Here is a 72,089-nt window from a genome sequence, read left to right as displayed (position 1 = left end):
TATAATTCTCACTTGTGCCAATCGGTGATTCACCGATACTGTTGTGCAAAACGTTTTCAACGCCTCGATCATTATCTGCACCAGGTATTGAAATGTCATCAACGGTTGTAGCAGCTGATATAACTGGGTGTAGATAGTTTGGCAAAAATGCATCATGAGGAATAGCCTCAGGATTTAATGGATAAATTCCGCGCAACTTGAACCCAGACATAATGTTCCTAGAAGTCATTGCTTTTTCCCTAGCTAAAGCAAATATCCCAGTAAAATTTGAACAACAAGTAATAATTCCTGAAAACTGACCCATCAGATTTTGTGCTGTATAGCGAAAATAATCCTTCAGTGGCTTGAATAAGGCGTGGTCGCATGATTGAAGCTAGTTTGATGTATGTGAAGGCATTTCAACTAAACATATATGGTTCTGGATAGCAATATCAATTAGCTCAATAAAATTGTAAGAATCTTGCCTATCCAGAATCAATAACTAAGGACGTTGGGGACCAATGTTTTATAAAAATGTCTTGATAAACAATAGTTTTGCTAGGCCCTGTTTAATTAAACCACTATCGGACTAGCTCCAATTTTTTCCTGGAGGTGCGAACTCAGTGTTAAAATTCCATATAGATATGGATGTTTTTCCCTTCACTATAACCTAAGGTGGAACGAACTTGCCCTGTGCATTCGCAGATGCAATAACAGTATTCGACTCTCGTTTTCCACTCCTTCAACTATGGAGGGTTTTTTTGACTTTTCGTGCCACCACTTTATTTGGTTTTACGTCAATTTGTAGACCAGTTTCATCCATATTCTATATGGGTTCTGGTTTAAAGTGAAAACCATTCTTCACTATGACGTCATTTAAAGCACTAAAGTACTTTGACACTTTATCTTTATCCATTCACTGATTTTAAACTGAAGCTGTACCTTCAGGTTGTTGGAAAGTAAACTTATGCCCATGCTGGCGTTCAACCCTAGTCCACCACTGGTTTTTTGGAAATCTTTTCTTGAAGTTCAATTTGTGCTTTTTGGCAAATTATTCCAGCATAATTTAGGAACTTTGACTTTCCAAAACCTACCCCTAACTTTGCTCTATTGCTGGCATAACTGATAAGATTTTCTTCCAGACCAAAAGGTAGGGTAGGTTTTCTTCCTGGCTTCGCTCCAATAACAACTTTTCCAGAGTCTGTCTCTCAGCATTTTACGTGGCACATTGTACAAAATTGTTGCCTTACGCACCGAAAATGATGGCTCTGATCTTAAATGCTTAATTGTACTCATCATATTTTCTTCACTCAATTTGAGAAATTTGCCCCGTTTCTTAACAGTGACTGATTGATCAATAAAATGATTAGAACCATTAATACAAGTTAAAGAAACATCAGATGTTGAAGGAAACTATCATGAAAATGAGTTGTATTATAACATATTGCAGCCATATTGTTACAGAAACAATCCAACCAACATTCGGTGAAATCTTGGGAATAATCTACATCCCTCAATTCTTGTTTTAACCTTTTTTTTTCAAAGACAATAACCAGATAAATGAAATTGGAGTATGAATGTCCTAATAATTTGATAAAGTGCTCAAAATTTACAAGAATAACAAATATTAACATGCGGTGAAAATCATATGTTAGTATTTATAACCTAATCCCAACATTTTGAACTTAACGCTTTGGACATAATGTTTTAATTATTTTAATAACATTAGTTTTAAAATTGAAATTAAATAAAACAATCGTAAATTACATACCCATTATTTCACAGTTTAATAAAAAAAAAAAAACTATTATAAAAAAAAACTATAAAAAAAAATCACAATATTATAAAAAAAAACATAGCATAAAGAGAAAATTATATAAATCAGTTCTAAATTCTTTCTTACCTTTAATTATCAGGAAAAGAAAATGCAATACCAGACAAAGTTTACTTATTTGCAATTTTTCCTATGTTCTTCTTCTAGCTAATTCATTTTGTTTTGATGAACATGCCTGGTGGGAAATCGAATAGCGAAATGCTATCTGTAATCGTAACAATAAAAACAGCGAGTTGGCCACGAGGATCGCTAGTTTTTTAAGTTAGCGAAAAGCTTTTGATACTTGTAAAGTTAAAGACAGCAATTTAGCTACCAGGACAGCTAGCATAATAAGCCAAAGACCCACTGGCTATTGTAGCTAAATTCATTTTTTAATTAATTTCCTTAATAACAATACACAGAGGAAGGATAATGTTTTAAAGGCAATCAAAAACGCATTAACGTGGATATTATCAATTTTTGTCAAAGCAACTATCAAGTAAATTTGGGGTTCAATTTTATCCTAATGCCAAGGATGTTGAAATAAGGGTAATTAATTTATAAAATAATTTCCTCAATAATAGATAAAATAAAATTACATATAAAATGTATTTCTTTGTAAACATTCAAAAACATTATGTTCTTAATATGTATCATTACGAAATTTTATGATTTTGAATTTCAATTATTTTTTAAATAGGTCATTCCAATTTAATCATAAAATAATGGGGGTCACGGCAAAAGGTTTTTGCTGTTAAAACTGGTAGCGTAAGTCTTAGTTTAACATGCTGCATCTATTTTTGCCCACACGGGCGAGAATGAATGCATTGGACGACAATATATTTATTCTGTGGGTGAAATTGAGTTAATTTGGTAGGTTGAGCAGAAAACAGTTTTATACATATTCTACCATTTCTTATTTTATTGGTTTATTTTTTGAACTTTTTATAAGACTTTTATCCATCCAAGGATTTAGCATCGTTTTTTTTTGTTTTTTTAGTTTATTTTAATTCGTATCATTTAGTTAATTTTAATTTATATTAGGTGGGAGAGTTTAGCCGCCACTATTAAAACTTAACTTCATACACACCCAGATTATTCACAATACACAACTAGTAAGTAATGCTAGCCTGGAAAATTATCTTTTAAAAACTCAGATATAAATACCAATAAATAATTTTTTTAAAAGGGAAATTTCTTTAAAGAATTCTAAACTTTAATGTAACAGATGGTGATTGTATATGCTTCTCTTTTAACGAATCTGTTTAATTTTAATAATCTATTCGATTTAAATAGTTTTTTACAACATTTATAAAAAAGTTATAAGAAGTGTAACACTAAGGTATGTTAAACAATTATATAAATTAGTGCTTCCCAAAACGGGAAAAATCCCCCCTGGAAAGGCGCTGTAATAATTTAGGGGGTGATTGAAGCGATTAAGAATTTTTTGTAATCAAGTTATCTTTCACAAAAGAAAAAAATAAAATAGTAATAATAATAATAATAAACGCGTTGCGCCATAATCACAATTGGTTTGAGACAACAGTTTCATTGCTATCATGATAAACTCGAGACTCAGTATCCATTGGAGAATTCTGTATCTCTGTAACTGTTTTAGAAAACTTTTCAGTTACTAAACTTATATATGTTAAATATACCTTTCGTATTCTTTTACTTCTGACGACATATATAACAGCGTTAAAAGCCGAGTTAAGTTCGCACAAAGTAAGAGCAGAGAACAAAACATTTAATCCATAGGCAACAGAGTCGTATTTTTTTGAATATAATATAGATGCAACATAAAAACTAACTGCAACAGATGGGAGGTATAAAACTATCAGTGATATTGATATTAGCATCATAGTGTCGGTCAATCGCTTTTCCACAGTATTGTGTTGTAAAACGTGAATTTCTTTAGCTCTTAATTTCTTTTTAATTGCAAATAACAAATAAGTGTTTATAAATAACACTGATATTAAATTGCTTGCTATAAATGCTGCGATGCAGAAAAAAAATACCGATCTTTGGGGAAGTGTACCTTGCTTATAAACAAGAAGTGTATACCAAATGCCCAGTCCAAAAGAAATTATAAAATGTAAAATTATTATAAAGTAAAGATAACTGATTTTAAAGTAAAGTCCACAACATTTTTTCTCATTGAAAATTGCTATAAATCGTTCTATTGATATAAGTACGACAATTGATCCGGAAAAAGCCAAAGGAAAGGCAATCCAAAATCCTATTATAGCTATGGTTAAACAACCAATTTGATTTAAATTCCTTGATAAAATCACTTGTAGTGGAATATGAACTAAAGCAACTAAAAAATCAACAACACTTAATAATAAAACAAGTTTTTCATTGCGCGAGTAACCGTTTTTTCTTTGTGACTTGCACAACCCTACGAGCAAAACAATATTTGATATGAATATAAGTACTCCATTTGTTATGTTAATAGAGCTTAGTATAAAACCATTATGACCTTTGGCTACTTCCGTGTAAGGAGCACGGCAAAACTTGTCAGTCTGCTTTGTCTTGAGCAAATAGGACAAATAGTATTCATAACTCATGTTACTCATTTTTAACAGCAGTTAAAATAATATGATTTACTTTTTGTAATTCATGCTATACGACTTTAATTCATTTCTACATTTTATTTGTTGAATAATTTAGGTAGAAATATTTTTATCTTTGTTGTTTAAATTTATTCAAGTTTTTAAACATTGAAACATTTATGTATAACCGTCTATATCGGATCTTTTTATTTAAGTTCTCTAACAATTTTACGCTATTCAAACTTTCTTTGGCGGGTGTATTAATTTATTTCTAAAACAAAGCGAATTTGCTGAGCGCAAATATGTTAGTTAACTGTTTATCTAATGGAACTTTTTTGTTTGATCGTTAGTGGTTACTGTATAACCGTTGTTTTAATTGTAAATAATTTTATCATTACAGTGTAATATTGGTTACCTTGAGTAATACTTAAAAAATAAATCACTTAACAGCCACAAATGTTGATTACATTAAACTGCAAAACAAATGTTGATGAAATATACGATTGAGATTTTTTTTATATTTTGTTATAACTTTTTATTTAATGATATTATTGTCGTTTTAGAATTTATTTATTACATTATTTATTAAATAATGAGAAACTGCACATTTAGAAAACTGAAACTCGTTTTTTAGTTGATTTTACCCGCAACTGCTCAAGAAGCAGGTTCATTCTACAAGAATTCTTTTACATTTTATACAATCCAACAAAATCTTCAAATGCTTGCAGTTCATTAAAAAAGTCAACAAGCCCATGATTCTTATCACTCATGAATCTTACAGAGCCTGACAACTTTATCTGAGCAATAAAAAGTTAAAAACAGCATGAAAATAAATACAGTGTCCTGAAAAACAAATGGGACAGTTGGTTTTTAAAAAAATAAGCCTTTAAATTTTTTAATAAAAATAAACACAGAAAAGGAGTTTTTGTGAAAGATATTTTTACAAAAATCAAGCACTTTTTCATATTTTTTTAGAAATTTTATGGGGAATCTGAATCTGCAAAAAAATAAAATAAAATATGTCTTGGGGGAATGCTTAGTTTTCAACGAGAAATTGCCTAAAGTATGAATAATTAAAGAGAAAAAATTATAAATAAGTTATTATAATCTTATAATTGTATAAAAAAGAAACCTGTTTAACACAACGTTCGATAGATTGGGAATGGTATGGCCAATCTGGAACAGCTTTGTTTTGAGCTTGATTTGCCAATCTGGAACAGCTAAAGGCTTGTGGTAAGTAGTGGTTCGTATATTGAATTTTTCTCAATTAAATTGGTCAACTTATTAGCATCATTATTTATGCATGGGCTTTCGCGAATTTTTACTGAATTATCTCCGATCTGAGTATTATCGTCTCCTTCCCGCCTAATCTCTAGCACCTTTTGCACTCTAAACTTTCGTTCCTCTTTATTTTTGGAATACAAAAGAGTCTGAATAATGCATTCTCTAAATGCAAAACATGCAGATTTCTTTACAGTTTTCATTACTATTGCAACAACCTATTTTTTTGATATTTTAGTTGTTTCAATTAAAATAAAATATGCCGAGGTCCATCTAACCGGAAATGTTTTACCTTTATTTGAAACCAGCAAGGAAAATACACACCAACTATAAATTCAATAATTTAACTTCTAATTTTAGAATTAGACTTCTAAGGTTTAGAATTCTAGAATTAGACTTCTAAGGTTTTTTTCTGTTAGAAAGTTAATTGAAACCCATAATCTACAAAAACAGTTGGCTGTAGAGGGCCATCTGGAATGAGAAATAGAACCTGACTCAAGGTTTATTAAATTTTCAGGTAACGCTCCAGATTTTATTGCTGTTACAATTCTGTATCCGTAAGCCTGATCAGCCGAAAGAACATTAAGTATTTGTCTGGCAACACAATAAGTGGTTCACCTAAAGTTACTTTTTCAAAGTTATTGTTTGCATTCAGATCTGTTACCGTATCAAGCAGTTTTCCTAATTCAACAGACCATTTATGGTTTAAAAGTGTTTTTCCGTCTAATTCAGCTATTAGATGTCTGATGGATAGTTTATTAGTAAGAAGAGCGTTTATGAGCCAGTTCAACCATTTATTAAGTTTTAATTCAACAAACTGTATGACACCTCCTTCTCATCTAGTATTCACATTTGTTGAATCACCGCCCAATGTAGTGTAATGTTTTTCTTTGATAGATCCAGGAAAAAAAAGATCCTCCTACTTCTATTTTTATTTTTGGAACGCCTTTTCTACTATCAAACTAAGTACAATTGATATTCCCATTGTCTATAGATTTTAAAGTTTCATTTTTTAATTCAATCATAACTTGAGCTCTTTTAATTCAATCATAGCTTGAGCTCTTACTATTTTTTGATGGTCGACAATAAACTGTGTATCTTTCTCAGAAATCAATCCAGCATCAATCCAGGCAGCTGTAGTCAAAGCCGTAGCAGCTCTAGAAGAAACTCCGTGCCTGAAAATATAAAAATTTTTAGGTATATTTTAATGAAGGGAGTTTTCTTTTTGATTAAATGTAACTAAACATATTTTACCTGAGGCTATTTATTGTGAAATTTTGAATACTTTTAGTATTATATTTAGATTTTTTTACTTTCAAATAACTTGAAGTAGTAGATTCTGTGTTGAATTTATCGTAAGTGAGTTCATCTTTAGCCATTGAAAAATCATTATTTAAGGTTTTATTTGTTGTTATGCTCTCTGCCCTTTTATACTCCTTAGAGCAGTTGCATGTAATGTGGGCTGGTTATTTACAAAAAGCTTTGCATCCAATTCTTTCCCAGAGCCCAAACGTTGTCCAGAAATTGTCCATAAGACGTCTCCTGGACGTCTAGACGTCTGACGGACGACGTATGCCCACTGAGTTACAATATGGAATTTGACACTTACAATTTAAGGTATCAAACAGTTTATCGAGCTTTAATATAAACTCTTTTTTATTCTCTTTATTTTTTTTGTTTACAGATATTTTAAAAATGCAACGCTGCAAGCTTTTATAATTTTGTGCACGATGTTCTTTTCAGCAAAAATAATAGCAGCTTTAAAATTAGCGTTTGGTTTTTGTCACTGGGTAATAACGAAACATGCTGCGTTTTTTGCCATATCTTTATATAAAAAAATTCTGGAGTTTGTATCACACTGTTCTCTTAATAGAACTGCTTATCGAAGTGTGTCTCTATATGTTGGAAGTTCAGAGAGTAACAACTCCTTTCCAGTACCAATGAATTCAGTTAAGGATTCTTTTATCGTATTTTTTGTCTTTATCGTTAACTTTTATTAAAGGTTGCCATAATTTGGTTCACAATTTTTAGTATTTATTTTAGTTTTTAATCAAATTATCTTTATATAATCTTATTTAATGACTTTTATGATCAAAAATATATTTCAATTGCATACTTGTTACTTATTTATAAGTAGTTGTGAAGTATTATAAGTTGATAAAAGTAATGTGATTCGAATTAACAACTTTTATTGTCGTCTTTAAAAGGAAATACAATTTTCTAAAATCAACTTCGAATAAAAAGCTATTTGACAATTTTTTATGAACTAAATGAAAAGTCTCGACATATTTATTATATTAAACTTATTTTAAATACTCAATATGAGTAATAAACTTATTTTTAAGTTTTTAAAAAATTTTTTTTTAGAAATTAAAATAGTTTGGCATTGTTGATCTTCGAAATACTTCATAGCAGAGGGTAGTTTAATTATTTCTCCTCTCCTGTAAATATTATTTCTCCTCCAAATAAATCGTATTGAAGTCATTTCTGTAAAAAGATGGATCCTTCAAGCAAGACATTTTCAGATCTAGTTTTTTATTTGAATATTCGGATTCGTCATAAATTCTTTACAAAATCCAACTACCTTTTTTTATAACTTCATAAAAAGTAGAAAAAAATCATCGCAGCCTACGACAACATTCTCTGTCGAAATCACGAAAATATCGAAAATTTTTCTAAAAACAACCTTCGCAAAAATTCCTTTTTTTTGACTTTTTTACCAAATATAACATTTTCATAAAACTCAACTTAGTTTTTTTGGAGTTTATCAAATATTTAAAAAATGTTTTTTTTAATTTATAATTTTTCTCTTTAATTATTCATACTTTAGTCATTTTCTCGTTGAAAACTAAGCGTTCCCCCAACAAGACTTATTTTTATTTTTTGTTTTACCAAATCCAGCTTTCCTATAAATTTCCTTACAAAAAAGAACTCCCATTACTTTTAAAGTTTGACAAAAACAGGAAAAAAACAACACTTATCGTACCATTCTTTGTCTTAAATATGAAAAAGTGCCCGACTTTGGTAAAAATACCCTTAATAAAAACTCTTTTTCTGTGTTTATATTTCTGACTTTTTGAACCAAATGTTCAATTTTCTTAAAATTTAACATTTTGTTTTGGGAAACTGTAATTAAAAAATATTTTTTTAAATTATACTTTCCCCCTGCCAATTTGTCATATTTAAGTCATTTTCCCGTTCAAACAACGCTGAACCACCCAGCAAGACATGAATAAATTTTTTTTTTTTTTTGCAAACTCCGGAATTCCCATAAAATTCTTCACCAAAAGTAACCCTGCCGTTTTTGAAATTAGAAAAAAAAAATTGACACAATCTGGTCAAATTCTGGTCTGGCCTAATTCTGGTCAAATCAAAAACCTGAATGTATTTTCAACTGATACGTAAAAAATAAAGCGCTCAAGAAAGAAAGTTTTACTACTAAATAGGTGACATTAATTTGAATTGTTTTCAATATCACATCAACTGTGTAATTAAAAAGTTTTATAATTATGTATTTGAATATGGGGCATTTCCTTTAATCAATAAACCTGCATTACTGCAACACCAACTACTTTAATAGATATCATACTCACTTTCCTAACTTTTTCATCAATGGGCCCAAAAATACCCCATTTTTTATTTTAGCAAACTTAAAATCATTTAAATAAAAGTTAAGAGATACTTATTTGGCTCCAATAAAGTCTCTGCTTTATTGGAGCCTAATAAGTATCTCTGCAGATGCTAATCAATAAAGTCTCTGCTTTATTGGAGCCTAATAAGTATCTCTGCAGATGCTAATCAATAAAATCTCTGCTTTATTGGAGCCTAATAAGTATCTCTGCAGATGCTAATCAATAATGTCTCTGCTTTATTGGAGCCAAATAAGTATCTCTGCAGATGCTAATCAATAAAGTCTCTGCTTTATTGGAGCCAAATAAGTATCTCTGCAGATGCTAATCAATAAAGTCTCTGCTTTATTGAAGCCTAATAAGTATCTCTGCAGATGCTAATCAATAAAGTCTCTGCTTTATTGGAGCCAAATAAGTATCTCTGCAGATGCTAATCAATAATGTCTCTGCTTTATTGGAGCCTAATAAGTATCTCTGCAGATGCTAATCAATAATGTCTCTGCTTTATTGGAGCCAAATAAGTATCTCTGCAGATGCTAATCAATAAAGTCTCTGCTTTATTGGAGCCAAATAAGTATCTCTGCAGATGCTAATCAATAATGTCTCTGCTTTATTGGAGCCTAATAAGTATCTCTGCAGATGCTAATCAATAAAGTCTCTGCTTTATTGGAGCCTAATAAGTATCTCTGCAGATGCTAATCAATAAAATCTCTGCTTTATTGGAGCCTAATAAGTATCTCTGCAGATGCTAATCAATAATGTCTCTGCTTTATTGGAGCCAAATAAGTATCTCTGCAGATGCTAATCAATAATGTCTCTGCTTTATTGGAGCCTAATAAGTATCTCTGCAGATGCTAATCAATAAAATCTCTGCTTTATTGGAGCCTAATAAGTATCTCTGCAGATGCTAATCAATAATGTCTCTGCTTTATTGGAGCCAAATAAGTATCTCTGCAGATGCTAATCAATAATGTCTCTGCTTTATTGGAGCCTAATAAGTATCTCTGCAGATGCTAATCAATAATGTCTCTGCTTTATTGGAGCCAAATAAGTATCTCTGCAGATGCTAATCAATAAAGTCTCTGCTTTATTGGAGCCAAATAAGTATCTCTGCAGATGCTAATCAATAAAGTCTCTGCTTTATTGAAGCCTAATAAGTATCTCTGCAGATGCTAATCAATAAATTCTCTGCTTTATTGGAGCCAAATAAGTATCTCTGCAGATGCTAATCAATAAAGTCTCTGCTTTATTGGAGCCAAATAAGTATCTATGCAGATGCTAATCAATAAAGTCTCTGCTTTATTGGAGCCAAATAAGTATCTCTGCAGATGCTAATCAATAAAGTCTCTGCTTTATTGGAGCCAAATAAGTATCTCTGCAGATGCTAATCAAGCTTATGACACATTCTTTTAAACCCTTTTATGAAATATATAACGGTAATTTTCTGAAATGTAGGGGAGACCGGGGCTAGTTGGCTCGGTTTTTACTCTATGAGCACTGTAGCCCTAACAGTACATTTTTTTAAAAATATTAAAGTGTAGTCTTAAAGAGTATGGATTAGGGTATCTTATAAAATTTGCATTCATTTACAAAAAAAAAATTCTTGGGGCCTTTCCGGACCCTCAAAAAAAAAAAAAATTTGCGCTAACTTACCCCACCACGGGGTAAATTGACGCAAACTATAAGAATGATTATTAACGCACTATTAAGTGTAAAATTAATAGACATTTTTTTTAAATTAATTTTTGCAACAATTTTATCCGAAAATTTAATATTACTTTTAGCTGGTACCAAATATTAGTCCGTATAAAAGCAAAACAGTAGCCCTTTTATCAGTGGAAAAAAAAACTAAGAAAAATTTTTTTTTCAATTTTTTTGGTAGAATAAATATTTTCAATATTGTTAAAAATTAAAAAAAAAAAAAAATTTATTTATAAAAATAAATATTTTTTTCCATAGTAAATGCTATGAGCCAACTTACCCCGCGAAAAATTTGTCAACTTACCACGAAAGCTTTTTTTTTAATAAACAATCTATAGATCCTGAAAAACGGCAGCTTTGAAAAAAAAGTCTGACTGGATATAGTTAACCAATTGTGACTGGAACTTTTACAATAACTTTTTTTTCATACGACTAAATATTTTCTTTGTAAAGTAAAAAGGAAGCAATGTTCTAAAAGTTACGTTTTTGTCCAAAAAACGCATAAATCTCAATATTTCCCATGCGCATGCGCAATTCCTGACAATACTCTAGTGAATAATGAAATGATCTATAAGAAAGTTTCTGAGTAATTTTTGTCACTATCTGATAAAAGGCTCTAAAGATAAACGCAGTTATTCTACTGTGTTTTGTTAGCAAACTTTAACATATTTTGTTTTAACATTGTCCTCCTACTGTTACATTTTTTTTTATTTATCTAAATTTAAACATATCTTATTGGTAAAAGTATTTTACTTCTAGGACTTAAGACTTTTATTTAGAAAATTTTAAACCCTTTAACCCTAAATGTTTAGGATTTAATAAATACCCAGTCAACACTGACATGTGGGTACCGTACGGGGCCCATACGGGTTGTCAGCTGGGTCCCGTATGGGAAAACCATTGGTATCCCTCCGGATCTTAGCCGCGGTTTCCATATGGGGCCAATATGGGTATGCCTCCTGAGTATCCCGTATGGGTCCCTGACAAATCCCGTATTTTAAAACCGTAAGGGGTTCATTTGGGTTTGGAACTGTGACACATATGGGAAGACCCATCGGGAACCCGCCGGATCTTAGCCGTGGTTTTTCTCTGGACATATTTTCTCTGGACAAATTTTTATTCTGGTTTTTCTCTGAACATATTTTTCTCTGGACATATTTTCTGGGAACGATATTTTTTTTATTTTATTTATTTTTTTAAGTGCTCCAAGAAGTCTTAACGGTCTTGTTACAGAGCACTGCGGAAGTGCATTTTACCAGGAAGTTCACGCCTCCTTCCTTACCGTGACGCGAAAATATGCCCAGAGCTCGTTTCGAACCTGGATCTCCTGCTTATAAAGCAAGAGCTCTAACCACTGCGCCACGGCCGCACTGATATGGGTATGCCCACCGGGTATCCCGTATAAATATCCCGCCCCACGAGGTTTATCCATTGCAAACCTTAAAAAACTACGTTTAAAATGTTTAAAATTGACAGAAAAAGCAAATTTATAAATAACTTGATAGGCTTATTTCAAACAAAATAAATAAAGTTACACTGTCAAAATTAAGCAAACTTTTAAACGATTCTTTATTCATCAATTGAATGCTTTCACGGTTATCTCACGAATTGGAAGCTTTTCCATTATTGTTTAAACAAATTCTTTGAAAACCTCTTTCTTTACACAATATCTCGTTAATATCTCAATATCTCGTCTGATCAACACTCTTTAGATAAAAGGCCGGGTGAATAAAAATGAGCAATTGTTTTTACTGAGTAATTGGTCAGCATTAGGTGAATAAAAACTTTAGCAGTATTCCTTAAGCTTTTATTCACGTAAAGCTGAGCAAATAATGAGTAAATTGCTTAACTTTACGTGAATAAAAATTTGATTGAAACTGCTAAAGTTTTTATTCAAATAAAACTGACCAATTACTGAGTAAATTTTATATCAAAAAACTCTCGTCAAAGAAAAATCCATCTCTACTTATGTTTAATAATCACGAGAGTCACTTATTTAAAAAAGCTCTTGATCTTTCTAAATGTATCAGTGTTACTAATCTTACTATACTACCACATAGTATTCACAAAGTGCAGCCCCTAGATGTTTCTGTATTCGCTCCATTTAAATTTTATTATCATGGAGTTCTAAATTATCATGGAGTGTTACTGTGAGTGTTCTGCATCTTGTGTTAGCATCGCATATGAAAAATGTTTTACTATCACAAATATTCAAAGCGGATTTAGGAAAAGTGGAATATTACCTTTTGACAAGAATGTATATTCAGAAGCAGATTTTTTATGTAGTGTTGATGCTGATAGAAACAATCCAAATACATATCAAACAAACACTGTAAAAACTCTGAATACCAATAACTTGTTACTCTCACCAGGAAAGCTTTAGAAGCCTTTTGCCAGCTCCGAGCCAAGTACAAGTCAAGCTAACGATTCTGAAATTATTAACTTTTTTAACCCCTTCTCAATTTAAAGGATTTCTGAAGGCCGCTGAAAGAAAAAAAGAAAACCTCGTAAGAAAGCTAGAAGTATAATAGCAACAGATGCACCAACAAAAAATGTACTGAAGTAAAGAAAAGAAAAGGATGATAAAGAAACAACTATCGTATCAGAAAGTTTGTTTCCGAAAGTGATTTATTAAGTTATGAACATGGTTCCTATTCTTAATTTTAAAAATTTATAATAAGTTTTTAGAAAATATTGTTTCTTTTTTTTTTAATAATTTTTTGTATTGTTTTCTTACATTTTATAACTTTTTGTTATCTTGTTTCATGGTGCCCCATAGACTGTATCAAGGTACCCCTTGGGTTGGGTACTTTGATACAAAGTTCTACTTTTACTCAATAAGCTTTTACAAGTTCGACCTCTTTAACTTTGGTAATTTAAGAATTTGATTTTGAAGGTATAATATTTACCAACAAATTGCACTAATCGCTAAAAAAAAACGTGTTTAAAAAAGTAGTTACAAAACAAAAACCAAAAGTACATCATGGTGCCCCACTCTCCCCTATATATAAAGTTATAAACAGTATATATCAAATTATATTCAATATAAATATAAAATTATATTTATATAATAGTTTTATATAACTTATTTATCAATATCATTTTATTATATGAATCACAAACATGTGCTTATTTATTACAAGTACATTTTAAAACGTTCAAATATTTATGTCGATTATAGAATAAAAGATTATATTTTTCTACCTTCGATGGTGAAAATTACATTTTTTATCTGAAGAGTTTTAGGAGAAATCGTAAGAGTTTGATAACATATTAAAAATAATTTGTAACCTATAAAATTTAAGACTAACAGTTAACTTTAATTTTTTTAAAGGTCATATTGAAACAAGATATTGTGTAAAGAGGTTTTCAAAAAAGTCGTTTAAACAACAATGGAAAAGCTTCTAATTCGCGAGATAACCGTGAAAGCATTCACGATTAAAGAATCGTTTAAAAGTTTGCTTAATTTCAACTGTAACTTTAATTATTTTTTTTGAAATAAATCAATCAAGTTGTATATAAATATGCTTTCTCTGTAAATTTTAAACATTTAAACGTAGGTTTTCAAGATTTGCAATGGGTAAACCTCGTGGGACGCTTACAGGATACCCGGCGGGCATACCCATATGGGTCCCAGAGGAAAACCGCGGCCAAGATCCGGCGAGATTCCGATGGGTTTCTTATATGGGTCCCAGTTGCAAACCCAAATGGGCTCCTTACGGTTTTAAAGTACAGAATTTGACTGGGACCCATACGGGATACCCTGGGTCCCATATGGAAATCGCGGCTAAGATCCGGTGGGATACCGTTGGTCTACCCATACGGGACCCAGTTGACGATCCGTATGGGCTCCGTACGGTACCCGTATGTCAATGTTGGCTGGGAAGTCGCAAAGAATTTTGATTTAAAGACAAAGATAAACACAGGTGAAATGCAAGAAGCGAACTTGAAATTTGAAGTCATACTTCAAATCTGAAATTTGACTTGAGCAAATGCTAAGAGCGAACTTGAGCTATACTTGAAAAGTGATGGTTTTCAACTTAGATTGAAAAGACTTTCTCAAGCTTAGATCTCAAGCTTAGATCTCAAAAACTTTCTCTTGAAATTTTCAATTTTTGTTTACACATTTGCTCAAGCTTTTTTTTTTAATTTCTAACCTGACAAAGTCAAACTTCAAAGTTCAAGTTGAATTTCACACAAGTACTCTTTCTGCATTTTACCCTAATATTTTAAATTCCAAGACCAAGATGACGACAGATATTTTGAGTTTTGATACCTAGACAAGAACTTTCAAATCATAAAATAAATGTTTAAAGTATCTATTTTATTAGAACTTATTACAACCATATTTACAGTTAGTGAACAAAAAAACTAATGAGTTATTTTATTTTTATACAGCTCCAAACAGCCTTGGAGGCGAGACATCTCATGATAAGTGAATTACAAAAATAACTGAAAAAATGACAACATAAATGAAAAATGTATGCGCTATAGATATATAAAGTTTAAAAATACATTACGTTTAAAATAATATCAAATTTGTATGACATTTGTTGTTATCTGGGTTTTTTTCCGCGTTTGTTTCGTGTTCTTTTTGGGAAAACATCTGGAGATCTAGAGATCTGGAGAGCGCATCTTTTGAATCTTTAACTTGTATTGTTCTTTTCTCTCACCAAATGAGCATCTTTTATTTTTAGATCTTTTATTTCCAGATTAAAAGTAGTAAAGATAAAGACTGGAGAAACCTTAAGTTCTTCAATCTCAAATTAACACCCTCAATTAAAAAAAAGAAATTACATCACAAGTATGTGCTTAATTATTATGAGTACATTTTAAAACTTAGAAATAAATGTCGATTATAAAATTAAGGGTTATTTTTCTGCCTTCCATGGTAAAAACTACATTTTTTAGGCCGGGTGAATAAAAATAAGCCATTGCTTTTACTCAGTAATTGGTCAGTTTTATGTGAATAAAAACTTTTGCATTTTTGATCAAATTTTATTCACGTAAAGTTAAGCAATTTACTCAGTAATTACTCAGCTTTACGTGAATAAAAACTTTAGGAATTTGAAAACGAATCGCGATCGTGAACGGACGAATTTTTTATCGAAGTAAAAAAAATAAAAATAATGGCAAAATTTTCAGCAACCAATATAAAGGATTTACTGGAGATACATGAAAACACATTAATAAAACTTTTTAATGATAAATTCGATAAAATGGAAATTAGATTTAATAATATACAAGAAGAAAATAAAAATCTTAAAAATGAAATGAAGGAATTAAGAAAGGCAGTCGGCTTTGTAAGTGAGAAGTATGAAACAACTCTAGCCGAATTGAAAGAACTGGAAAAAAAACGCAATTCCAAATGTCGAACTAACAGATAATATAAAATTTAATGACAAAAACAATGATGCGAAAGACAAGCTTGCCGAACTTGAAGATCGAAGTCGTAGGAATAATCTTAGGTTTAATGGAGTCGAAGAAAGCGAGAACGAATCACGGAAAGACAGCGAGAGAAAAATTCAAGAAGTCTTAAAATCCAAGTTTGGTTTTACTACTGATTTAGAGATTGAAAGGGCGCATCGAACAGGAAGAAATAAAAAAAGAGTTAAAAAGAGCAGAACAATAATAGTAAAATTTCTTAATTACAAAGAAAGAAACGCAGTTTTTGAAAAATTTATCAAACTAAAACTTTAGAATGAAAAACTATATATTAACGAAGATTTTAGCGAAAGAACCACGGAAATTAGGAAAAAGTTGTTTAAAGAAGCAAAGGAATTAAGAGCCAAAGGTAATTTTGCTAAAGTTATTTACGACAAACATATTACGCAAGATTTTTAAGTGAGATCTTTTATTTCTAGTTATTTAAATTTTAAAAATGGATTCTAATTATCAAAACAATTTTGAATCGCTAACATTTAACTTTTTTCAATCTAACGACTTGGTGCTTGACACTAATTTAGATCCGGATCTAACTATTTTAGTGATGTATGAGCTTTGCGAAACAATTGTTGCTACTTCTATAACAAAGAAATAAAAGAATTTCTTTCTCGAGATCATTTAAATGTTTTCCATTTTAACATTAGAAGTCTTAAAAAAAAACTTTGAAAATTTGTGTACTTTAATAGAGGAAACTTCAAATAAATTTAGTAAAATTCACTTAACTGAAACTTGGTGTGAATTAGATGACGCTAAATTTAATTTAAATCTCCATATTCGATGATTTAATATGATCCCACAAGCGCGTAAAGCAAATAAACGCGTAGGTGGTGTACTTTTATATATAACGGAAAATTTGAGATTTTTTATTAGGCCTGAGATGAGTATTTCTGACGAAAATAAAGAAATTTTAACAATTGAACTTTTAACCAATAGTTCTAAAAAACATACTTATAAGCTGCTGTTATCGCCCACCATCTGGCCATACACACCTGTCCAAAATTGGTCGAAACTACTTTGAAGCCCTCCAGAAAAACCCTTTGAAGGGATGATTTTGGTATTATTCCTGATCACAAAAATGTAAAATTTGAAATCATCTGTAACCGTCCGTGGAAGAAAATTTGATTTGAAGAATTTCTCTGTTTTAAGATAATTTAAAACAATGGTTTAATATCTCATTTGCATTTTTGCAGCATTTTAGGATAAAATAGCAATCAAATACTTAAATATATACTCAAATAACAATTTTTTTTGCAATAATTTTAGCTTTCCTGGAATATAAAATATTTAAAAGTCAACAAAATTTTTTTCGGGAAAAAGCAAATTCTCTGATACTTTACCTTTAGAATTAGACCTTTATTGGGCAAAATTTTCTTAAAAGTCTCAGAAAAATGCCAAACTCAAAGGAAACTCATGAAGACTGTAGAAAAACAGTTTGTATCTTTTTCTTGAGAAAATGTAAAAGAGAGTTGAACAATCAATTGATCAATACAATTGAAACTGTGCTCCAAATGAAACTTGACATATCAGACTCTAGAGTTCTAAAAGGGATCTGTGACACATGCAGGATTGCTCTTGGAAAGAAGAAAAATGGTGAGAATGTTTCACTTCCTCTTATGTTTCAATTTGAAACTATAAAAGTCAGACCTTCAACTCGGGAACAGGACTGTGACTGCCTGATTTGTCAAATAGTACATTTGAAGCCTTATGAAAAACACCCACTGGAGACTTCCTCTGAACATTCACAGTCTTCTTCAAACCAAAAAAGATGATCAGAGTGCTTGTCAATTCTTGGAAAAGGAATATCACATAACTGCTCTGACTTCTCATTTCGTGAAAACATGAGAAAACTAGCAATGAGGGATTCTCTTGTCAGTGAGCAAATTTCAGCTTCAGTTGTTACTGTCAAAGAAGCATCTCCACATGGAACTGTCAAACTTGCACAAAGCAGAGGTGGCCGCCCTCTGTGTCTCACAAAAGGTACATAAATTTATGCTAAAATTACTATTGTGTTATGTACAAGCTTTAAGACTAAGCATTCTTATCCTTAGTTTACTATTTTAAGAAATCACAGACACGTTATCAAAAAGCCCCTTGTAAAAAGAGATATGTTTGTTAGTTATCTCTTATAATAAAATAAAAGATTAGTGAGTGTTTAATGTACCCTTAAATTTGAGATAGGGCAATGTTTGAATAAGTACAAAATTTATTTTTTTGCATGAAAAAGTACACCAAACTTAACTTACAGCTGAATTTAGTTGAATCAAACATATCAAATAATTATCCAGGTTTAGTGTAGTGTCAAATCAGTAAATGCATATTTTCTTACACATTTAGACTAGCACCTAGCCAAAGATCAAAATTTGTTAATTAGATAGTCAAATGCTTTTTACTACTTATGTTTGTTTGTCCATCATAATATCATTATACTTTAAGTATCTATTTTACTTGTAGCAAACAAATACAACTATATATAAATGTTTTCAACTTTATTTTAGGACCATCAAGTGCCAAAAACTTTTTGGAGACATCCCAACTACTGACAGCAGAAGATCTGGTGAATGTCAAAGTCAACACTGGTTTGTCCAATTCCTCAATGAATAAATTGGTGTCTACCATAAACCAAGTCACTAAAAGTCACGTTGTGGAACCCAACTTTAAAACAAAGTTTATTGAGATTGGAAAGAAGCTGTCTGCTCATTTCACTCAAACTGACATTGAAGTCTGCAATGACAAATCACAGAGAAGGAAGCAATTGGTTGTACACTGCAAAAACCTAGGAGAACTCCTGAATGATGTCCTGCTTCAAAGACAAGTCTATACACAGCACATGGTGAAGCTTGGTCTAGATGGCTTCTTTAAGGTCAGTCTGGGCATCTGGGCATTCAAGAGATGGAGCAAGTGTTAGAGTCTAGGTCTCCACCTTGCAAGAAAACCTTGACATCACAAGTAGCTAAAGAAAGTGGAGTGAAGCGTCAACTTCTTGTTGCTCTAGCAGAAGAAGTTCCAGAAAACTGCAACAATGTAGAAAAATTTTGAATCTTATTCATCCTGAGGGTGCCTATTTCCTCATCTCATGTGATTTGAAGTTAGCCAATATTATCTGTGGTTTTCAGTCCCATTCAAGCTCTCACCCATGCACTTGGTGTAAAGTTGACTCAAATGCTTCAAAGCATTCCAGGACAATGGTCAGGACTACAAATGAGCCAAAGATTATAAGAATGTTGTCCATGAGCCTCTTTTAAGCTTGCCTGATAATGTCCTAGTCTTGGACTTCATTCCTCCAATGGAACTCCATCTCTTACTTGGAGTAGTCAACCATCTGTTCAGAGCATTGAAGGAAGAGTGGTTAAAAGCTGATGAGTGGCCCAAGCCTCTTCACATCAAGCCTCAGCCTTTCCATGGTGGTCAGTTTGCAGGAAATGAATGTAGGAAACTCCTCAAATATGTAGATATCCTTCAAAGGCTTGCAGAAGAAGACTGCGCGTTCAACATTTTTGGCATTGTTGATGCACTAAGAAAATTTGATGCAGTGGTGTCTGCCTGCTTTGGAATGACCCTGGAACCTGACTATTATGAAAGACTATCACCATTCCAAGCCTCCTATCTGGCTCTTGACAGAGTAAGTGTTACTCCAAAAGTCCATGCGTGTTTTACCACATCAAACACTTCATAGAAAAAAAATCAAGACTCCCTTGGAAAATATAGTGAGCAGGCCACTGAAGCTCTTCACCACAGCTTCAAGTCTAATTGGAGCAGATACAAGAGGCCAGTAGACCATCCAGAATATGGAAAGTGGCTGCAACAGCAAGACCATCCAGAATATGGAAAGTGACTACAACAGCAAGAATATCTAAATTGGGAGTAAAAACTATTTTTTTATTCTGCCAGTAAACTAAGATTTTTTTTTTTTTAGGAATGAGTAATTTAAAACTTTCTTCCTTCTTAGAACACACAGAATTCTTCTTTTTATTCCTATCAATATTATGGACATGATTGTGGTTTCATGTGTGGTTAAGAATGCTTTGCAATGTAGAATTTAAAAACCAATATTTACTAAAGAATACATCACTTTATGAAAATGTCACAAAGTTTTTTAGCTCTTTACCTTATGTTTTAATCTAGTTATGTTCACATATGATAATATTTATGTTTAAATATAAACTTTCAAATTTGAATGCTCTAGATAATGACGGACGGTTACAGATGATTTCAAATTTTACATTTTTGTGATCAGGAATATTACAAAAATCATCCCTCAAAAGGGTTTTTCTGGAGGGCTTCAAAGTAGTTTCTACCAATTTTGGACAGGTGTGCATATAGAAAGTTTTAATGCATTTTTGTGTAATGATATTTTAAAAAATAGTTTTAAGGAAAAGATACTAAATTATATAATTGGTAACGTAAATTTAAATTGTTTTGAATATCACGTTAATAACAACATTAAAAAGTTTTACGATGACTTATTCGAACATGGAGCAATTCCACTAATTAACAAACCTACTAGAGTAGAGGTTACTCTAGTAGGTTCCTTGACTTCAGCTCCAACCTCAACTTCAGCTACCTTAATTGACAACATTATAACAACCGATATCTTTAATGAAACTCCTAAAAAACGTATAATAAAAAGTGGCGTACAGACCACTTCCCTATTTTTTTCTCTATTAATATTGACAATAAAATTAATACAACAACATAAAAAAGTCATTATCAAACGTTTTTTCACCGATGCAAATCTAGCATCGTTTAAGGATCAATTACCTTTAACAAATTGAAATCAAATAAACAGTTCATTTGAAGCTAATGAAGTATGCGATATATTCTTTCAAACTTTCTATGAAATATATGACGTAAATTTTCCAAAACGTGAATTTATTATAACCAATAAAAGTTTAAAGTCACTATGGGTCAATAAAGATCTTAGGAAATCCTCAAAAATAAAGCAAAAACTGTATACAAAGTACATAAAAATCCAACACCAGAAAATAAATTTATTTATAAGAATTATGCTAAAATGTTTGAAAGTCAAAGAAAAAAATTTAAAAAAAGATATTTACTAGAAAAATGTAAACATAATTCAAAATACACATGGCAAATTATAAGTTAAATTACTGAAAATAGTAACTTAAAATTATGCTCTGTGCCTAACACTATAAAAATTGATGGCGTATTTTTATATGAACCCAAACAAATAGCAAGAAAATTAATACTTCGTGTCGAAAGAATTTTTTTCAACCAAATATCTAATCATCTTGCTGTTAAAAATATACCTTACATAAATCAAAAATGTTTCAAAAGAAATAACTCTACTGAACATGCAATAACTCATCTTACTCGTAGTATAACTGATTCATTCGAAAAGTCAGAGTTTATATTAGGCGTCTTTGTAGACCTATCTAAGGCTTTCGACACAATTGATCATGAAGTACTTTTTTAAAAACTTGAACATTATGGTATTACCGGTAATGCTTTAAAACTATTTAAAAGCTATTTAAAACATCGCAAACAATTTGTCTATGTCAACGGATCTTCTTCACAAGATTGTCTAAATATAGATTATCTAAAATATAACCTGTGGAGTTCCACATGGATCTATACTAGGGCCCTGATTTATGTTAACGATCTCCATGAAGTCTCAAAATTAACAACTATAATGTTTGCTGATGATACAAACATCAATATACTTTTTTATGGTATGAACATTAAACTAAAAAAAATATCTGACCGGCTTAAGTCAAATATAATTTCACTCAACATTGATAAAACTAAATGGATTTTCTTTCATCCACGTTTTAAAAGATATTTACTTCCAAGTAATATGCCTCTTCTTCGTATTGATAATATTCAAATAAAAAGAGTAATTTTCACAAATTTTCAAGGTATCATTGAAGATGAAAATCTATCATGGAAGAATCACATCGGACATTTATGCAACAAAATTGCAAAAAGCATTGGAGTTTTATATAAAGCAAGAAGCGTTTTAAACAAACATTCATTAACTCAATTATATTACTCTTTTATACACTGTCATATTAGTTATTCTCATATTGCATGGGGTAGTACCCATAAAAGTAAATTAAAGCCACTTTATTGTCAGCAGAGGCGTATTATAAATTTCAAAAATCGTTTTACTCACCCAAGGCCACTCTTATTTAACATGAATGTTTTTAATATATATCAAGTAAATGTTTATAATGTTCTTTGTTTTATGTTTAAATGTAAAACCAACTCATCTCCAGCTTCCTTTTTTGATTTATATTCTTTAAAAGAAAAAAAATAAATATTCTTTAAGAAATGATAATTTTATTAAACAACCAAAATTTCAAACAAACTTTGGTAAATTTTGCATTTCTTTTCGTGGAGCTTTTTTATGGAATCAAATAATTTTAAAAAATTTTGATTTTTCTCATGAATGGAATTATTATATGTTCTAAAGAAAACTGAAAAAAGTAATTTTCTCAATTGAAAATATATTTATATACTTTTAATTATATCCAGTTTTGTCATCACTCATTTATATTTTACTTTTAAAAAATATTGATTTAAAGTTTATGTGAGAAACTATATTTAAACATTATTTGAATTTTGTTACATGTTGCACTGACATTATTTGTATAGTAGTCATTTATTATTTACTTGTTTACTTTAATTTTTATTTTAATTCGTAATATTTGTAAATAATTTGTATTACGAACGGTATATACTTTAAATATTGAGTTTAATTTTGTAATAAAAAAAGTATAAAAAGATAAAAACAAAAAAAAAAAATTAAAAAAATTAAAAAATAAATAAATATAGATGTATGTGAATGGATGTATCTGCAAAATTTGTAGGGGAGACCGGGGCTAGTTGGCCGCAGGGGTAAGTTGACGAACTGCGTTTATCTTTAGAGCCTTTCATCAGAAAGTGACAAAAATTACTCAGAAACTTCCTCATTGACCATTTCATCATTCACTGTAGTATTGTCAGGATTCGCGCATGCGCATGGAAGATATTGAGATTTATGCGTTTTTTGGACAAAAACGTAACTTTTAGAACATCGCTTCCTTTTTACTTTACAAAGAAAATATTTATTCGTATGAAAAAAAAATTATTCTAAAAGTTCCAGTCACAATTGGTTTACTATATCCAGTCAGACTTTTTTTTCAAAGCTGCCGTTTTTCAGGATCTATAGACTGTTTATTAAAAAAAAAGCTTTCGGGGTAAGTTGACAAATTTAACACGGGGTAAGTTGGCTCATAGCATTTACTATGGAAAAAAATATTTATTTTTATAAAATTTTTATTTTTTTATTTTTTTTATTTTTAACAATATTGAAAATGTTTATTCTTACAAAAAAATTAAAAAAAAATTTTTTTTAGTTTTTTTTTCCACAGATAAAAGGTGGGTTACTGTTTCGCTTTTATACGGACTAATATTTGGTACCAGCTAAAAGTAATATTAAATTTTGGGATAAAATTGTTGAAAAAATTAATTTTAAAAAAATTTCTATTAATTTTGCACTTAATAGTGCATCAATAATCATTTTTATAGTTTGCGCCAACTTACCCCGTGGTGGGGTAAGTTGGCGCAATTTTTTTTTTTTTTTTGAGGGTCCGGAAAGGCCCCAAGAATTTTTTTTTGTCAATGAATGAAAATTTTATAAGATACCCTAATCCATACTCTTTAAGACTACACTTTAATATTTTTAAAAAAATGTACTGTTAGGGCTACAGAGCTCATAGAGTAAAAACCGAGCCAACAAGCCCAGGTCTCCGCTATGTATGATTTATGTACTATGTATCATACTTTTGATTATGTATTATGTATGATACTTTTGGAAGTTAACCATCCTTTGATAGTGGTTTAGCATTTTTGTCGGTGGAAGTGTAAACGTAAACGCACCAACATTTGATAAATTCTTCTACACAATCTTTTGGACAACCTTAAAGTGCATATGGATGTACCTAGTGCAATCATATTCTTATTATTTTCGTTTATTTATTAATTAATTAACAATTAAGATTAGTGTAATTGTAAGATACATTTGATTATCAAAAATCAGTGATCTTATAGATGCGAGTAAGATGCGAGATGTATTTGTTTATCAAGAATATTATGATATTATTTTTTTCGCTGGAGTCATGCAGTTCAGAAGAATTGGTATTTTAATTCAAGCCGTAAAGACCATAACTAAAGAAAAGTTTAAAATTTGTATTTATTTATTTTTGTTTTTTCTAAAATCTAAATTAAGTTCAAAGTTCTTCAACGGCGGTTCTCGGTGACAAGACCTGTTTGGTCTTCTTTGGGTATCCGCTGGGTTATTTGTCAGATTGGAATATATATATATATATATATATATATATATATATATATATATATATATATATATATATATATATATATATATATATATATATATATATATATATATATGTATATATATATATATATATATATATATATATATATATATATATATATATATATATATATATATATATATATATATATATATATATCGCTGTTCTTCTGCTCTAGATTAGTTTATTCTTTTACAACATCGAGCTTTCTAAAATTAAACTCTAAAATTATTTATCAACTTTTTACGCAACTAGAGCTAATTTATTATGGGGATTAATTTATTTCACAACACCGGCATAACATCGTAAAAAAGTTACACATGGTTGTTACTGCGTGATTAAAACCGTCTAAAACAAAAAGAATAACCCGCGTCTTGACTAGAAACGTTCATCATCCTAGGCAGGTACCAATGTAACACATGTTTACATCTACACCAGTCTAATAGTTGAAGAAGGGGTTTGAGGCTGGTTAGCAGAATTTTTCTGCTTGCCCCTAAAGTCCTTCCTAAGGAGGCCTTCTACAAGACAGCAGCTGGATGAGGCAGGGATATTTTAGCTTAATGCAGTTAACATATGCCTAAGATGAGTATTTTTTATCGAGACACCATCTTTAGTCTTTACTCAAACAAGAGCTCCAAAGTGGGGGGTTTTCAAGTCGGAGTTTGCTTCTCGTAGTCTTTGCCTAAAAAAGCAAACCCTACAGGGCAGCAAGGCATAGGGCGGGTAGTACTGAGTTACTTGATACCAATAGCAAGGTGATTGTAATAATCAGTAACCTAATCTGACCTGAACTGAAGGTTCATACTTTCTGTACACAATACTTTAAAACATTAAGCAAGATATTGCTTAATGTTAATTTGCTTAAAGTATTGTGTACAGAAATGCATTAGGAAAAACATTACATCTAACAAAATACTAAAGACCGAGGTGAGCATTAATTTTATAGTTGGAGTCACTAGTTAGTTACTGAGCTCACACTGCATTTGAGAATTTAACAGACATTTTATTAAAAAATATTTATTACATTTTAACACAACATTTTGTTAAAAAATATTTATGCTTGTTTTTGTTTCATGTTTTTCCTATGAGCTCTTAAAAGATTAAATTATTCTATTAAAAACTCTTCTCAGAAAAATGTGACAGTTCTGAGTTCCTAATCTAAAGAGGTTTATCTAAAAATTACTTTTTTATTTTTGTTTTTATTTCAGATGTTTACTCTCATACGAAACTAAAATAGGTTTAAAATAACGATTAACATCATGTTATTGATAATTTATTACTCAATCATACCACTTTGTTCTATATACACTATAATTATATATTAATACAAATTGAATAATTATAAATTATATATTAACTTGATATTCACAAATAAAATATAATATATACATAAACTAATATATACATATACATCCATATATGTAATATAAAAAAATATTAAATAACAAAGACATTTTATGTACAATACAATAAATATTCAAAAATAAATAAACATGCTCGAAGAATAATTTTATTTACTGGTAATAACTACTTGAGAGGTAAAGTCTATTAAGGAGAATATAAAATGGTAAATTAAGGAGAATATAAAACGGTTTTATTACATGAATAGAATGCTCCATAAAAAGCATTCTATTATGTTTGAAGCTTTGTTAAAATGGATGTTTACATGGCAATAGTGCAAAAAACATTCTAGCTCTTTATTGGTTTGTTTATATGTTGTGCGTTTAACCAGCTGTTAACTTTGTTTCTGTCTGTCGTGCGAAAACGTTTCACTTCATTACTTTTTTTTTTGCCTTGAATAAGTATAGATGGATGTGAAATAAGTGTTTGCGATGCAGCAAACAGCCTGTCTAAATGGACAAAATTGCGAACGGATTCATTTGGTTGCATAGGTATAGAGTCTTGAAGTTGCTTCTTAAACTGTTGATCAGATAGTCTAGTAATACGAAAATCATTTTTATTTTTATTGGTTTTTAAGTCTCTGAATTTACTGGTTCTTTGTAACTCTTTATTTATATCATTTAGTTTGTTATTGATATATGATTCTCTGTCAATAAATACCTGTGACTTGTCGTCATTAGTAGATTGAGAAGTACTTGTGTCGGTTCCGAACAGTTCGTCAATATGAATTTTTCTATCTGACTTTGGAATAACCAATTGACGATCGAATATTAGCTCGCAACCATTCTTTGTCTGCCTCGTTTTTTCTCGAAACAAATCATTTTTGACAGAGATAGATAAATTAGACTGAAAACTTGGTTTAACTTCATGGTAAGATTGCTTTTCTTTAAAGCAATTTTTTGTTTGATAGTCATTTGCTTTCGATTGGATGTATAAAGATAAATTTTCATTACCATTTTTCAGGCTTGTGGTTTTTTTATCATTTACTTCTATGTTTTTCTCATTTAAATCTACATTTTTCTTGTTTACTTCAACGTTTTTTGACGTTAAAGTTTCACTCAAATTATAAAATGTTATGCTTTTATTACAGCTTTTGTTGCTATGTAACGAACTTGGTTTTTTTAAATCAGGTACTTTTGTTGTTGGAAGTAATACTTTTGACTGAATTATAGGCATGTTTCCTATCCATGGTTCACGACTTGCTTCCTCCGAATTTAAGCGTATCTCAGGATTTTTTTCAAGCAATTTATTTATAAATACTTTAGCATTTGAGGAGACGTTGTTCCATATCTAAAATAGTAGGTTTTAAATCAAACATTGCTAATACTAAAATTATAAAAAATTTGTATACTGTATCATATATTCTATAAAATATAATATGTATAACAACCCTCGGAATTAGGGTCGGCATTCGGCAATGCCGACCTAACTGCCGACCTGAAAGTATTTGAGATCGGCAAAAGTTTGCAGACCTTGTTTTAATGTTTTATGGTTAGACCTTTTGTATCAAATAATTTTTGCCGACCTTATGCCGACCTCAAAAAAATTGAGGTCGGCAAATTATTGCCGACCTCATTTTTCCTAATTCCGAGGGTTGGTATAATATATTTATGTATATACTATATAACTGATTATTTTCAAAATAAATCCAAATATTTTAGAGCAAAACAACAATGACCGTGGAAGTGAAGCTCTTTTTTCATAAAAAATAATCTTTTTTAGTTTTGTAAAAAATAATCTTTCGTGATTTGGACTTTTTAAATTTCGACCTGATATGAGTGTTTTTGATGTAAATGATATCTTAGCAGTTGAACTGATCAACAAGAAATCAAAAAACATGTTATTAAGGTGTAGTTTTTTACAAATGACCATACTAGAAAAAAATCTTTGCCATAAACGTTAATTCTAATCAGAGAACCATAAAAAATAGCAATAAAAAAATTGGGTGTAGCACAAAAAAAAGTGGGTGCACAACAATAAAAGTCTAATCTTCTTTAAAGAACAGCTTTTACTACATATTGAAACCACATAAGTCTTAATTCTGGTATAAACATTATCTACAGCACTTTTTTTGAATCATTCTACAAAGCCTATGATGCAAGCTTTCACTAAATTTTAAAGAACTATTTAACTTATGTGAAAAAATTCTCAAAAACAAAAACATATTAACTCCTTAGATTTGAAAAGATCTTCAAAAATGTTCAAAAATCAAGCAAAACTTTATGTTAAATACTTAAAATTTAAATTAAAACATAAAGTAAATTATCAAATATACAAAGTTTATTCCAAAAACTAAAATGAATACAATTCTAACTTGCTTTATAAACACAAACATGAACCAAAGCGCCTCTGACAAAAAATAAAAGAATTTACAGGGAATATGAAAACTAGCGCTACCATACTGCCACATTCATTAAACTTGAAAAAAAGTATAATAAGTCAATCAAATGATATTCCAATTGAACTGTAGAAATTTTTTACAACCATTGTAACAAAATTATTTAATAATATTCCATACATAAACAAAAAATGTGTTAATAATGTACAAATTTCAAGTAACTCAAACATTAATGTAGTCTCAACTCAACTCAACTCAAACTAATGTAGTCTCAACTCAAACAGTAATGTGCAAATTTCAAGTAACTCAAAAAATACTGAGTCAATTTATAATAAACTTGAAGCCTTTATAATAAACTTGAATGCCTTTAAATTATTAAAACAATATAAGGCAACAGGAACTAGCGGTATTAATGGAAACATTGTAAGAAACTCTTACGATGTTATGAAAGACATTCTTTATAAAATATTTAGTGCATCCATCAATCAAGGATCTTTTTAAATTCTTGTTTCTCAAAACTATTGAGAGAATAATGTATAACTGAGTCTATACGCATTTTACCAACAATAAATTGCCAAATAAAAATCAATTTGGGTTAAAAGAAACGACACAACTGAGCATGTCATTCTCCGACTTTCACGCAACATCTCTGAACATTTTAAAAACTCTTATATCACATTTGGATTTTTAAACCCGACTAAGACTTTTGACACTGTCAATCATGAAATCTTATTTAAAAAACTATGCTCCTATGGTATATAAGATAAAATATTAGGTTGGTTCCAAAGCTATTTAACTGACCAAAAACAATATGTTTACAATGAAAGCTCCATATCTCAAATATCAATGAACATAACATGTGACATTCCACCAGAATCCATACTTGGACCACTTCTTTTTAGTATATATCAAAAAAATATCAAACTTAACAACCATAATCTTTCTTAACAACCAAAGTTGTGTTTATCTCATAAAAATATCAATATGCTTTTCAATAACACGACGAACGAACTTAAAACAAGTTTCTTATTGGTTCAAAAACAAATAAGTTATCTTTAAACATTGCCAATGTCATTGGTAAAACTAGCTGGATACTCTTCCATCCATTCTCAAAAAAACGAATATTTTCAACTCTAATGCCTGGTCTTTTTATAGACAATTATTAAAAAAAAAGTTATTAAATTTTTAGGAGTCTATATCGATAAAAGTCGATATAGACTCCTAAATCTTAAGATTAGATATATAAACTAATAAAAGATATATAATCAATATATAAAGATAAACTCTATCTTAAAGAAATCAAATTGATAGTATTCTCATGAAAAGTTGCTAAATCTATTTGTATTATATATAAGACTAGAAACATACTGAACAAATTGCAGGGAACACATTTATACCATTCCTTTATTAATTGCCACATCAACTACGCAAATAACGTATGGGTATTTTATAATAAAACAACTAATAAAACAAAATTTATATCTCCAGATCATTATTGGAAACATGCAGCTTGCGCAATAAATTTTAAAAACCATTTTACGCAGTCTAAGCCATGGCTTAATAAAATGAGATTTTAAAGCCATGGCTTTAAATACCTACTATTTAAACATAACATTTTATGCCTCATGCTTGAATATAAAATAAATCTTTTTGTATCTTACAAAATTTTTGTATAGTAAAACGAAAAAAAATCATGATTTACGTACTGATCTTAATACCCCTATTTGCCGATCAATTTTGTATTTCTTACCGCGGTCTGGAAATAAATAGTTATACCTAGTATTGGTTTTTCTTTTAACTTGATTTACAGTTCTTTCAAACAGATGTTAAAAGAAATTATTCTTTCGTTAGAAAACATCTTTATTTATTTCTATTGATTGTTAGAAATAAATAAAGATTCGAGCTGTTTGAGCGTTTGCACGTTTTTTTTATTTCTGGTCAGCAGAGTACTTAATGTAGCTGCTTTTCAAAAATTTAATCTAATCGCTTGAACAAAAACGGACAGAGAGCTGTACTGTTCATTAACTACAGTAAAATTGATTTTAACGACTTCAAGCATTTTGTTTACATTCCACAATTGTGCTCCAGAAGGCCAGATCATGACGGCCGTCTCCAGCCGATCCATTATTTTTTAGAGTTACTAGCTGAAAAAATGATAAATAATACTAAAACATAAATATAATTAAACTTTACTCGGAAGAAAGGAATTTGATACAAATCAAAGCAATACACTTCTCCAATACTCTTTTTAACTCTGAAACTGTTTAACCAAAACTGCAATCACTTCAGGAACTGCACTCAATTCAATTAACAAAGACAAGTTGTTGAAAGAGTTGGCATTATTAAGTTCAGTAGATTTCTCATGCTTACTAATTGCTTATTGAGCAAATTTCCAGATGCAAAGTTTACCTTTGCTCGCTAGAGAACTCTTGCCAACGGGTACCCGGCTCCCGAGTACCCGCCCGTGGGTTTCTGCCTAGGTAGCATTTTAAATGACGAGAAACCTTCATTTAATAACTTTAAAATGTAGTTCATTCATTTTTATACTTTAAAACTGTTACTTGTAATATAACAGTTTAACGATATTAATTAGGTATGTGAAAAAAGATCTAGAAAGTTTGTGGCTAAAAATTTTAATATCTACAATTTCTTCATTACCATCAAAATTTCTGAAAACATTCAATATAATGTTCGGAAAGTTATTTGAGTTTCTGATTCAGATACTGAAAATTATTACTCAATGATTGTTATTATTATATTTTATTATTATGCGAACAATGTTTTACTTTACGTAAAACAGAAATTTATCCGATTTGTTTATTAATTTAACTCTCGGAAAAAAAATCTTGCAGAACTTGAAAGAATACATAAATATGTAATTTTAGCATACAAGAACATATAAATACATGCAACTTCAATACCATCAGAATACGCTTTCTCAACTGGTGCGTAAGTGGTCAATCAACAGCGTGCACCTTTGGCACCCGAAACAGAGGAGACGCTAGTATTTCTATACCATAATTGGAACTTTTGTAACCTGCACTTATTATTTTTTTTTTTATGTATAAATTTATTCAAGTCGTTAAATATTGTATAAATATAAATAGCAGAGACATGAAAATAACATATTTGTCTTATCAACAAACCTCTTAAGGCACTAACATTAAAATAAAGTTTAGAAACACAACTTTTCTAAACTAGTGGAATCATTGAATTAAACGTTTTTATTGACTATTTGTAAGAACAGCTTTTGTAAAAAGCTGTTTTTTTTTTTTGACGGGTACCTGCAAGCATTTTCACAACTTGCAACAGCCCCACTCAAAGTCCCCCCAGTAATTATATATAATAAAATAATAAATAGTCACTATAATACTTTGCTTGTTACTAATAATTTAAGTAATTTTATATTTTGTAATTTTAATTTTGATTAATTTTAAGATTATTTTTGATTTTAAATAATATTAATTAATAGTAATTTTCAATCCAAAATAAAATACAAAGCAGTTTGGAAAGACTTAAAGAGTTTTACAAGTAAAACACTTATTTGAAAAGAATCTTGTAAGTAAGTCAACCCACAGTCCAAAACTATTATTCAAATATATTAACAGCAAAAACAATTTAAAAAACACCATCCGACCTTTAACATTTATTTATGAACTAATTAAAGAACCTAACCAAATTTTTTATATTATGAGTAGACACTTTAAATCAGTCTTCACCAGAGAGAATACCAATAACCGTTTCTGAAAAATTATTTTTTCTCTTACCCTTGTTAGGCAATAATTGATACTATAACAACTGTAAAATTAGTTAAAAAAAAACTGCTTCAGTTAAATGAATATAAATCTCCAGGACCAGACATGGAAAAATCAATAATATTAAAATGATGAGTATCTGCCTTTGCTTTGCCACTCGTTATGATTTTTAAAAAATCGCTCAAAACTGGAAAAGTACCAATTAAATGGAAATTAGCAGACATAACCCCAATATTCAAAAAAGGGAACCGGTTAATTGCTAGCAACTTCAGATCAGTTTCATTAAACTCAATTGTCCCTAAAGTACTCGAAAGTATTATATTCGACACAATATATAAAAATATATCAAATAATGGTTTATTAAATAAACATCAACATGGATTTGTAAAGGGGAAATCTTGTTTAACAAATCAATTTAAAACAACGGACTTTTTGAGTAAATCGCTAGCGGAAAACATCCCTGTAGATATTTGTCACCTTGACTTTACTAAAGCCTTCCACACGGTATTTCATGAACGATTATTATTCAAACTAAAGTCATATGGAATATCAAATGTCATATGCAACTGGATTAGCGACTTTTTAACAAGTCGATACCAAAGAGTGATAGAAGGCAATGAAGTATTAAACTGGGAAATGATAACAAGCAGTATTCCCCAAGTATCTGTAAATTCTTCAATCTTATTCATTTTATATATCAACGATTTAACGGAGATTTTAGAATACTCTAAGCTCTTTGCAGATGACACCAAGTTAATCAGGAAAGTAGCTAGCTCTGAGAATATTCAATTGCTTCGGAATGAAATTAACCATGCCTGCAAATGATCTGAGATCTGGCAATTTCAATTTAATAGTGAAAAATGTTGTATTTTGCACTTTGGAAAAAATAACCTTTGCTATATTTATAAACTAGGTGACAAAATATTAACAATCTCTGATACCGAAAAAGATCTTACAATTACAATGTCACCATATCTCAAATGGAAAAGTAACATAACCAACTTTACATCAAAAGCTTATTCAATGCTTGGAATATTAAAAAAAATGTTTAAATATATCAACAAAAAAATGTTTAAGGTTTCTATACGTAACGTTTATAAGACCTCATCTTGAATTTGAAATACAAGCATGGTGCTCAAACCTTAAAAGTGATATTATAGCATTTGAAAAAATTCAACATTATGTCACTAAATGGATACCCCAGATTCGAAAACGAAGTTATAAAACAAGAATTAAAATACTTTACCTAAGCACACAGGAAAAAAGACGTAAAAGAGACGACTTTTTTAAAATGTACAAACTATTTAAAAAAACAAATATTGTAGAACTAAAGGATAATATTTTTGCCTCGTATCAGCCCAACACAAGGGGCCATAACTTCAAAATCAGAAGAGAAATTGAAACTGCAATATTCGTCATCAATTTTTAACCAATAGAGTCTGATCAATGTGGAACAAACTACCAGATATTATCATCAAAAGTGAAAGCTTGAACTTGTTCAAAACTCATATTGATAAATATCTAGAGCTATATAATTTGTAGTTTATAATTTAATTTATTTACCTAGAATAACTACACAACGCATATGCTGTCAAAGTGAAGTTAAACACTATTAATTTCATTCGTAGTTTTGGAATTATTACAGCTTTCTATTATATTATTTGATAATACATTCGAGTTCTTTTGGTCTTAATCCTCTTATATAATTCTAAATTAAAAATTTTGTTGTCGTTTTTTTTATTGTATTCTTAAACTGTATCAATTTTTATACTTTTTTGAAGTAATTGGTTTATTATTATCATTATTATTTTTTTATTTAACTTTTTTTTTGTTCTTATAATAATATTTTCTTGCAAAATGCCAATATACATAATATGGATGGTATCCCGTGCAAGTGGACCTACTATCAAATTGATTTGTTTTTATAACGATTTTCTGCATTTTTATTATTCTCTATACTTTGTTATAAATGTATCGAATTGGTTTGCGAAAAGTTATAATTTCTGTATTTTTAGTTATCATTTTTGTATTTTTAGAGATTAAAGGTTTTCCTTGTGTAAATATTAGGATTTTTTAATAGCCTTTGTTTATTTCTTTTCATATTCTATATTGCGAGTTACTTTTCTAATACGCTTAGTCATTTGTGCGATGACTATATTTATGATTTCAAAACTTTGTGTTTTAAAAATAAAAAAGTTTTCTCAACACTTTGGTTTGTTGCGTAAAAAAAAAGTACTTAAAAAATTATATTTTTATAAATTTTAATTTTTCTATTATAGTTTACTATTTTATAATTAATTTAAATTCCTTGGAAGGTTTTAAATTTCATTTCAATAATCTTTAGTTTTCCAAAGTTATGCCCATGTGAAGTTTCATCCCTCCCCAAAAACATTCTTTTTCTTTTTTAAATATCTTCGCTTCCGAAAAGACTGCAAGCAACCACTAATTAAAGTTGGAAGTTACTGGAAGAAAAAGATGAAGATTGTAGAGCAAGATAACGATTGACGGACAACTTAAAGGATTGCTAATTATATGAATCAGGAAAGCAAGATAAAGGAAGCGAATTTCAAAGGGCTGATGTTCGAGGAAAAAAACTAGACGAATAAGCGTTTTTGGAGCACTTAGGAACAGTCACAGAAAAAGGATGAGTCTTAATTGAATGACGAGTAACACGAGAATAAATTTTAGCTTACGGCACAAGAGACGCTAGCTCTTTAGAGCAGTGCCCATTATAGTATTTGTAGAAAAGTGAAGCTACATTACGACGATGTGGTAATGGTTGGAGGTTGGCTGCAAGAGCAGGTCCAACTATGTTTACAATGCATTTTTGCACCTTGTCTAAAAGAGAAAGGACATCATTAAAAGATCCGCCCCAGATATGGCAACAGTAATTTATACAAGAACGGATTTGAGATTTTTAGAGATAGAGAATAGAATCCGAAGTAAGAAAGTGTCGAGCTCAATAATAAGATGCAACCTTAGCAGATGATAATTTTGCAACTGATTTGATATATGGTTTCCAAGAAAGATTGGAAGTAAGAGTTAATCCTAGAAGATGAAAAGTAGATGACTCATCGAATACATCACCGTTTATAAATATAGAAAGATCTAAATTATTGCGATAACGATTGGCTGAAAAAATTGAGTTTTATCTGTATTGAAGTTCACCAGCCACTGTGAGCCCTATCCTGTAGCAGAAGTGAGATCCTTTTCAAGCCCAAACACCCCCTCTAAGCAATCAGAGGGTGTTGGTTTCTTATCACGACAAGAATAAATAGTAGTATCATCAGCAAACAATGCCACCTTAGATGTGAGAATATCTGGAAGATCGTTAATGTAAATTAAAAAGAGTATAGGGTTAAGGATGGAACCTTGAGGAACCCCTGAAGTTACAGAATAAGAAGAAGAGTGCTGTCCATCGAGAACAACTTTTATACTACGATTGGAAAGGAAGGATTCAATAATCTTAAAGATATTGCCAGATACACCATAAGAAAAAAGCTTATGGAGAAGACCAGCATGCCAAACTTTATCAAAAGCTTTTGAGTGTCAAGAGCGATGGTCTTAACCTCTCCACTTTTATCTAATGCACAATAAAACCTGTCAGTTATTACTGTTAGCAAATCAGCTGTAGAACAAGAAGATCGAAATCCATATTGATTGTCAGAAAGTAAGTTATTAGATTCAAGATGAGAAATTAAGTGTTTGTTAATTAAAGATTCAAAACCTTGCTTATGAAAGGAAGAAGACTAAAGGGACAGTAGTTAGACAAATCAGGTCGCTCTCCAGAATTTTTGAAGATAACAGATGCCGTTTTCCAGCAGGCTGGAAAACAAGACTCTGATAAGCACTTGTTGAACAGTTTGAGAGTATAGACGACAGCTCCGGAGAACACTTCTGAAAAACAATAACAGGTATGTTGTCCGGGCCACAAGCTGTAGAAGAGTCAAGGCAGGAAATCCCTTTAGATACAGAAGCTGGAGTGATACGAATGTCAAGCATCGGATCAACTTGTTTGTTGGCAATATCAGGTAGAACGCAATTAGTGGAATCAAGAGATGATATTGATGAAAAGTTTTTAGCAAACAATTCAACTTTGTCTTTAGGTGAGGTGACACAGTCTGAACCATACAAGAGAGGTGGAATTAAAGATTTGCCCCTTATTATTAATACTATTAAAGATTCTCCAGAAGTTAGGAGCCTAATTTTTGAGATGAGATACGAGATTTCATGACCTGAGAATAGCGGGCTTTGGCGTTAGAAAAAACCTTTTTACAATGGTTTTTTCTAACGCTTTTTTACAATGGCAGTAATAAACAGACGTCTATTTTTTGGAGAATTGTTTTGCTGAGAAATATGGAAGTAGCGGTTTCGATTGGCAATCGCAGCAGCACAGTGTGAGAAAAACCATGGAGGAAAGTGAGGCTTGACCTGGAATTGTCGAGAGTGAAAAAAAGATTCTATGCCAGCATGAATCCACGAAGTTATGTAAGAAGCACATTTGTCGACAGGAAGACAAAGAATTTTTCTCCAAGGGCCATCACGAAGAAAATCACGGAAAGAATCCCAGTCAGCTTTACTTTAGTTGTAAGAGGTACGATAATAGAGGGATTCAGGTGATGAAGAAGAATGAGATATTAATTTTAGAGAGATCAAACTGTGATCAGAAGCACCTAAAGGTGAATGAGGAGAAACTGAGTACTGACTAGTATCAGAAACAAGACATAAGTCGAATAGAGAAGGTAAATGATTCGGGTTGTCTGGAGAACGAGTTGGAAAGATGACTATTTGAGTTAGGGATTGAGAAAAGTAAAAGTTATGGGCTTTAATGCCTGCAGAATCACTGACACTAGAGCCAAGTTATTCGGAGTGGTGAGCATTAAAGTCACCGACAACAACTATATTAGCTGATGGATAAAGAGAGAGGGCTTGGTCAAGATGGTCAGAAATAACATCATAAAGTGTGCAGTCTTGAGATGGAGAGCGATAAAGAACAAAGAGAAAAGCGATAGAGTGAAGTGGTGCTAAACGAAAGCACATAAAAGAATAGTCTGTGGATTCAAACCTAGTTTTACGACAAATGGGTGAATTCTTACAAATGTAAATGCCCACGCCAAGCATGTGACTATTGGAGTCTTTACAAATTAAAGGAAAATAACCATCAACACTAAGATCGCAAGATGAGACAGCTGAATTCAAAATAGTCTCACAAAGAGCAAGTAGGTCTGGTGAACTTTGCAAAAGATAAGACTCAACAGAATAAAGGTTATTTCGAAGACCACGAATATTAGTGAAGGATAGCTTTAGAGAACTTAGTGATGATGATGGTTTTGTGTGTTTTATAGTTTTTGGTACTTTATTCTTTTTTAAATTCATTTTTAAACATTCTCATTAGACATAAGCAAAAGTCTACATAAAATTGAACTGTTTAGAATTTTTCCAAAAAATTTCTTGTTTCCTACAAACACAGAAACACCTAAGTTTATGGGCAACTAGATATTTTGTTAAAAAAAATAAATTTATTGGGTCATATCAGTTTTTATCCACATTGTTTTTTATGTATAACAAGAAGCAACATTAAATTTTATGTAAAATAAAAGCAAAATATACAACTCCATAAAAACTTATATGTGTTACAGTATTGCTTAAATTGCCGGGTACTCTTGTTCAGAGATCAATGAATAAAGAACATTAATTTCATCCGATGAAAAAAATTTAGTATATTGGATTGTCCAATTGTTATTGGATACTCAGCTGTAGTAATCCTAAGTTTTTTTATAGTAGTGAAAAATAACTATAATTTTTAAACAATTTATCGAAACAATTATGAATTAATTCTTGTCTTGAAACTATTATGTTATCTTTATCTTTTCTGACGAATTTATCCTCGTCTTGAAATTTTGCACAATTATAGTTGTACTTTATTATAGATAAAAAAATACTTATTCAGTTAAACGTAAATGAGATATTTGTCAAAACGAATGTCAAATTTAAATGATTGTGGTAGAGTACATTTTTTTTTTAGTTTGGTGTTAGAAATAATTACAACTTTTAAATTTGTTAAAATTTATTATTGGCCGGGGCAAGAATAAGGCGAAACAGTCTTATCTCCAAGACCTTACTTCGTCATCCGCTTTACATAAAAGTTGATTGTCTTAAAAAAATGAAAAACAATTTAAATTAAATATTTATTCGATTTACTTTTTATATATATATATATATATATATATATATATATATATATATATATATATATATATATACTACGCGAACTACTACGCGTCAATTAATAAAAATTACGCATTAATTAATAAAAGTGAACATATAAAAAAAAAAAAACACTGATTATTGTAATTGGAGGGCAAATTAGATTGCCCTCTAAATGGAAAATGCCTTTCGAAAAATGAAAAATAACCCTGATAAACAATATATTAGCTTAACCGAGGGAATGGAAAAAACGTTATGCCAACACAAACAACCGTTTAAACACAAAAATATTCAAAAGAGAATATGCTGTCAAAATATATTTGGGGTTTAAAAGAGAAAAATAAAAATTTTAATTTACAATGGTCTATTCTAAAATCTGTCCCTGCCTATAATAACATTTCCAAAAAATGTATGCTATGTTTGCGAGAAAAATTTGAAATAATTACTCATTTAAATCAGGAAAATTTATTAAATAAAAAATCTAAATTAATTTCTAAATGTAGGCCCGAAAATAAATACCTCTTAAAAAATTATAAAAACAAATGACCAAATTAAACTATCCTCATTCCAAGGAAATTTATTTAATAATTACTTTCTGTAACTTCCCGTTAACCAAAAAAATATAGTAATTAAATATTTTTTTATAATAATTTATAACTTCCTGTAAAATATTTTTTTCTATAAATTGAATTTTTTTTGAGATTTAGTAACTCTTCCTGATGATCCAGCAATAGTGAAACTTCAAGTTGAAGAAAAAAGTTAGATAAGTGTTTTACTAATTTATATATATGGCTATTTCCACGATGGAAGAGATAAATTTCGTGTTTAAAAATATCTTTTTTCAAAAGGTTTTATTTCTTTAATTATAGTTTAAACACCTTAAAACTACTGTTAAAATAAATTTTGAATAGAAAATGTTTGAACCGAGTAGATAAATTTGATGAATGTTAGCAACTGTTTGTTCTTTTTATTATTCGAAAAAGTGAGTAAAGTTTGAGGGCGAGTTATTGCAATGTTTTAAACAAAACATATCCATATTTTTGTTTAGAAAGAATCTTTGAGATTACATATATGTCTTGAGTAAAAAAACTTTTACTCTTTAAAAATAATTCAAGTGTTTTTTTGTCACATACACATCTGCAAAAATTACGTTGCGTCACTGAACTAAAAGCTAAAAAAGTTTAATTATCGCAATGAAATTATGCTTTATGGCGAGGTTTTTTTAGAAATTTTATATTTTAATGTAAACTTTTAATCATTACTAAAAAAAAAATTGGTCAAAAAGCATTGTATTAACATATAGTTATAGTTTAAAAGCTGTTGCGTCACTGAACCCATCGACCGGATAATTAGCGTTTTAAAAAATAGCGCGGTAGGAAGTCAAAATATCATCCATTTCAAATTCGAATAAATTTTTGCATTTTAGTATTGTGAAGGGCTATTAGTAAATGTTAGTAAACTTTTGGATTTATGTTAACATTTTCTTATAAAGTTGTAAATTTTTAAGAAATGGAATCAAAATTAGAAGTAAAAAAAAACGTTATGCAGAATACCAAGCTAATTATGTTTCTCGGAATGTGATAAAAAGAAAGAAATGTCCAGAGTTAGATCTAAGAGATATCGAGAAAAATTGAAAGCCGATCCTAATAAAAAAGCAGCTTATGCTGCTAAAGCAAAATTAAGAGTTTTAAAAAGACGCGCTTTAAAAAGAAAACTTTTAAATCAATATCAAAGACCAAGCTCATCTTTTAAAAATGTTCAACAAAGAGGGAAAGCATTGAAAAAAGTTTTTAAAGCACTACCAACTTCAAAGGAGAAACAATCTGAAATTCTTTCTATTCTTTCAAATAGCTCTGCTTGTAAAGATAATTCTCTTCTACCTCCAGCATGTTCAAAGCTGTACGGTCTTTCTGAAAGCGATGTTTCAGCAGTTGTAAACTTTTATAATGAAGATGAAGTTTCCCAAATATCACCAAACAAAAAAGATGTCACTCGAATTCAATTATCTGACGGAAAAGCAAACAATATTCAGATACGTCATTTATATTATACGCTAAAAGAAGCTTTCGAGTTATTCAAGGAAAAGCATCTGCACATAAAAATTGGACTCATAAAAAAGTAAAATCAGTTCACTAAAAAGTGAACTGATTTTACATTGCGTGGACCTTCGTCCACGCAATGTAAAATCAGTTACAAAATTTCCGCATAATGTTTGTGTTTGTGGTTTGCATGAAAATATGCCTTAAATGCATTAACAAAATCAATTCAAGCGCCTTCAATCAAAGTTGGATCTGAAATGATAAATAACTTTGTTTGTGAACCGTACACATACGATTGCGCCTATGACAAATGCGTTGCATGCAAAGGTATGAAACAGTTCGATAAACACTTGCAAACTGTTAATACATTTGGTTTCGAAGTATCCTGGGACGAGTGGAGAAAGCCTGAAACTAAACATATGCAAACATTGAAAAAATTTCAAAAAAGTCTACTGTAACAGAACTCATCCAACGCATATCAGCGATGCGTGATAAGTTCGTTAAACACGCATTTGTAAAGAAAAACCAATCAACAATTTTTAATAAACTGAAGGAGGTTTCGATGAGTGTTAATTCTGAAATTGCGGTAATCCAAGTTGACAGGGCTGAAAACGCTAGGTGTTTCTATCAAAATGAGCCACAAGCGGCTCATTTTGGTCAAAATCAAGTTTCTATCATGACCCTAGCAGTCTGGAACATTGAGTTAAAAACATTTGCCATAGTTTCAGATTCAACTGATCATACTAAGTCTTCCGTTATACCTTACATTGACAAAATCCTTCACTTTATTCCTGATCAAGTCAAAGAAGTACACATGTTCAGCAATAATGCCACTTCTCAGTTCAAAAACAAAAGCATTATGGCTGCAATGGTTGTGTTTGAAAAACGTTTTCATAAAAAATTCTTCTGGCATTTCTTTGCAGCGATGCACGGGTAAGGAGTGGTTGACGGAATAGGAGCTACTGTTAAGCGAATCGCAGCCCTGAGAGTTAAAACTAGTCAATACGAAATCAGGTCAGCAGCAGATTTTGCGTTAGCATTACAAGATTTGCAAATATCTGTAATTCACATGTCAGAAAACGATACAAGACAACAAAAAAATGAACTTGGATTCAGTTCAATTTTAAGTTATTCAAGAAAAATCAAAGGTATATCAAAATCACATTATTTTTATGTTCAGAATGATAACGTTGTTCCGATGCTATTTTCACCTGAGTATAATTAAAATTTATTACAAAATAACAAAACTTTTTAAAATGATTTTAATTTCGTCTTTTTGTTTCGTCACTGAACGTTGCGTAACTGAACTGATAGTATTTTTTCTGTAAAATAAAACAATATGAAAACTTTATTGTTTGTGGCTTTTTTTATGACTACCTTATTGCCAAATGAATAAATTACAACAAAAAAATCTAATAAGTTAAGCAAGAATTAAAATTTCAGCAAAAACTCCATTTAAAAGTATGCTGATAAAAAAACACTTTTTTCCGCGTTGCGTCACTGAACTCATGTTTTAATTTTTGCTATGTAGCAGTGTTATGTTAATACAATTGTGTTTAGTTTATATTATAAAATTTTAATTCAACATTGATTTAGAGTAATAAAAAATATTTTTGAGTTATAGAAAAATTTCTATTAAAAAAATCTCTCCGCATGATGCGTCACTGAACTATGGAATTGGCCATATATATATATATATATATATATATATATATATATATATATATATATATATATATATATATATATATATATATATATATATATATATATATATATATATATATATATATATTTATATATATATGTACATATATATATATATATATATATATATATATATATATATATATATATATATATATATATATATATATATATATATATATATATATATATATATATATATATATATATATATATATATATATATGTATATATATATATATATATATATATATATATATATATATATATATATATATATATATATATATATATATATATATGTTATGTTTAATCTGTATACACTAAAAAAATTAAGCAAAAATAACCTTAAGGGTATATCAAACATTCTACCTTTAGGGTATACCACATATCCTACCTTTTAAGGTAGAAAATCATATATTTATTATAGGTACAATATCAAGGTAAAACATCATACCCCTAAGGTAGTAAATGACTCTAAATGTGAACATTTTTGGTACAATTTTTAACCTTGAAGATTTAATTTTCTAATTTAGAGGGGTACGTGATATCTCCTAAAGGTAGAAATTTTTAGTTTTAGTGTTTAGTTACTTATGTGAGAAATATTGTTTTAAGTATATTTCAAATATTAAATGTAAAAACCGTGATTATTTTGCCATTGCCGTAAAAACGATAAGTTATTTATCATATATACGGCATAAAAATAACTTATCATTTACATATACGCACATCATATATATTATCGTTTAAACATATGGAGCATATACCATATATATTTTCGTCTAAAAGTCAAAAATTGTTTTTTTATTTTTCTATTTCACAAATATTTACCATCAAATTTACAATTAGTTTTTATCGTCAACAAAACGATTGAAAATTTTTGAAAATAAAATCAGCACCTGTGTTCTAACCCTTTTCAAAAACTAGATGGAGTTCAAGGTTAGATTCAATAAATGTTATAAGTTTGTGAGTTGTGCTTCCAAATTGTTTTTGGCATCATTTGTAGATATTATTAAAAGTCAAAATTTTGAAGAAAATTTCAGATCTTCTTTTTATTTTTGATGAATATTCTGTGCCTTACCTGCTAAAGGTAAGGCACAGAACATTTAAAAAAATGGAAAAGCTTGAATCAGATCTCTGTTGTTCAAAAGCTCTAAAAATGTTGTCTTGCAATAAAAAAAATTTCACAAGGTTTAACGACTTAAAAGTTATTTTATTGAAGGCTGGAGTCAACGATTTCTTTCCGCCATTATGCATAAGGACTCCGAATGTTTTCAAAAAATATAACACAACATTTGGACTTTGATCTAAACATTAAAATTGCGAAGCTTATGAAACATTTTAAAGAAAACTTTCTAAACAATTAGAAAAACATCAGGATGCCCTTTTTTGATGAAGTTGTACATATTCATTAAAGGTAAATTTCAAGAATGGATTTGTTATATACAAGCTGATCAAAAAAAAAAAACATTGAACTTTCAAAACCTATATAATTGTGAGAATCTTTTCAAGTTTTTTAATTACGAAGTATTCTTATTATAAAAGCTTTTAAAAACTTAAATTGACCAAATGTTTGCTTAATAATAAGCCACCAAATGTTTGGTCAACAATGAGGCAAGAAACTTTGAAAGTTTTGGCAATATTATCTAGTAATGCTAATTTACATAAAACTATTGATTTAAAACCACTAATTGATAAAAAATCTTTTAATTAATAGAAAAAATATTTGATAAAGTTTGCAAACATTTACCTTTTTAATTATAAGTCATTTTTTGCGTTAGTCTTGTCACTTCACGTTTCTTACACAAAGTAATAATTATTATTAAATGTGAATTAAAAACAAAAATGTATACCCATAAGTTAGATTAAAAAAAAAACTAATAATGAAATAAAAAATTGAAGTTTTATGTTAAAATTCATTCAAAACCGGACGAACAAAACGGGTCCAAAAAACTGAAACTTATTTAAACTTGATAGGGTTTTAGATTATAACAACAAATTTATAAATAAATAAATACAGTTTTTAGTTTCCAAAACGAAATTTTTACAATATCAAAAATCAATTGAATGGGAATAACCGAGTTAATTTTAAACAGAGACTAGTATATTTTTGGCACACCAATATTTACGTTTGTTGGCGACTTAATTACGTTTGTTGGCAAAACAAAATAATCTTTCGTGCTTATTCATGTATGGCTAAACTTAAAGAAGTTTAATTACCGAAATTGATTAGCAATTTTTTATTGGGTTAGTTTTAAAGATTCATTCATTTTCTCACTCAAGGCATAATATAACGAGTAGTATGACGTTTAGCGCGGTCTTGACGAAGAGGTTTGTGTGTGTACTGGGGGATGGGTTGAGGGAAATATAATAGATTTAGCATTAAAAAAAAAAGATAATGAAATCAAATCTATAGGAACTGTAGCATTTAATATTCTCAAGATAATAAGTAGTATTGGCTTGCTGAAAACCAGACTTTATAATAAAGCAAAATTAAAGCAAATTAGATCACAATCTTCCTTAATTACTAATTGTTTTATATTTATTCAAAGTGAAGAGAAAATTTGCTATAATTGATAATATTTACATTAATTTTAATTGTTCATGCTTTTTTATATGTCGCAAATAGGTTTTAATGATATGAAATATTATGGATCAAGTTGATAGAGTTGTGTTATTTTTGAAATAGTACAAAAAGAGATATCTACCTACAATATATCATGAGTATGTATTTTTATTTATCTAAAAAATGGCAAATAATTATTAAAAAATGTATGAACAAAACTTGTTTACACGCACTTGTTGACACCTCTATTTATTCTTAGCGTGATAAGCCCTTGTTTCTATTGATCAACCTTTTTATGATCCCTAGAAAAAAGATTTGCGGTATATATTGATCTTTATTTTGTGTAAATAAATTTAAACAACTGACGTCATTACCTGTAACAGAGTTTTACAATAAAAAAAACAGAAAATAAAGAGCCCTTTATAGAACCCAAACTTACCTCTCTTTTATAAGATTGAATTGAAGATGTAATTTTTTCATGAAGTTGAACAATATTTTCTGAATTAAATGGTAGTCGCCCACATAACATTACGTAAACCACTACACCTAAAGACCACATGTCTACCTTATTGTTATAAGTTTTTTGTTTAATTTGTTCTGGACTTAAGTATTGCGGAGTCCCACAAAACGTTTGAAGTTGGTTATCAAATCCTCCTACTACAGAAAAACCAAAGTCGGTAATAACAATTCTTGAGTTCTCACCCGGTGTATAGAACAGTATATTTTCAGGTTTAAGGTCTCTATGTGTAATGCCTTTTGAGTGTAGGTGACAAACTCCGGAAATTATCATTTTAGTAATTCGGCGGGCTTCATTTTCTTTCAAAAAACCGTGAGACTGAATTTTTTCTAAGAGGTCACCCCCGGTGGCAAGTTCCATCACAATATAACCATAATGTTTAGAATAAATAACATCAATAAAATTAATAATATTTTCGTGTGGTTCAGTATTAACCTTTTTTAGCACACTCAACTCGCTTTCAAATAGTTCTTTTCCTTGTAAACTGCGCGTCTCCATTGCCTTGATTGCAAATGGTAATTTAGTTTTTGTGCTTTCAACTCTAAAGACATTGCTAAAAGCGCCTTCTCCTATCAATGACTTAATAGCGTACTGAATTATTACCTGACTATCAGTAATGATGTTACTTTGATTTTCAACAGCGCATACTTTTTTCATTTCTTTTTTGCCATTGCTTGTCGGTTCAAATTCGTATGAGGGAAACATCATTGAATTTTTTGACGCATATGTTTTAGTAATAACACAACCCATCATAACGTTAACAAATGGATTATTTGATTATTGTTTTTTAGCATAGAGACCTATATAAAAGATACGCGTTTCCTCGTTTTTATAAATGTCAATTCTTTATTTGTGTATTCCTAAGCGTGTGTAAAACAACACGGAACACACAGAACTAAGGTAAACAAAGTCAATCTCCTGGTTAGCAGTTTCTGGAAAATAACAACACGCGTGTTTTGCCTTCTTTTTTTTTAACTTTATTTTAAATAAAATACTTTTGACTTTTTTCTTTTCATCGTATTTCATGACCACACATTTGTTCTTTTAACAATACGTAAACATAGTTAAAATAACACGATTAATCAATTTTTAAAATGAAGTGATTTGATTACAATTTCCATTAATGTCAGTTTAAAACAAGTGAGATGTCTTCGGTGACTTTTGATATTCAATCAATTGATAATATCTATTTAGAAATTTACCTGGCACACAGCCAAATTATGAACAAAATTTTAAGTTGTGTTTTATTTTTCATAGTTATTTGCTTGATAAACAAAGTGTTAAATCAATACAAACTAAATGACTTGCATATTCAAACTAAATGACTTGGTTATTCAAACATTACTTTAGTATTTATTTAAAAATTGTGTAAAAAAAACTCTGATGCATCCAATATAATTCTTCGATAGAATAGTAAAATGAACTAAAATATATTATATTTTAAATATATCCTAGTTAATGTTCAATATATTTTTAAATAATATAATAAAAAAAAAAAGTTGTCTCGAGAAAACTATATACTTTGTAAAGAAAACGTAAAATAAAATGATAAAAAGAAATATTATATTGAATGAGATCATTTTGTTAATCGCGTTATTAAAACTAATAAAAAGCATTTAGTTTTATGTTCAGATTTGTTGATTAATTATATAAATTTTTTCTCTTTTATTTTTGTTTTCTATCATTTTTGGACGCGAGTTTAATAAATTGAAGCTTACAGGGTTACACAATTATGTTCTTTTTCGCCACCGATGTTAATGTAAAATATCGTGCAAGCCGTGTTCTACTTTGAATATTTTCTTCCATTCCGGTCTTCCGGTCAAACTATTTATTTTAAACTAGCTTTGAGATTTGCTCTTCAAAACGGTTAGTCTGAAACTTCCATTCATCATTTCCACTTAGATTATCAAACGTGACATTTTGTTCAGTAGCACGTTTTGTCGCGTAATTTTAATTTTTTGTTGTTTCCCCCCCCCCCCCCTAACATAGTTCCGGAATCCTTACCACAAGTGACGTATTTAATTGACTAAGAGCTTAAACTTACTTCTGAAAGCGTTGAAAGAAGTTTGATTAATTATATTTGATAACAAATCCAGTTATTTTGATTTAAACTTTGGATGTTAGAACCCGATTATTGGGGAAATGGAACCGAACTCCACACCGAAAATAAAACAAGTTTTAACTGTAGTATCTTAAACTTATTTAATATTTTCTTAACTCTTCTAAATTTATATCTGGTTTTAGGTCAACCGCAGAATGTAAAATGGAAGAAGTTGTTGTAAATAATAGCAATAACTTAACAAGTACAGATTTAATCTGAAAAGCGATGGTAATGCTTTTAACTTGTTATCTTTTGATAGTTTTTAGGCAGTGCTTTTCTTTTGACGAACCTTTTGTGACAATTTATAAAAACCTTTTGTTTTTCAAAACAAAGTTAGTTAAGATAAAAATAACCAAATAATAATCACGTGATGTCTATTCTAATTTTCTTAGAATACTTTCTCAAACAAGCTGGTCAAATTTCAGACATTTTTTTTTTTACTTTACATAGACCGCAGAGCTGGGTGGGCGACTTCCTGGCGTTCGTATATAAACTATTGATTCAATGTGTTAAATGTTTTGTATATAAACTATTGATTCAATGTGTTAAGCTACAAGATACTTAGTTTCGCATAAAAAATCTATACAAAAAATTAGGCTAATTAAGTGTGTGTGTGCCCCCAAAATAACAAAACTACTATGAAACATTTTTAAGATACTAAGGACTCCAGAAAGACCTCATACTTTTGTATCAAAGCATTGCAAAAAAGCATTCAATAAGAAAGCTACTAGCTACTTCGATACTTCATTTACTAGCTTTTTTACATTTCATTTTTTTGATTTGATAGTATTTCTTTGGCAATTAATTAAATGACTGAAATTTGAAACGAGAAACGAGTACATCTAAATTTTAAATTGATTGGTCGTGCCAAGCGAAACTTTATTGTTTATCTTTTCATACAAATTTTGTTTTTTTCCTGTCAAAGACTAAAAGATTTAGCAAAGTTTTGTAAAGCTTCGTTCCAGTGGCTATTTCGTATAAATTAATTAATTATAGTGTAAATAAGACTTAATTGCATTAAATAAGTTCTCGGTAGTAAAATAAAAATTTTGCTTTTTCATTGTACCATTATATTTTTATTATTATTATTGTTTAAAGCCCTCTAGAAAAGCTGTAAGAAACCCAATATGGGTTTCATTAAGCTTTTCTGGAAAATCTTTTGTAAAAAAAAAAGTTAGACAAAAGGTTTTAATCAGGGGTGCACCGATGCATCGGCCTCAGTATCGGTCTTGGTAACTATCGGCCGATGCCGATTGTATAAAAAAATCAGTTATTTTAATTTTGTGTTTCTATATTGTATAAAAAAAAATAATTATTATATTATCTAAAGTAACTTAAGTTAGCTTCAAGACTAATATCGCTACATGCCCCAATATGCCCTGCTCTACCCCGCTTTAATGACTTGTTTTGGGGATGAGGACGTTTCATATTCTTTATCGCGTTAACCCTAACATAAGTATTTAAAATTAAATTTTTACAACTAAACAGTTTAAATGATTATTCAAATAAAATTTACTTAAATAATTTTATTGCTAATACGTAATTAAAATTCAAAAACTTTAAGAAGTGCAAATTCTCTTCTTTTTTTTCTCTCTCTTTTTTTTTTGTTACACTTAGAGCTATCGCTTGGCCCAAGCGTATGACTTTGTGCAAGTCTGCGCATGCGAGGAATTTTGTCGCAACTTTTGAAATTTTCAAAAAAATAATAAGTTATTATAAGTTAATTGCTAAAATTTTATGTCTTATTTAGGCAGTTATTATGGACAGTTTTATAACATATATGTCTTATTTAAGCAGTTGTTATAGACAGTTTTATGGCTATAGTAGATTATAAAAATTTTAGATACCCCTTTGAAAAACACTTTTTTTGGTATTTTGTTGAGTTTTTTTATTATAACTTTAAGCAGCAACAATGATAATTCGTTTTCTAAAATTGTTATATAGCGACATTTGCTAAGCATATTGATGTTTATTTCCGTAGCAAGCTTTGTTAAAGACCTAACATAATTTGCACCCCCATCCCTAATAGGGATGGGGGTTAATATTGTATGGTCAATATTTATTAAATTGATAATAATTATATGGTCAATATCTATTAAATTGGCCTACAAGTTACTGAAAACTGTAAAATTATATATGAAAAGATTTGATTAAATATTTATAGTATTTTACAATTTTTTCTTGATTCAAAGACATTATTGAGGCAAAAAGTAAAGAAATTTTTTTTGTTAAATTTGAACTATTTAAAAATATAGTTAGCAATAAAAATAAAGAACTAATGATTCGAGGTCATAAATTCCACTGCTATGTTTAAATAAATGCTTTTAAGACTTGAGTCTCACTCACTACAACCTTGTTAGGGCACTTTTGACTTTATAAATCAATAAATGTAAAAATTGAGAGGGAGAGAATTCGAAATAAAAATAAAAAGGTTCTTTAAACCCAAAACTCACCCGACTGAATTGTGTCAAAAACCCAACAAGCCGACTAAATTCGTCAAGAAACAAATCACTACTTGAAAATCACCTTTGTGGGGTAGAATACCCCTTTCCCTCACTCATCCTCCCCCTAAAGTTGTCTTTGTATGCAATCTTTACACATAAAAAATTATTGTTTCTTTGAAACACTCTACTAAAATAATACACATTAAAACTTGTTAATCTAAAAAATATTTGATTCTTTGAATTTTGTAAATATTTTACATTGCAGAGAAAAGTAAAAGCGAGAAAATGTTATACATACGCTCAAAAGACAAACTAACTCGGAAAACATCTACTTTTTGTTTTTTTACAAAAGTAATGTAAGTAAAAGTAACATATAACAACTTGAGCATTTTATTGCTTTTTAAAAAAAAAAAAGTGCGATTTTTAACCCTTTTTCCGTCTTTGTTGCATATTTGCAACAGATGATTTTGTGATAAATATTTTGGTTATAAACCTAATCTACAATTAAAGTTATTTTGAAACATTTATTTTAAACCTTTATTGCTAGTTTGACGCAATAAAAGCACGATATATTTTTTTTTATATAATGGCAGCTCATAACAGAACTGCTACTTTTGGTAAGTTTTAGCTACTCCCTTTAATGCTTATATTTTGTCATACGAAAGCCCAAGCTGATGCTTAAATGCATGAAATTAATATGTCCAAAGATTGAAATTTCTTATTAAAGTCATTAAAAACTAAAAATAACCTAACTTATTGTTATATAGATCTCCTAATTTATTTGTTGCAAATATGCAACATTGTCGGGTTGAGGTATAAAAATCACAAGGTTTCTTTTTTTATGCTTTTTCTGGTAGCTCCTACAAAAACACGTAGTATTCGAAATTTTACTGTACAAGAAGCTGTTAACTATGTACTTGAACCAAATTCTGATTCTGAGTTATCAGACCTTGAAGAATCAGATAAATCAGGGAATGAAGCAGAACTCGGTATTGATCATGTTATTTTCAGTTCTGAAGAATCTGAATGAGTCAATTTTGACTTTAAGTTGCTTTGAGGTTTAATGGTACACCTATTCTATATATTAAGTTGCTTTGAGGTTAAATTTTATATTCTATTCTACTTCTGCATCTTTAGGACTGAAGAAGAAGAAAATGCTTCTTTACCATTCAAAAATGATTTCCCATTAGAAGAGTCATGGTATGTCAAACTAAATAATGGATATACATACACATTATACACACACAGACACGCATGTATATGTATATATATATATATATATATATATATATATATATATATATATATATATATATATATATATATATATATATATTCATAAATATTTTAGTGAGTATACGGGTGATGTTGCTCTGCTAAAAAGAAAATATGCAAAAAAGCCTGTCTATAGATGGAGAAAAAAGGAACCACCAATATTTGATGAGGTGTTGAAGGGAGAAAGTTTCACTTTACCAGAACGCAATTATATGACACCATTTGAGTACTTTAAAATATTTTGGGATGATAGCATCACTCAGAATTTAGTAGAACAAACTAATCTCTACAGCGTTCAGTTGACAGGTTCTACTATAGCTACAAATTTTAAAGAGATGGAGCAACTTTTAGGAATTCAAATACTGATGTCATTAGTTCGCCTCCCAAGCTATGAATTATTTTGGTCAACAGAATTTTGATGCACTGCTGTTGCTGACGTTATGAGTTTAAAACGTTATGAATATCTAAGAAGGTATTTGCATGCAGTTGACAATACTACAAAAAATGAACACTTTGGCAAATTGTTTAAAGTCAAACCTGTATTGGATGCTGTTTGTAATAACTGCATAAAAATTGAACAAGAGCGAGACCAATCTGTAGATGAACAAATGATACCTGCAAAAACTAAGCACAGTGGGATACGCCAATACATGCCAAAAAAAATCCACAAATGAGGTTTTAAAAAATTTGTTAGAGCAGGAAAGTTAAGATTCATATACGACTTCTTTATCTATGCAGGTGCTACTAGTGCTGATAGTTAAAGTTATGGTACTGAAAATGTAATACTTCGACTAGTACAGGAAATGCCCAAACATAAAAACTTCCGTATTTTCTTCAACAACTGGTTTTCAACGTTACAACTGTTCAATGAGCTGAAAACAATGGGAATATTAGCAACAGGAACTTTCCGTAATAATCGAATTGGAAAATGTCCACTTTTATCTGAAAAAGAACTAAAATCTTAAAGAAGAGGATCATGGGACTATCGAGTAGACCAGAATTCAGGAACACATTTAGTAAAATGGTTTGATAACAAAGCTGTTACACTTGGGTCAACACATACAGGTGTTGCTGGATCAATAAAAGTCAAAAGGTTTGACAGTAAGAAGAAGGTATATGTTGATCTCACAGCACCTGTTATTGTTCTTGAATACAATGCATCGATGGGTGGTGTAGATCTGGCAGACATGCTAATATCATTATACCGAACGAGAATCAATACTAAGAAGCGTTGGTACTTAAAATTAATTTTTCACTGCATTGACATATCAAAGATTAATGCTTGGTTGTTATACCGAAGGCACTGTACTCAATTTAAAGTGCCTAAAAATCTCAAAGACAAAGATCCTCGAAAAAAAAATTGGTCGTCCAAAAAGGAGTCTTTCACCTGCCAACACTCTCGGAAGAAAACCATCTAACCCAAAACCAATTTGTGATATAAGATATGATGGATTCTGTCACTGGCCAGAAATCAATGAGAAAAGGGGACGATGTAGAATATGTAACATGACATGTTCTTTTGCTTGCTCAAAATGTAAAATAAGGCTTTGTTTAAACAAGGATAGAAACTGCTACAAAGACTTCCAGGTACAATAAAATCAGAAAACACATAAAGTAATATAATTGGATGATATTATTTTAAAACTGCAGCAGTCTTATATCCTTTTTTAATATCTTGTTAATAAATATTAAATACCTCAAACACCTGTTTTTTTTCTTCCAAAAAACGTTGTTTTTAATACCTCTTTTCGGCAAAGTTGCATATTTGCAACAAACGATAAAATGGTTACAACTATGTTTAAAATAATTAATAAAAATTTTTTAGAACATAAGGTCATACTCTTGAAGAAATTTCTGAAAAAAATTTTTTTTTGGCATCTTGATCATAATGTGCCGGTAAAAGGGTTAAATTAAGTATAAAAAATTGTCCAAAAAATGTTAATTTTTCGCTTGTAGGTTTTTATCATTTTATATTTTTTGTTGAAATATTTGAAGAATACCCAAATACTATGATGATAAAACGATAAAAATGATAGAAAATATTTGTGAAACAAAGAAATGAATTTTATAAAACCATATAACAACTATAAGTTTATTGCAATAAAAATTTTTGAAACTTACAAAGTACGTCAAAAGCATTTTCAAAATCTGTGCAAACTGTCGAATGTTATATACTGACGATTCTTTTTAATTTGTTGAAGCTTGAAGTTATTAATTATCAAATTAATAAGTTTGATAATTAATAACTTCAATCTTCAACAAATTTGAAAGAATCATCAGGACAACATATTCAATCCAAAAAAATATCAAGGCCATTTATAAATGTGATTGCATTGCCAACTGTAATTGCAGGACCAAATAATCGTCAAACAAATTACCACCCAGCAAGCATTGCCTTAGTAGATTTGCTGTGGACCTTTTAGGCATTTTTTAGCGGTTCATTGGAGTTTTGCTCATTGGTTACTTAGTGGATCATTAGTGGCAGCCGCTATAAATGGCAAGCCGATAATTTTCCGTTATTTTAATAGTGGCTAGTTAACGGCTAGCCGACAACTAGCCACTATTAAACCGATGAGCAAAATTAACTAGCCACTAAGTAACCGATAATTACAGCGGTCCGTTCAAAATGTCTATATAAGTCCACTAAAAACCCGCTATAGCATGTTTGCAGGGTATTCATATTTAAATATTCATTATTGATTTCACCCAAGTTAGTATCATTGTCCATTTCACTAATCTAGACAATACATCATAAAAGTTATATATACATTAATTAATTTTCTTTATTTACTAATTTATTTATACTTACTATTATTATCTATTATAATTTACTTTATAATTATGCATTAACACAGAACCATTTGAATGTTCTATGTAAATGTTGCCAAATGTCGGGTAACATTTATATAGAAAAAAGTAGCAATAAATATATCATTATTTGTGAATAATAATTATAAGATTATTACCTTTTTTTCGCCCGAGCTATCTGCATGGTGTATAACATCATTTATATTTCCAGTCAAACCTTCCTGCTTTAAATGCATAATTTAAATAAAATGATAAAGTTAAAATTAAAAGATTTATGCACAAGTTTAAGGTTTAGTTTATACAATAATAACATTGTCTTATACCCAACCCCGTTTATGGGGGGAAGGAGGAGGGAGGAACGTTGGATGCTATAGACCCCCTTTATTTTACGTAAGTATTGCTAAAAAAATCAATAAAGAAAGGTAATTCTGATCTGCGTATCTGCAACTTGTATCTGTGGCTATTTGAAACACTAAGTGTGACACGACTTCTTAGCCTAAGTTTTTTTATTTATTAAGCGTAGTTTTAAAGTTAACATAATTTTAAAACTACTTTAATATTTAGCAGTTCAGCAGTGGAAACATTTTTAAATGTCTTGCTATGGTTTTCCACAACTCGTAACACAGTCTGTTTTTGTGCCTTATCTTTGGCTATGTTTTTAAAGTTCCAGATCAAAGCAATACCGCGCTCTGCACAGTGATTAATACATTGCAAATACTTGACTGTTTGCATTGTTTGCTAGTAAGGTGGTGTCGCATGCCTCTGATCAACTAGACAAAACAGGAAATTTGAATGAATTTATCGTGTATCAAAGAATGCAATAGATATACGTATTTCAGAAACCGTAGATAGGAGCTCTGTCAGCAGTGTGTGTGGTCTTCGGTCATATGTTAGGCCATTGATAAGCAACTGTTTCTTATTACATGACAGTTGTGTAGAGAATATGGCAGGAGTTGTTATTTTTAGACTCAAGTACCAAGAATTTTGTGCTAGCCACTTCATTCTATTATGTTATCATACTGCATAAGCCGGTCAAGTGTCTTCATATCATTCATAGGTGCTTCTACAGCAGAGTTGCATTTAAGCCATTGTTGAAGGTAAAATAAAATAACAAATCAGTTAAATCTTTAAATAAAAATAAACTCACGCCCTGTCAGTTTGATTTTTTTTTCATTGCCTGTGTGTAACAGTTCGATTTTTATTGTGTACGGTGCTTTTACCATCCATCTGGCACGGTGCAGTGCACCGGGTCTTCTTACTGTCGTTTCTATAGATATGCCAACTATGTATGCTGCTTATTGCAGGAATTCAAGTTAATTATCACGTGGATGCTACTCTGTTAGCTGTTGCATAATGAATGTTCTTAAGCTGCTTAAAACACCAGTTAGAAGTTCCCAATGTGGTTTGTGTGTAGTAAGTTTATCCTACTGCTCTCAGAACCGCTTACAAATGAGAACCTCAGGATCTGTTGGTGGCCCAAAGCAGACAGTAAAGATATCTGATAGCAAAATTTCATGCATATGGTGTTTGCATGCTACCCACAAAAGGTTATGCCAAACTTCCGCTGCAAGTAGTCTGCATGTACCATACTGCTGGCCTGTATTTCTTGGAGTTGTGTAAAAGCACATGCTAATCAAATGTAGCTGCCATTTTGGCTGTAAGTACTGCTTTGCGTCGTTTGCATTTCATGACTGGTGGTGAAGTGCAGTCTTCATCTTCCTCTTTTTGAACTGGTTCTGTCTCTTCTGTTTCTTCCTCTCCACTTAAACTGTTTTCAGTTGCTTCTTTTTAATCACGTACTCTCTGCTTTTCAGGCTCAGCACGTTCAACTGTCTTACATAACTTTTCCAGCTTTCGTTTATCGCAATCTGCATTTTTCTTATTCACTGATCCAATTACCCTACTTCTCAATTCACGCTGTAACTTGAGGAAGTCTTTATCTTCAGGAATGTGCATTTACTGTTCTGCTTGTGCATGACTTATATTAAATAACTTGTCTAACTTTTGGCTGAATAGTACCTGATTCTCAAAGTCTGCTCTGCCTGCTTCTTGATGGATTTTTCATTAAATTAAAATGCTCAACGTACAAGTTTTTATTATCTTTATTACATGATCCTTGCGGCGTGTAGACAATCCTAATTTAAGCTAAAATAGCATCAGCTGCTCATAAACACTTTGTGCACTGTCACTTATGAAATACTTCAAAAAGTGGTGGTAGTGTATGAAGTTTTACATAATTACGTGGGCAGGCAAACACCGCTTAACTGTTTCAGTGGGTGTCCAATTGGAAACCATAAAACCAATAACAAGTAAACACAATTTTGTACAAATTACCAAAATACAATGTAGCTGCAAGGCTCGGTATATACAACATCAAATATATTATCGTAGTGTACTTTTTATAGGCAGTTGGCATAGGTAGTGCGCAAAATTCAGTTTTAAGCAGTTTTTTACACGTTTATCCTCAAAAGATGATTTAAGTAAGCAATTACCTTGTAATATAAAGAAAAACTTCATTGTTTTAAGAAAAAGAAAGCAGTCGTCATAGCTTGCTCTTTGAAACCACTCTCCTTCTTATTTTAATGGTTTTTTACAAGAACTCTTTATTAGAAGTTGCTTCTGAAGCTTCTCCAAGCTTATCACACGCTCTACATTATCTTGAATAAATTTCGAAAAATAAACGAAATATTTTTCTTAAACAAGAAATACGTTTCTTGTTTTAAGAAATAAATATCCTACACTGCAATTTATTTTTAAAAACATGAAATATATTTCTTGTTTTGAGAAATAAATTTCTTAAACTATGATCAATAGATTTACAGTTTTTCTGCGAGTTCTGATAAGTTGTCATCAACTTTGAAAGATTTTAAAAGTCTTGCAAAAAAGTCTGAGGGAGTCCATCCGTAGACATTTTGTCAAACTAAGACCTAGAATATCAAAAATTAACCAGTAGTCTGGTGAAAAATACAACTCAAGTCCTAGTGGCTGGTCTTTATTAATAAAACTGCTTTCAAAAGTATTTCAGCTTTGATTCTATACGTTTTTACATCTTCTTGGACCTCCATTTGTTTTTGAATACAGAACTTTTCACTATTTTTATATTGTGATCTCAATCAAAAGATGCTAACGCCTCATAAGCGCTCATAACAGATGAATTTCACCTCTGCAGTAGGCTCATTATGCATCTGCCTATAATCTTGTGGATCTTAAAGATTTAAATTAAAAATAGTGCAATATAGGTAAAACAAGTTTTAAATGACCCTGCTAACAATTTATTACATTTAATTTTGACAAGATAAAATCAAAGTGCTATTTCGAACGATTTCTACCTTTTATTTCTACCGATTTTAAGAAAAGTCTGTCATTGGAGAAAAAAATTGGTTAAGTGTTATTTTCTTTGAATTTTGCATCACATTTTGCCCCATTTTGCAAGTCATCGCTTTTAAACGATTTGTTACTTTATGACATAAATTATTCTTAAAAAATAAGACTAAAATATCAAAACTTATGAAGTTAAGTTTTGCTTTAAAAAGTGCAGAAATCAGAAAAATTGCAGGTCAAAAACCGCGATGCCCCAGAAAGAGATATGTAGTCAGCCATTCTATTGATCTCTTTGAGTATTTTATTGATCACAATAAAAACCTGCCTGATTTTAGAGTAATGCAGCTTGAACTCCGTGAAATTTAAGGCATGTGAAACAGCTCCATATTTGTTAATTTTCACCAAATGGTCCGATTTTTTTTTGCATATATTTTTTACAAATATATACAAATGTAAACAATTTTAAAATTAGAAATTTATACATTTTGTTTTTGCAAAAAGGTATTTTAAAGTGAAGTAGTTTTACCTTTAACTTATATTTTTTTAAACCTTTTATTTTACTAAAAGGTTGAAAAAGTAATAAAATAATAAAGGTTTTATGATATAAATAGTTTATTCGCCGGCTTAACAGATTCATTTACGGCTAAGGCTATATGAAGCTCTGTGACAAGACCGTTAGGTCTTCTTGGGGCACCTAAATAACGGGAAAAAAAAAAAAAAAGTTCTCCGACATTATGCAGGAGTTTATCAAGAGTAATGGTCGGCCAGGAAACTTAGCTAACCTTGTACAAATCCCTTTTAAATACCCAGAGCTTGAAGTGAGTGAACTGTATGAGATCAAAAGCATCTAACAAATTTCTAATAGCTATGTATTGGGTCTTAACGCTATCGTGTTTAAAAACCACGTTTTTTTTTTATTTCATAACGAATTTGTGCGTTTTTAAAATACCACCAGTTAACATAAATAATAGTAATAAAATGCGAACAATTGGTATAGATAAAAATCCTTCTAACACGGCTACTTCTTACTTTTATTTAATTATGTTCTTCTAGAAACTCACTTACTCCTGATACGTTGAAGCGGGCTATGAAGCTCTTTAGTGAGCTGAACTCAAGTCTTTACGAATCTTGGTATAAGGTCTCTGTATGCCAATTAGCCAGAGGAGGATAAACCACAATATCTATCAATAAATATTTGATTGGATATATCTAATCAAAATACTTAAGTATACTAAAGTATACAAAATATTAAAGTATATATACTTTAGTGACTTTTAGATATTAGGTGTTGTTGTGGAAGAGATTGAGTCTTTTAACGTCTGGTTTCTTTTTTGAATAACCATTTATAAAAAATCACCATTATAAGCATATTTTGTTTATTTACTTGAGCATTGTGCTACATTTTGCAATACAATGTTTGTGTATCCAAAGGTATTGTCGGTTTAGCAAAGGAGCTGCCACAAATAGTCATAAAGGCTAATCTAAAGCAGCGTCTGTTATTGACCATCGCTTTTGGTTACCTAATGTACTACTCATGCGCTGAGACGGCGATGGATGGATTTAAACTCGTATCGCACAACAGTCCAGGTTTTAACATTTCGCTAAACTTAATTTCATTTAATTATTGTGCGATTAGACAATTTAAATAGACAATTGCGTCCCTCCTCCCTGGCGCCGGATCTGATAGTAATTGAATAGCGCATAGCTTTTAATAATGAACTCAAATTAAAGATTCATTTCTAAATGATATGATACCCAGCTTCAGTTTAGCTAAATGATATGAAACTTAGTTTTTGTTTTATAGTCCAAATCTAAATGCAAGTTAAAAAAAATATATTAGCCATTTTTATTTAGAAATTTTTGAACATTCTTTCGGGTGATTGTTGTTGTTGTTTCTTTTTTTAGTTATTGTTTTTTAAATTGAAATTTAAGGTTCTTCATCGAACTTCTCGTTTTATGAACGATAAGCCTTTGACATAATAGTGCTCATGGAACTGTAATTTATCCTCCTCCGGCTAGCCGCCATACAAAGACCAAATACCAAGGTCCACAAAGACAAGTTCAACAATAGTAATTAAGCAAGAAAAGATAGCATAGAGAAAAGACGCCAGATAATGTATTGTAATTTAAAATGCTCAATTTATTTCAGTATTTTAATTATAATATTTGGTGGCTACTCGGTATTTGGTATTCGGTCAATTTGATTACTTTATTTACTATTAGCCCGAAAATTACAAACTATTCGGCCGAATACAGAATACGTGATTGTAACGAAAAAAAACGCATAAGAACGGTGGAGATTAATCACCACCGGTACTACTAGTTACCGTTGATGGTTCATCGGTGTCAAGCAATCTTTCATAAAAAAGGATTAAACTTTCACTGACTTAATCTTTCACTGAGAAAGATTTTTATGTGTCACACGTCGCAATCTTTTTCGGAGCTTTTAAAATCGTTTTTTCGTTTTGCTCGTTGTGTTTTTAAAATTAGTTTTTGAACGTGCATCAATAAAAAAGTATAGTTGACATTTCCAAGAAAGTATATCCATGTTTTATGTTGAGGTTGTAGTGAAGATATTACTTTTGATAAGTTCGGAGTTCTTTGAGCCATATCTTTTTTTTTTATTTATGACCGTAGAGGCAAAAAAGACAGTAAAATCTTGTCAACAAGCACCGTTTTTTTAAATACAATAAAAAATAAAAACTGTTTTTTTTTACAATGATCTCTATAAAATAGAGACTTAAACAGACAGGGGCTCAAAGAAAGATGAAAATGACAATACGTGATCGCAATCTTTTCATAGAGCCCCTTTATACATATTTAATAAAATATAGATATTAAGTTAAAAACCCTAATGGGCATAAAACCGCTGCGATATCTATCTATAGCAAGATATCTATCTATAGCAATTTATGAAATTACCTCAGATTTGCAAGATATACCTGAGCTGGTTATTTTCAATCTTTGTAAATGTCTTTTTTGTATTTAATCCTTTTGAAAAAATAACTAAATATTACAAAATAGTTAAGTGTTTATAAACCTTTTTATAACAAAATAGTTAACTGTCGCCATATTTGTTGCTTTGACTGAGCGCCTACCCGAATATTTGGTATTCGGCAAATTCACTGTTCGTGACATCTCTAAGTACAATGCTCATAAAAAAAAACTCAGATATTCTCCTCTTTTGAGTGTCTTTTTGCTTACGTATTTATTGACGTTCAACGTCATTTTCCTACTTAATTGAACACAAAATCAAAAGGTGACGTATTTGTTTGATATATATTTAATATATATTTAACGTAACATTATTTGGCGAATTATTGAGTTTTTTGTTTTGATTTGTTGATGCTACACCAAACTAAGTTTGTTAAATGTAACAATGAATAGATTAGTAATGACGATAATATTTTGAAAATAGTTAACAGCACACTCTTGTTAAAGTATTGATTTTTATATTGATGAAAAATACAAAACAGTTTGCTTAACTTCAATTTAATTTCAAATTTTTATGTTTTGATTGAGATTTAATTTGTATATGAAATTTCTGATTTGTGTTCGCATTTTATATGTTGGAAACATATGTGTTTGAAAAATGAGTTAGCGACTAGCGGTGGAAAATGAGTTAGCGACTAGCGGTGGAAAATGAGGTAGCGACTAGCGCGCGACTAAGCTAGTTTTATAGCGATTTTCAAGCGATTTTTATTTTCTTATTATATTTTTTCATAACGTCTTTAACATCTTTAAAAACTCGATTTTTAGTGTTGAGTCTATTATAATTATAAGAATAATTGAACTTTAAACATTGCAATTTTCTAGTAATTTGTTGCTAGCTGTAAACTATCTACAAATCAATAGCTGGTTGATAGCTACATATCAAAATTTTTTAGACAGCGGTTTTATTCCGATATGACGCTAGCTACAATAGCCAGCGGGTCTTTAGCTTATTAAGTTAGCTGTCTTCGTAGCCAAACAGATGTCTTTATCTTTACAAATATCGAAAGCTTTTCGCTAACTTAAAAAAGCTAGCGATTGCTGTATTTATCGCTACGATTACGCAAACGATTTACGTTCTCGATTATCGTTACGATTACGCTAGCCAAATCGCTGCGTTTATCGTTACGATTATAGCTATTCGCCACCCGATTTCCAACCGGGTTATTTTTATATCCATATATTATATATATTTGTATTTTATATATCATTTTACATCATACTAAGTATCGTTGATAAAAACATCAAACATTTTTGCCTCTTTTTTAAACTTCTTTACACAATTTTGTTAAAAATATGTCAAACTGGCGACGCGTTAAATTTAAATACCTTTTAAGTAGATTACGGGTAAAATTAGAAAACTTTTAAATGCGCCTCTAACTTCAATGAAATAATGAGTATTTTTTTAACGATTTCAACAACTTCATTTTTCAATGTAATATTTTAATATAATTATTGGATTATAATTACAGGAAACCTTTTATGAAATATGGCATAAATTACTGATTATCTATAGGAAATTAACTATTAAAATACTTTTGTCACCGTTGAATGTTTTGTAAACATAGTAAATTGAATGGGGAAGTATGCGCATACCAGTTCTTAGACAACATTTCTGTATTCCTTTTAAAATCAGTGCAAAAAAAAAAAGATGTGATGCATCGAAGTTGCTAAGATAAATTACTTAACTTTCTGTCAAATAAGGATAAGCGTTCTAAAAACACCGTCGTTAAGAGATTGTAATAAAGTTTCAATAAAAAAACTTGTTCAAATTGACGTCAACGAAAAAAATTTGCATCAATTAAAGAGCATTTTAACTATTCTTAAGTTATAGAAGTTTATTTTGTTTATAACTAGTCTTAATTATTTATCACTAACAAATGTTCATACAATAATAGCAATTTGCTTTTATCTGTAATTTCATTACCAGGGGTTAAAAAGTATACGTATTTATTTTGCTGCAAAGTTGCTGGAAAAATTAAATCGATATGCTTTCTAAATTATTTGTTACTTATTTGTTAATTATTAAGAAACCATTTGTTACAAACTACTAAAGATGCATATTTTATCTATTTACTGCAAAGCAGTTCTAATGTTATACGTGTTTTTTTTTTTAAATACATTATCCGGTGGGAAATGAGCTTGCGAATTGTTAGCTAGTCGCTACCTACGGGTAAAAAAAACGCGTTTAAAACGTATAAAATACGTAGAACACGTATTTAATACATTTTAAACACAATATCTGGTTATCTTTCCACCAGGTAGGAAATTATTAATATTTAGATCATTATTTATCATAACATTTCACTTTAGATAAGTAATTACTTTTTCTGCATATGGTCTTCGTAACTAATAAAGTTGTTTACTTAGATTTTTTACTTTTTATATTTTTTTTTCGCTTATATAAAAAGAAGTATATTCCGACAAACCTCACAAAAAAAATCGCATAGAAGACCCATTAGAGAGGTTGGTGTTGCATTAGTATAATGCAAAAAGTTTTAGCGTATCAATTTAAATTCTTTATCAAAAAACGTTTTTGTTCAAAGGTTTTTGTGTATTGCCTCGTGGTGTAATTAGAGAGTTTAATTAAATATATAAATACTTTATTTTGACTGTATATTTGTTCAAATTAAATTTTCATCACAAATGAGCAATGCCATGTACCACACTAAAACATTTTCTAAAAAAAAAAAAATACATTCACACACTAATACGATTAGCGCCAAGTCAAAACAGCAACAAGAAAATACTCAAGCAATTAAATTTAAATTACTAAAATAACTTATAACAAATAATAACCAAATCAGCGAAATATCTAGTGTTTAAATCAAAAGCAAATTTTGTAATTTTTACATTTTAAATCTTACATTTATTGTATGCTTATACTAAAATCGTTAAAATGATCTTTTATTAAAATAGTTGAACTGACAAACTAGGTCTTTTGAATAACCCCGCCTATCATTTTGAATTTCTCACTTTGAATCGCCCCACATTACTTGTATGTAAATAAATCCTTTAATACAATTTTTTTTAATGTAATGACAAAAGAGCAGCTTTGGCAATTAAAAAATGTATACTTTATATGATGCATTGTTTAATTTTGAAACTATTTCATGCACGTAAAAACTGAAGAAGTCCCCATTTTACCTCATAATAAAGGTCACTTTTATCTTATGAAAATAAACATTTATAACACTTTTTCCTTATTAAAACAAACAATTATGCAGTGACTTTTACCTTAAGAAAATGAACATTTAAACGATAACATTTACAGATTTTTAAAAAATATCTAGTGTTTTTATTCGTAGTAATAATCTAATTTTACAACAACTTGCTATCATACAACCCCTAAAAACATTTGCTTTCTCGATCACCAGCACACATTTTTTTTCTGGATCTGCCATTGTTTTACGTTGCCTCTGCAACTAAGCATAGAAGACTCAGCTAGAAGATGACTTAAAAAAGAAATTAAAAAACAGTAGTAATAAATTATAAAAAGTGCGATTTCGTAAGATATTTATAAATCTGCTTGTAAATTATGAATGTACACTACTTCCTACCTATTTACAAAAAAACACATAACTAAGGAATAAATATATTGCAGTTTTTATTGACAGATTGAGTATAACGTTGAGAATAATTTGGTTCTATTAAAACTTTTAAATCAATTATCATCATCAGGAAGATTAAAAATTTCAAATTCGTTTAAGAGATGCGCTCCCGCACTTGAAAGTTGACCGCCGATATACATAAAAGCTAAAATAACAAAAGTTGCACCAATAAAACTTAGAGGTGTTCGTGCATGTTTGGGTTCATCTTTAATTGCTCCACATCGTAAGTGGGTACCTTGTGGTCTCAAGTATTGAGAATGAGTAACGTCGATGAACTTATAATAAAAAGCTGAATCTTCTTTATAGGAGTTTTCCACTAACAAAAGTCTTTGCATCTCGTTATCAATTCTTTTTACATCGTTTGATTCTAACTTTGAGTAAAAACGATTACTTTTTTGGATATATATCACGTTTGGGACTGAAATAGTTTGCTTATTGAAAGTATTTTTATCGTATTTTTTTTGAATGCCACAGTTTATTAGGGTGCACAATTTGCGTTTGACCAGAAAACGTTGCATTGAAACCATCAAAGTACAGCTATAATATTTATTTGGCTCTTCAATGTAAAGAATACAGTTTATCGACTTTAATACACTCTAAAAAAACACACTAAAAATTCTCAGTAATGCAGAATACTTGACATACTAGCTATATTTTACAGATAAAAAATGATAACAAAAACACATCATGTTTACAAATTACCATTATAACGGTAGAAAGTATCAAAAATCATCAAGTTATGTAATTTCAGAACTGTATCAGATAATTACTAATTATATATTTTAGTTAATAGTTTAATGTAATTTCTAATTATGAACGGTAGTTAAATGTAATTTCTAATTATGAACGGTAGTTAATCCTTAGCTTTTACCTTACGTAATATTCCTTACGTTAAATAATCATAGGATATTAGAAAATAATATATAATTGTTATATATATATAACTATGTAAATTTACAAACAAAAAGAAAAATTAGATTTACACAGAATACAAACAATTTGTTTGAGTTTGTTTGCAGTTAGCTAACTATTTAAAGTAAAGATTTTTAAAGTAAAATGTTTATCAAAAACAATTTCAACATTCATAATCAACTAACAAACTGGGATTCTTATCATTTTCTATCTATATTATGTCCGCATTTTTTAAGATACCAGATATATACTAAAGCTACTTTTTAAAAGTATATCGATTTCAAGTAAATCAAATACCCCTAAAAATACTTCAAAGCCGTGTTACATTTTCAAATAATCTCTCATTGAAAAACACATGGTTTGTTAGTTACAAACGTTTTATTTATTCATTGTTTCGTTTAAATTAAATTTATTGTATAGAATGTTAACTTTTTATTTTATTCCTTTTTCATAAAAGACTTATTATTTGTAATAAATAGCAAAGAACTCTTTTGGTTGCTTAAAACAACTACAGATGTTCTTACAGGTTTTTATTGTTACTCAAGATAAAACTTTTTTTTAATACGAATGATTTATTTTTTCAATTATAACTTGACTAAAATTTAAAAAAAAATAAAAAAATTAGAAATAAAGAAAACATACTATTCTAATATTATAAACATATTAAGTTGTTTTTTCCAATTCAGATTTTTATCCGTACTATATACAAAATACAGTACCCTAAATTCAATATAGTGAAAGAAAAAAAAATTTATTGATGCAGATTTTAAATTACAAATTTTTTTTTCATCCTTAGTGAAAATAGTTTTTATTCATTAATTAAAAATAACGAGCACCTCAAAGACTCAGTTAACGAGTAAATACCGACTTAATATCAAGCTACTCGAGTGTCGATTATATATAAATATCGACTTAATATCAAGTTACTCGAGTGTCGATTATATATAAATACCGACTTAATATCAAGTTACTCGAGTGTCGATTATATATAAAATCATAAGTACTTTACATGCTCAAACAAACCTCAAAACATCGATTGCTTTCTTTAAATAACGCATACCTTTCACTTTTTATTTACTATAATTGCATGCTGGAGCGTACAATTTAAAAATTGTAATGATAATAGTTTAATAGCAAAATAATAAAAACAAATAGCGGTTTTTTTTAGTTTATGTGATAGCAAATGTTTATAAAAAGATGCTCATGATTTTTTTGTAAAAAGCACCCTAAACATTCAGTAAACGAAAACCGGATACTTTAACTCACTACAAAACTACGTGTGTACACAACAAATAAGAATTTGTATTCCACACTATTTTTAAGTTAATTCTTTTATGGTGCCTATTGAGTTATTTTTTTACAGTTATTAATATAAAGTTCTTAACATTCTTCTTAACATTTCCGCTTTTTTTTTTAACACGAAGTTGTAATAAGTGATAATACATAGCGAAAATAGAGTAACAAGTTTTACAAATTTGTATTTAAATTTTAAGCTATATCCATTTACGCCAAATTGGGTAGTTTTCGTAAATTATTTTTATCCTAATCTCTTGGGCCTCACGCCTGAAAAATAAAAATCTTTCAGCGGGTCATTACGAATCTTAATAGAAAGCGATAGAACAATAACAAAGTTCTTTCTTTCCAAACTATTTATTTTTGTGACTACGTTTAACATAAACAAAATCTTTTTCCCAATATTTTTTTTTTCCATACAAAAAAAAAAAAAAAGAAAGAAATTACTCATTTTAATTAAGGTTCTTAACTGAAATTTGTAAGCTTGAGCGTAGCTTTTAAAGAATTTTTTATAAATAATTTTATTGATATGCTAAAAAGAGATTAGGTTTTCATAAGTCTTTCATAGTATGTGTAATAAAACTTATAAAGAATTACCGCTCGTATTTTTGTAAAATTTGTGTAATTCTGAATTATTGTATTTTAAATTATTTTATAGAGGAAGAAATTGCATGACGACAACTGTTATAGTCACGTATGCTAATTCGCGTAGAAGTTGCAGTACAATTGAGTTTTGTAAAATGCACTTGCATTTAAATCTGGCAAAAGGAAATATTCTTTCTAAATAGAAAAAAATTGAGTCAGCAAAATATACCAATAGTATTGTTAGTACTCATCATTACAATATAAGGTTTTGAAAAGGAATTTCAATCGGCTCAAAGATCTTGTGAAAAAGCGTTTTGAATATGTTCCTTTTAGCGAAGAAAATGAAACCCACAAAACAAAAATTTTTTTTTAATGAAATAAAAAATCTTATACCTCAAACTTCTTTTGCAAAATAAATGATTGAAAAAAAAATATTTTTTTGAAACAAATAAAAAAACTTTTTGGTAAAAAACTGCATGGTAAAATAAGATAAAAGAAAATTGGTAAAAAGTTTTCTTTCGAAATAAATGAAAAAGTTGTGTGTGTTGAATCAATTAAGGCAGCAGTTATAAAGTTCAATAAAAAGTCAAACATTTTCAGCGAAAATAAAAACAGAACTTGATGGTTGAAAAATTAGTTATGCGCCTCATTCTAATTTTTGAATAAATTTATACAAGAAAACTGTTTTGCCATCTTTGTCTAGAGATTGGATAAACCAATGGAAATGTCAAATGAATCTTTCAAGCTTCAAACAAATGTTCATAAAAAATCAAACTTAAACAACCTTACTCCACTTAGGAAACACTACTTGAAATTTTATTGGATGAAACTAACTCTAGCCATTTACAGTTGTTTGGCAATTTGTTATGGCCACTCACATTTTTATGGACACCCATTGTTATGGCTACCCGTATTTTTATGGCCACCCACATTTTTCACTAAAGTCTACTACTTTAATATTTTCATGGTATTTTATTGTTCGAGGTTATGGTTGGTTCCCGAATTTTTTTTATACTGCTAATGCTTCATTAATTCCTCAACATTGTTAATCCCCTCATTCCTATTTCACAAATCACTGACCAGATTAACACCAAGGCCCACCTGGGAGTTACATCTAAATGATGTGGTGCAATAATTACTTTTGACTGTTTTTTTCTCTTTATGAATTGAGCTTTTTTTTTGTTAACAAAGTACTTTGTCACTTATGAACACCTAAAAATATTATGCGAAGTTTGTTTAAAATATTACACGAGGTTTGTCTTTTTTTTTAATTTTGATTTAAGAAATTAGTATTACATTTAAATTAATTTAACTAATTTTCAATCATTTTTAGTTAAACTTTAGTACTTTTTTCCCATTCCAGCTTTTTTTGCATCATTTTTTGCTCCAATTTGGGTTTCTTCACTGGGCGACGTTAACTGTAACCAAGATTATGTTGGCAATGTACTATGCTTTAATGAGGTGACAAATTGGCAAATACTCCCAATTTAAAAAAATAAATTTTATTTAAATTTTTTTTTTTTTTTCTACTCTCCACTACTAAAATAGGTCTGCAACCACTACTAAAATAAGGCTACAAGCAACCACTACTGAAATAGGAGTTACTAGAAAAAAAAAAAAAAAATTAAAGAGCAGAGAAACGATTGACAGAAGATTTAAAAAATTGTAGGTTATACGAGTCAGGAAAGCATGAAGATTGGAGAGAGTTCCAAAGGGATAGAGTGCGGGAAAAAAAACTAGACAAATAAAAGTTTTTAGAGCACGCAAGGAAAGACACAGTAATAGAATGAGACTTTGCTGAATGACGAGTCAAGCAAGAATAAGTTTTAGTTGAAGGAACTAGAGATGATAGCTCCTTGAAAGCGACTATGATAGCGACTATGATAGTATGCGTAGAAATGAGAAAGAGATGCACCTTTGTATAAGTAGTATTAAGGTATGTGGATAAAATTCTATTGAATAAAAGGTTAAGTAACGCTTACATTAAAGTTTAATGGTGCTTCAAGCCAGAACGTTTACAAACAAATTTACTGTGGCAAAAAATAAAAAGCTTATTTTAAGCTTCTAGAGTATCTTAAAAATTAACTGTTGATATCCAAACAAGTTGGGTCAAACAAAAGACCATCAAATACCCACTTTTGATGGTCAATTAAACTTTATTACAGAAGGTAGTCCAAGTTTCTTTGTGTAAAGGAAGATAAGAGGTTAAGATTTGAGGTCTAAAATTATTAACAATGCTTGATTCAAGCAGAATATGCTACCCAAAAAACCAGTTGTGAGGTTAATGTTACTATGCGTGATAAAAATGTAGTGAATGTTCTTACAGGTTGCTCTTATAAAATGCTTTAACAGATAAGTCCAACCATTCCCAAAATGATAAAACATGTCACCCAAAATGTGTTGTTTCTGCTGTTATAAAATCCTGGCTAATGGCTGGTATTCAACACATTAGTTGCAGAAGTAATATGTAACCATTGATTTAAATAATGTTCATTATTTATTACCAAATTTAAATTAAATGACAAATGAAAATTTTTTTAATTATTTTAGGAAAATGTTTCCAAATTATTATATCATCAGAAGAAACTGAATGAGTTTTTTTCTGGCATTAGAAAAGTAAATGGATTTTAATCCAAATATTGTACTTTATAAACCTAAAAAAATAAAGTTTAAGACATTATGCATTACATGTAAATTGATACATAAAAATGTTGTCTAAATGTTACTTATATAAAGTTAAACTTTTCCCTATCTAAAATAATTGCTAAATGCAAAATTTATTAAGTTTTTTGATGAATATTTAAGAGAAATTAGATGACCTTAAAAGTGTAAACATAGCAGAAAACGGATCTTTTTAGAAAACCAGATCATTTTTCAAATGTGTTACCTCGAGAAATTTTTAATATTTTAGAATGAAATTTTGTATTGACCTTCCTAGTAATAAAGCCAGTTCACAAAAAAAAAGTATATTAATTCTGGTAATCCTTGCTCCAATTAAGAATAATTATGAGCAGCCGTAGTGCAGCGGTAAACGCGCTTGCCTCAGAAGCTATCCGTAGTTATCCGTAGTTATCCGTAGTTATCCGTAGAGGTCCGTCAGAGTTCAACACCACTTCCGGGCAAGTTTTTATGAATGAACAGATTGATCATAAAATGCTATTTCCCACTATCATGCTATTATTTGACTAATCTGATCTGTTGGTCACATTTGTCAAACTTATTTTTAGATCTCAACTATAAGATCTTTATCGCAAAAACTTTTAATTTTATGTATAACTGTTACATGCAGTAACAGTAAGTAAAAATTGGCTTTTAATTTTATGTATAACTGTTACATGCAGTTACAGTAAGTAAAAAGTGGCTTTTAATTTTATGTATAACTGTTACATGCAGTAACAGTAAGTAAAAAGTGGCTTTTAATTTTATGTATAACTGTTACATGCAGTAACAGTAAGTAAAAATTGGCTTTTAATTTTATGTATAACTGTTACATGCAGTTACAGTAAGTAAAAATTGGCTTTTAATTTTATGTATAACTGTTACATGCAGTTACAGTAAGTAAAAATTGGCTTTTAATTTTATGTATAACTGTTACATGCAGTTACAGTAAGTAAAAATTGGCTTTTAATTTTATGTATAACTGTTACATGCAGTTACAGTAAGTAAAAATTGGCTTTTAATTTTATGTATAACTGTTACATGCAGTTACAGTAAGTAAAAATTGGCTTTTAATTTTATGTATAACTGTTACATGCAGTTACAGTAAGTAAAAAGTGGCTTTTAATTTTATGTATAACTGTTACATGCAGTTACAGTAAGTAAAAAGTGGCTTTTAATTTTATGTATAACTGTTACATGCAGTTACAGTAAGTAAAAAGTGGCTTTTAATTTTATGTATAACTGTTACATGCAGTAACAGTAAGTAAAAAGTGGCTTTTAATTTTATGTATAACTGTTACATGCAGTAACAGTAAGTAAAAATTGGCTTTTAATTTTATGTATAACTGTTACATGCAGTTACAGTAAGTAAAAATTGGCTTTTAATTTTATGTATAACTGTTACATGCAGTTACAGTAAGTAAAAATTGGCTTTTAATTTTATGTATAACTGTTACATGCAGTTACAGTAAGTAAAAATTGGCTTTTAATTTTATGTATAACTGTTACATGCAGTTACAGTAAGTAAAAATTGGCTTTTAATTTTATGTATAACTGTTACATGCAGTTACAGTAAGTAAAAATTGGCTTTTAATTTTATGTATAACTGTTACATGCAGTTACAGTAAGTAAAAATTGGCTTTTAATTTTATGTATAACTGTTACATGCAGTTACAGTAAGTAAAAATTGGCTTTTAATTTTATGTATAACTGTTACATGCAGTTACAGTAAGTAAAAATTGGCTTTTAATTTTATGTATAACTGTTACATGCAGTTACAGTAAGTAAAAAGTGGCTTTTAATTTTATGTATAACTGTTACATGCAGTTACAGTAAGTAAAAAGTGGCTTTTAATTTTATGTATAACTGTTACATGCAGTTACAGTAAGTAAAAAGTGGCTTTTAATTTTATGTATAACTGTTACATGCAGTTACAGTAAGTAAAAATTGGCTTTTAATTTTATGTATAACTGTTACATGCAGTTACAGTAAGTAAAAATTGGCTTTTAATTTTATGTATAACTGTTACATGCAGTTACAGTAAGTAAAAATTGGCTTTTAATTTTATGTATAACTGTTACATGCAGTTACAGTAAGTAAAAAGTGGCTTTTAATTTTATGTATAACTGTTACATGCAGTTACAGTAAGTAAAAAGTGGCTTTTAATTTTATGTATAACTGTTACATGCAGTTACAGTAAGTAAAAAGTGGCTTTTAATTTTATGTATAACTGTTACATGCAGTTACAGTAAGTAAAAAGTGGCTTTTAATTTTATGTATAACTGTTACATGCAGTTACAGTAAGTAAAAAGTGGCTTTTAATTTTATGTATAACTGTTACATGCAGTTACAGTAAGTAAAAAGTGGCTTTTAATTTTATGTATAACTGTTACATGCAGTTACAGTAAGTAAAAAGTGGCTTTTAATTTTATGTATAACTGTTACATGCAGTTACAGTAAGTAAAAAGTGGCTTTTAATTTTATGTATAACTGTTACATGCAGTTACAGTAAGTAAAAAGTGGCTTTTAATTTTATGTATAACTGTTACATGCAGTTACAGTAAGTAAAAAGTGGCTTTTAATTTTATGTATAACTGTTACATGCAGTTACAGTAAGTAAAAAGTGGCTTTTAATTTTATGTATAACTGTTACATGCAGTTACAGTAAGTAAAAAGTGGCTTTTAATTTTATGTATAACTGTTACATGCAGTTACAGTAAGTAAAAAGTGGCTTTTAATTTTATGTATAACTGTTACATGCAGTTACAGTAAGTAAAAAGTGGCTTTTAATTTTATGTATAACTGTTACATGCAGTTA

At 29.6% G+C, this 72,089-nt stretch overlaps 1 protein-coding gene and 1 long non-coding RNA gene across 2 annotated transcripts; both read right to left on the bottom strand.

Moving 5' to 3' along the window:
• Positions 1–25,999: 25,999 nt before the first annotated feature.
• Positions 26,000–46,512, bottom strand: LOC136091401 (serine/threonine-protein kinase H1-like). Its single transcript, XM_065818916.1, has 2 exons — positions 45,195–46,512; positions 26,000–27,433 (listed from the first exon to the last, which is right to left on the bottom strand). The coding sequence occupies exons 1-2, from the start codon at positions 46,023–46,025 to the stop codon at positions 26,432–26,434; spliced, it is 1,833 nt and encodes a 610-aa protein (XP_065674988.1). The 5' UTR covers positions 46,026–46,512; the 3' UTR covers positions 26,000–26,431.
• A 16,919-nt stretch (positions 46,513–63,431) lies between these two features.
• LOC136092394 (uncharacterized) lies at positions 63,432–66,005 on the bottom strand. The gene is made up of 2 exons (XR_010644386.1): positions 65,796–66,005; positions 63,432–64,419 (listed from the first exon to the last, which is right to left on the bottom strand). It is a non-coding gene; the product is annotated as an uncharacterized LOC136092394 (long non-coding RNA).
• Between the last annotated feature and the right edge of the window lie 6,084 nt (positions 66,006–72,089).

Source organism: Hydra vulgaris, chromosome 15, assembly GCF_038396675.1.
Source record: "Hydra vulgaris chromosome 15, alternate assembly HydraT2T_AEP".
Taxonomy (NCBI): domain Eukaryota; kingdom Metazoa; phylum Cnidaria; class Hydrozoa; order Anthoathecata; family Hydridae; genus Hydra; species Hydra vulgaris.
Note: the sequence above shows the minus strand (reverse complement) of the source record. Positions and strands in the feature narration are given on the sequence as shown.

Bases quoted from the DNA above. Each gene is read 5' to 3' on its own strand.
- LOC136091401 (XM_065818916.1), bottom strand. From the start codon at position 46,025: ATGATGGGTTGTGTTATTACTAAAACATATGCGTCAAAAAATTCAATG. The intron at 27,434-45,194 runs GTAAGTTTGGGT...CTACTATTTTAG, and splicing joins TTCAATCTTATAAAAGAGAG to ATATGGAACAACGTCTCCTC.